The 72,089-nt window shown below is 36.3% G+C and overlaps 2 protein-coding genes across 2 annotated transcripts; both read right to left on the bottom strand.

Annotated features, from left to right (window-relative positions):
* Nucleotides 1-3,711: 3,711 nt before the first annotated feature.
* Nucleotides 3,712-15,575, bottom strand: LOC129923430 (cell death abnormality protein 1-like). The gene is made up of 6 exons (XM_056014331.1): nucleotides 15,412-15,575; nucleotides 13,156-13,248; nucleotides 12,296-12,397; nucleotides 8,664-8,759; nucleotides 5,947-6,045; nucleotides 3,712-3,986 (listed from the first exon to the last, which is right to left on the bottom strand). The coding sequence occupies exons 1-6, from the start codon at nucleotides 15,518-15,520 to the stop codon at nucleotides 3,712-3,714; spliced, it is 774 nt and encodes a 257-aa protein (XP_055870306.1). The 5' UTR covers nucleotides 15,521-15,575.
* A 2,701-nt stretch (nucleotides 15,576-18,276) lies between these two features.
* On the bottom strand, nucleotides 18,277-70,929 carry LOC106057247 (uncharacterized). Its single transcript, XM_013214362.2, has 18 exons — nucleotides 70,764-70,929; nucleotides 63,962-64,114; nucleotides 59,465-59,623; nucleotides 57,744-57,932; nucleotides 53,225-53,434; nucleotides 48,377-48,586; nucleotides 45,814-45,945; nucleotides 44,419-44,520; nucleotides 43,119-43,220; nucleotides 39,025-39,126; nucleotides 37,738-37,839; nucleotides 34,853-34,954; nucleotides 32,968-33,069; nucleotides 31,513-31,620; nucleotides 30,529-30,636; nucleotides 29,583-29,684; nucleotides 25,491-25,583; nucleotides 18,277-18,359 (listed from the first exon to the last, which is right to left on the bottom strand). Exons 1-18 carry the CDS (start codon nucleotides 70,810-70,812, stop codon nucleotides 18,277-18,279), a joined length of 2,208 nt encoding a protein of 735 aa, XP_013069816.2. The 5' UTR covers nucleotides 70,813-70,929.
* Between the last annotated feature and the right edge of the window lie 1,160 nt (nucleotides 70,930-72,089).

Below are 72,089 nucleotides of genomic sequence, written 5' to 3'. Positions count from 1 at the left end.
CATCTTGGCTCTGGATGAGTCTCTATTAATCGTAACCGTTAAATAATCACAGCACTATCTAATACCAAATAACTTACGTTCCTCGCAAAAAAGTCCCGTAGATCCAGGCTTGCACTTTGCACAATTCCCTGAGACAGACCCGCATTTCTTATCAAGACACAAAGGACTACAATCTGAAATAATGCACACAATACTAAAGTACAGTTAACACTTTAACACTAATATACTTCTATCTAAAAAAAATTTCGACGAAAGGAACCATTAAAACAATGAAATGGTATGTTTTATGGTCTGTAGTGGTTACTTAACGAGATTAGCTTATCGGGAGCGGTACGTGACGTTTTGACTCAGCCGTTTTGGCGCGACCGGTTTGACGCAGCCGTTTTGGCTTGAGATATTTTGGTACAGGGTACGTTTCGGCGCGAAATATTCTGACTATAATTTAAGAAACATTTAGCTTTTATAATTGTTTATTTCACTGAATTGTATTATTGTATATACAGAATGAATTCAATCCCCTTCCACCGAATTGTTTTTTTATACAGGTTTTGAATTGTCATGAATATATAAAAAGTCAGAGTCCTACCTGAGACCATGGTAACAACAAGCTTCCCTCTCTTCCCCTAAAATTATAAGCGATAAATGCCAAGCGCATTAGATCACATCCATTGATTTCTATTTCCAAAAGACTTTTTTTTTACTAAGTATTTAAATTTATATACTTATTGTCCGAAAAAGCTAACGAACTTTTAAATTATAGTTTTTAATTATTTTGGGTAATGGTGATTTGGGTGAGATGTTCTCTTGGTAAACAACTGAAGACAAGACCTCACCTAATAGGCTTGAAATATATATCTGGATATACCGAAAATTATTAAATTAAATAAACCAATTAATTTTTTATGTGTAAACGAAATGTTCATTGATATTTTTACTTTATCATTGTTTCGATTGATTATTCTTTGTAAGCAAGCTTCATTACTTAAACATATACCTCTATGTTCCTCTTAATAAACAGACGTGCACACGCCGACATATGTGAAACACAAACACTCACATGTAATAAATAGCGAATCACATTTATTAATGCTCAAAGAGAGAATTATGGAACTAAGGATGGCTGCCTGGTCGTGTGGAATTTGTTTCCTGATATGTTGTCTTGAAAGTCCAGGGTTCAAACCTTTCCCGCCTCTATCCTGTGGGGGGTTTGTTTGGATGTTACAATCTTTAATATAAAAAGTAGGAAAGAGAGCATGGGACCAGGAATATTCCTATGCTAACCTCAGCTCCTGTAAGCTCTATGTGAGCTAGACACAGATTGCTATTGATCAGTTTTCTCTTTCTATTTGTTTGTTTGTTGACGGTACTATCAAAAGTTAATCATATTCATTTCCACTTCAACCTCCATCAAAATTTCCCATCATTGTTTTGATTTGGGCAATAAACCCAGACCCACGTTATAAGGAAAAGAATGTGATTTAACAATAAGTACAAAACTAAATTAAAGACCAAAACTAATGGACTCAAATATCTCTTTTTTTATACATAAAAATACGTTATACAAAAACGCACATACAAAACATAGATATTTGTATCATTCATTGTTCTTTAAAGAAATAATAAAATATATAAAAATAAAATAATATAAACAATTTCGGCCAAAACGTCCCCTGCGCCATAAACGGCTGCCCTAAAACGTCCAGCTACGTATCGGGCAATATCTAGTTGTTGTTGTTGTTGTTGTTGTTTTTAAAATGCTGGCTGCGGCGGCTTCGAAACGAATCAGCTGAAGCTCACTTACAAAGGCCGCGCAATACACATTTCAGACCAAAGGAAAATCCACTGTCGAGTACAGACGTAGACAACAAAAAGAGAATCTAAATCGACCACAGGCAGACAGTGGTTGTGTCTTCGATGGATGTGGCAAAATATGTAGGTCGCAGCTGAGCATCGGTAACCACGTCAGATACTATATTACTAATTAATTTTCAGACTGGAAGACAAGCTTTAATAATGTATTTACTGTATACTCCATCGGGTAGCCATGCTGCATTCTTTTGTTTAAAAAACTAAAAAAAAAGTCTTTTAAAGAAGACTTAGAAGTCGATGCGCAAATTTTTTCCGAACATTAATTTATTATACTCTTGAATCAATAAAGCCTTACATTCGGAAACGCAATAGTCCTTTCAAGAAAGCGACAGTCTTTTCAAAACCGATGTTGAATCTAGACCTAGATTAAGTCTCTAGCCAAATTTACATTTATTTATTTTTTACTTTGAAAATTATAACAGCCAGATTAGTGTTTTCCTCATTTGGCCATCGAGCTAGTAATTCTTTTCTCAGCAATATACATCAACTTTTAATTTCTAGGAAAATTGTTAGAGCCGTTTTTAAGATCATCTGTCTAGGTCCCTTAATCCAGGTTCCATGAAGTTCTGTTCAGTGCCTATAATACCATGGGTAGATGTAATTTTCGCCTTATGAAAATTGTAATTGTAATTGAATAATCTTAAAATAGGTTAACTTAAAATGAATTTTTACCTTTGTCGCAAAAACTTCCATAGAACGTGTTCTTACAGGCTTCACATTGTCCAGTGAGTCTGTTGCAATTACTTAAACAGCTTGGAGAGCAAGCTGCATAGAGAAGTATGAGCGTTAGTCTTTAGTCAAAGAGAGAGAGAAAGAGAGAGAGAGAGAAGGAGAGAGAGAGAGAGAGAAGCGAAAAGAATGAAAGAGTGAGAAAGAATAGAGAAAAATGATAGGCAGGCCTGTATTGAAACAAGAAGGGAAGCGTGCGCAAGATTGAAAAACAAAACGTGAATTAAGGAGACGAACATATCAACTTCTTTATGAGAGAATGGAGCATACAACAGAACATCATGGAGTCGCGCTGGAAGAACTGGCGCAACAAGAGCTAAGACAAGAAACAAAACAACTTCAACGCAGTAGAGAAGTGCCTAGTCAGACGTGGCAACACGCTACTGGTCTAAACTGCGTATAGATTGCGAAGTCATAGGTCAGTGTTTAGGCCTACTATTACGATTGGTCTAACACAGACAGACAGACAGACAGACAGATAGATAGATAGAGATAGATAGATAGATAGATAGATAGATAGATAGATAGATAGATAGATAGATAGATAGATAGATAGATAGATAGATAGATAGAGATAGATAGATAGATAGATAGATAGATAGATATAGATAGATAGATAGATAGATAGATAGATAGATAGATAGATAGATAGATAGATAGATAGATAGATAGATAGATAGATATAGATAGATAGATATAGATAGATAGATAGATAGATAGATAGATAGATAGATAGATAGATAGATAGATAGATAGATAGATAGATAGATAGAGATAGATAGAGATAGATAGGTAGATAGATAGAGATAGATAGACAGATAGATAGATAGAGATAGATAGAGATAGATAGATAGAGATAGATAGATAGATAGATAGATAGATAGATAGATAGATAGATAGATAGATATGGACTGTTTTAAAACGGTTACCTTGCTCTCGTAAAAGAGTCTGGTGCGGAATAAGCTTCATGTCTCAAAGTACTTCTTAAGCCCACTAACCTCAGAAAACTGAGCACCTTTACCTGTTCCTTATTTTGCTATATCGATTTTGTATTAAAATGATCTGTTAAGAGCTTCCATCTCTGTCGGTCTTTAATCAGGACCAGATTCTCTTTCATTGACAGGCCTGTCCATTCTTTGATGTTGATTGAGCATCGTTTCTTTTGACAGTCTCTTCATCATAAGCTGGTGCTTCTTCCAAAGAAGAAAGGCCTTTGCCAGTTTTAATGAACTCGAGATATGGCTGCACACTAGTTACATACTCTGTCATACGCATGCTTAACTTACTGCTGTTGCAATCCGCTCCAAAGTAACCGTTGATGCAACCTGATAGACATTGTGCAGAATCCTGGTCACAACTTCGATCGTCTGCACAGCCAGTACTACAGGCTGGAAACAAAAAGAGTAAACATCCTTTTTCTTTTTAAAAAATCATTCTGGTGGTGGTCAATCATTTCTCATTGTATCTATTTCTGGTCATGCTTCATTATTGCGTGAAGCCTTTTCGGCGGAAGTCATATGACGTGAATTTTATTTTATGCGTCATTTGAAAGCATGTAAAGACCTAAGCTTATTTAAATTTTAAGATGATGAAATATTTGTTTAAAATTTGTTTGAAAAGCAAAGAAAACATTACGCCTAAAGATTTTCGGATTGATGCAAATATTTTTCGAGGAGAGACAAGAATATCAGTCGACGGTAAAGGCAAACTACAGAGTTGATTACATTTTAAATAGATTAATGAAGCTATTCCGAGGCGGAATGGGTACAATGTGGTTGCTATCAGTGATGAAGGAAATGTGTCCATAAAGGAAGAATGCATTTGAAGCTTTTCTCGTATGATGATGTCTTCGAAGGCTCAGTGAAAGGTTTGTGGATTTCGTTGACTTGACGATTGAAATAAGTCTCCGAAAACGCTTGTCAGATGATTGAGGAGACAATACAACACAGCTCTCTCTAAAAAAAAAATACTATCGTGATCATATAAAACGCTTAATTCTTATTTTTCTTATCTTTTTTCTTTTAAACATAGAATGTTGATGTATATGGTGCACAAAGGCCACACATTTTGACTGAGACAAACTCTTAACTCTTGAGTGATGCCTCAGTTGAAACGCGTCATTTTTTCATAACCCCTCTCCCTTTTTTTATCAGCTCCGAACAGGTAAAATAGTTGCTACTAGTTTTTGGGTTGTCTGTCTTTCCGTCCGTCCAGTTTAGATATCAAAAACTTGAAAATAAAATGAAAATCGAACATCATAATATTTTAGTCCTTTCAAAGTTCTGATGCAAAGGCTACTTTTTTTTTTCTTTTTCAAAAGATAATTAATTAATTTTTAAAAATTAACTAAGTAAACAGATTTTTCATAAAAATACACAATTTGTACAACTATTCACTATTAAAAGTAAAAAACAAGGGCGACTATTTGATTGTTATGAAGAGTTTTAAGCACATGTTTAACACATTTATGCAAACGGTTTTGTTATTTAAAAAATAGTTTTAATAAAATGTTTATTACTAAATTGAATCTTTTTTTTTTTTGTTATACAAGCTACTAATATTTTAGACAAGCTGTTTACTTTTGTGTTAAAAGAGAAAGAATATATTTAATATGTATAAAAGTCGACTATAATTTTAAGCAGCAATTAATACGCAGCGTTATATACTATACACGTGACGTGTATGAAGACCACAATGCATCTATACATTTAAATTTTAAAAAAAGTTTCTTCCTGCAGGCCTTGAATGAGAGATTGCGCTTTATAAAACAATTAAATCTATTAGATAATCATTCAATAACAGCAGTTTGGCCAGATTCACATTGAACCATATCTTAATAACTATCAGTTCATTAGATACATATGAATAATAACACTGTAGTAATTATAACATTAATAAACATCTATATCCTGTGAGACAATGTCGTTAGTCGAACTAACACTACAATGGTATTGGCACACATTCGACAAAGGGCGCGTCTCTTCTTTTTGTATTGACGGAGATATGGTCGTATACTGAAACCAGCCTTTTTACTAGCGTGAGCGAAACACTTTGGGAGGGCCGGTTTTCAGTTTATGTTTTCACACAAACTCTATTTGTAACCTTGTTTTCCGCAAGTTACACCCACCTGTTGATTGTCTGGGCTGATCATGTAGAAATATTTGTTACAAGCTTTAGTGCCAACATATGTTGCGAATTATCCTTATTGGCAACAACCAAAACTCGATGACTCGCAGGGGCAAGTATTTTATTGTAGGCGTTATGCAAGTTGTTACTTGCTGTTGACACAATGCTAGAGCATCAGTAAGTATCTAAAACATCAAGAAAGTACTTGATTTAGCTTTATACCTAACTGGCATGTTTTTGAGTGGAAACCGGCGTTACAACCAAACAAACATTCACCAGTCCGTTTAGCGCATTCCTGGTTATCGCAATTGGGAGAGCAGTCTGAGGAAAGAGACAATTGCGAACAGTCATGGAAATGTTTCAAAGTTTGAGCCTGTCTTCAGAAACACAACAAAACGACCAAAAAAAAAATAGTAATAATTTTCGCTGCTACATTTATCCCAATGTAAAAGAATAGAAATTATTCATTTAGGGAAAAGTTTAACAATGACCATAACTCTATGATACAATATTGTATGATGTTAATTGGCATGTGGCTCATTGACTCCGTAAAAGACATTAGTTATGTCCATGTGGCTGCTGGTCTTGGTTTCTTCTCCTTGAATTGAGGCAGAATTTGCTTTGAATTCTAAAATACTATTCCCTATAGGCAAAACTTGGCCACAATACAATAACAGTATACCTAAACCCCATTAGTGACCTAAAGAAGAGCGCTTGTCAAAGACCGACACAGGCAACGAAATGAATACTTAAAAAGACCAATGGCGAACAACTGGTTTGTACGTAATAGTTGTTTGCGTGATCACGTGACATACTGCACCCATCCTTAATATTAGGACTCGAAGGTAATGCCTTAATCTTGTCTTCAGTCTGTATTGCCTTAATCTTGTCTTCAGTCTGTGTTGCCTTAATCTTGTCTTCAGTCTGTGTTCCCTTTAAACTTGTCATCAGTCTGTGTTGCTGGTGAAATATTTTTGTACCTCAAACCCTGAAAGATCGCCATTATTCCTAGTGGTACGTATTGTAGTAAATCTAAGGAAGCACTTAACGAAAGGAGGGAGGTAATAACAGACGATGTAGTTATTTTACAGCTAGAAACAAATAGTTAGACATGGACTTCAGCTATCAATTCCTACTTAACACTAGAACAGACCACCAACACACTTCCCAGTGTCGCTCCAGGTCCTCCAAACAGTTCACAGGTATCAGGCAGGTATCACGCAGGTCCGTAGCCTACTTAGCCCCAGACAGTTCAGACTCCCATAACCTGCAGATCCCTTCAGCCGGATCTACGACAGTCCTTCCTGTGCAATCAAAATGTCTTCTCCTACTCGTGTTCTCTGGTGCTCTGATGCGCTCCGTCGGGGCGGAAATTAGGTCTCAATAACAGTGTTAAGGGATAAACGGGTTGGTTTTCCCGTAGATTTTTACGTAAGAAACTGTTGGTATTGTGGTCGCTGTAAGGTTGTGAAAGTGAGTAATAGAAAAGAAAGAGGATTGAAGATTTAGAGAAAGAAATTAAAGAAAGAGAAAAGTGAAAAGAAAATAGAGAAAGAGAATAGTGAAAGAAAATAGAGAAAGAGAATAGTGAAAAGAAAATAGAGAAAAAGAATTGAGAGAGAATAGAGAAAGAAAACAGCAAAACAAAATGGGAAAAGAAAAAGAAGAGAAGAGAAAAAAAAGCAAATGAAAATAGAGAAAGAGACTAGCGAAAGAGAACAAAGAAAAAAAACTAGAGAAAGAGACCAGAGAAAGAGACAAGAGAAAGAGACCAGAGAAAGAAACTAGAGAAAGAGACCAGAGAAAGAGACTAGAGAAAGAGACCAGAGAAAGAGACTATAAAAAGAGACCAGACAAAGAGACCAGATAAGGAGACTAGCGAAAGAGACCAAAGAAAGAGACTAGAGAAAGAGACCAGAGAAAGAGAATAGTGAAAGAAAATAGAGAAAGAGAATAGTGAAAAGAAAATAGAGAAAGGGACTAGAGAAAAAGACCAGAGAAAGAGACCAGAGAAAGAGACCAGTGAAAGAGACTAGAGAAAGTGACTAGAGAAAGAGACCAGAGAAAGAGACTAGCGAAAGAGACCAAAGAAAGAGACTAGAGAAAGAGACCAGAGAAAGAGACCAGAGAAAGAGACTAGAGAAAGAGACCAGAGAAAGAGACTAGAGAAAGAGACTAGAGAAAGAGACTAGAGAAAGAGACCAGAGAAAGAGACTAGAGAAACAGACCAGAGAAAGAGACCAGAGAAAGAGACTATAAAAAGAGACCAGACAAAGAGACCAGATAAGGAGACTAGCGAAAGAGACCAGAGAAAGAGACTAGAGAAAGAGACCAGAGAAAGAGACCAGATAAAGAGACCAGAGAAAGAGACCAGAGAAAGAGACTAGAGAAAGAGACCAGAGAAAGAGACTAGCGAAAGAGACCAAAGAAAGAGACTAGAAAAAGAGACTAGAGAAAGAAAATAGAGAAAGATATAGAGAAAGAGAATATAGAGAAAGAGACTAGAGAAAGAGACTAGAGAAAGAAAATAGAGAAAGAATATAGAGAAAGATAATTAGAAAGTAGAGAAAATAGAAAAAAAATAGAGAAAGAAATATGTCCTTTTAATGACACTTGTTCTAATGGAAAAGTGGCCCTTTGAAACACTTGTGCTTTATGTCAAAGCCAAAAAAAAAAACCTTGTTAAATTATGAAATTAGAACCAATATTTTATTTTATTTTATTTCGCGTTGGTTAACTCTTCAACGTTTCATTATGGCTGGCCCCTTCCACTGCGCAGCTCTACGTAGAAATGTAATCTATGTGAGTCAACTACCAAGCCTGAGGACATCGTAGTTGTGACCTTTTATATTTCACATAAATAAGGCCCATTTGTAGCAAGTTGATATAAAACAGCCTGATCTTAGAAATTCTTGTTTATCAAAGACTAAATCACTTACTTTCTTCGCAGGTGAGATTACCGAAATAACCTACAACACAATCTCCGATACACCAGCCGTTATCACTGTTGCATTTAACACATCCTTTACTGCAGGCTGAAGAAACAAAAAAGAAACAGTATGCAGTTTTCTTTGCGCTATTTAGTTTTTAAAATAAAAAAAAAATAAAAAACATAGAAATTAAAGCTTGATAGGCGAAAGAAAGGATAAATCAACATGGCACGGAATATAAAACAGCTGCAGATTTCCATAGTTATTGTTTGACTTTGAGAGAAGCAGCGAGTGACATGATGAGATCATCATGGTCTATTCACTTACTTGTAGGTCAAAGCATGTGTAGAAATATGGGAGGGCTATAGGGAGCCATCTGACCACTTGGCTCTTGGTAATGAATACAGGACTTTTGATAAAGTCCGAGGGGCCATTATCCGAACTATTCGCTGGAAATGCTTTTATTTATTAATTTATTGCTCAGTGGGAGGCTCGGTGGCTAAGCGGTAAAGTACTTACCAGGGCCCCTGGTTCGAATCCTGGTGAAGACTGGGATTTTTAATTCCGGGATCTTTGGGCGCCTGTAAGTCCATCCAGCTCTAAAGGGTGCATGATATTAGTTGGGGAAAAGTAAAGGCGGTTGGTCGTTGTGCTGGCCACATGTCGCCTTTGTTAACGGTAGGCCACAGAAACAGATGACCTTTTCATCGTCTGCCCTATAGATCGCGTTGGAAACACTACATTACTAATAATCCTATTCTGCTGGAGGCCGGTGATGACAGATCGACAATATGGCATCAATAGCTCTCCGGGGCGATACATAGTCCACATGAGGGATTACCGAATGCTAAAGTAGATTTTTTTTACGAGCCACAGGGGGTGGGGGGCTGTGTAACAAAGGAGATGCCTTCCCGGAAACACTTTAAAGATCAACTTGGGCGCCACTGTGCCCTAAGAGACAGAAAGGCATGCAGCTGGTAGCAGATGGCCTCTGTGGCACGGGACATATAGTTGACCTACATTCTCATTCTCCCCCTTTTTCCTTTTAAAAAAAAAAAAGCCAAAGTCTGGCCTGGAAAATGATACATTAAAATGACACTCGGAAGACGAATATTTTTATACATCAAACATGGCAAAATATACAGGTCGCAAAATCGTTCTCACGAGAAATACTGCACACAAGCTTATCTTCGGAATTGAAGACAATGCCCTCATGTTACATGTTAGGTTTACACTTAACTCTTTCCGTAATTTTTTTCCTTGTTTCGATAGTATTTTTTCTTTTGCCAATTTGTATTTCACTATCCTGCTATGATTAAACTTCAATCACTTTTTGTTTTATATTCGGTATCGAATTATAGGAGAATTCATGCTCTTTTTACACAACACAAATAAAACTTTATAAATCCAAAATCAATTTAGTTTAAAGGGGGTCAAATCAACGTTGGCATCTTCGATTAGGAGAGAAAGAGTTATAGAACAAAATAAAATAATATCTCGCTTGTTCTAACTTTTGGCTTTTGAAACTCCTACTCTTAGAGGACAACCGTATTTTGAGTTTTACAAAGAAATGTTAATTGAAAAAAAAAAAAAAGCGTCAGACAATGTTCCGCTCCAACAACTGTCTAAAAGACCAATCGTGCAGTTGAAGCCTTTCCGTCATAGATGTGACTTATTTCAATCAGAACAGCGTTCATAAAAGATCGTCCATGTGTGCAGTGAGTCATAACTTACCGTTCTGACACGCTTCACCGTAAAACGTTCCATTGCATCCACGTTTGCAATCTCCAGTTGTTGAGTTGCAATCATTATAGTTGCATTGCGATGAGCACTCTAGGAGAAAACTTTAAAAATGATGACAACTGATGCTAAAGATTCTAATGCAAGTCACTTTGTGTACTGTCGTTGTATTTTTATTTGGGGGGGGGGGGGGGGCTAATGACTTAGTGAAATAATGGTTAAGATATTCACTGCCTTGTATCCTATACGCTAGATCAGTATTTCCCAAACTTTTTCCTTAACGGAACACTTCATTATGAGTATTTAGCGGAACACTTTGCTTATTTTTTTAGAGAGATTAATTCACATACTGGCCTACTAGTTTATTATTCCAGCAGTTCATGTTCCGCAGAACACAGTTTGGGAAACACTGCACTAGATGAAACTCGAGAATCATGTTGTACCAAATTTAATCACAATAATTGTTAGTGCTGTTGTGTTTCAGTGCAACTTCAAATGCAACTTTGGATTCAAATCTTAATGCAACTTTTAATGCAGCTTTGATTTCATCACTGAATGCAATATTGAAAGCCCAATTGAATTCAAAAGTAACATATTTGCACGATTAAAGTTGTGTGTTTAGCTGAGCAATGTTGTCTATCTACTTGACAAGAAGACAAACATTGTTACATATTGAGTAACCAAAGTCAGTAATCATTATCTTCTATTAATGGGGCTGTTTTTTTTGTTTTTTTTTTACACTACTTATGAACGGATATAGCTATACCATTAATGGATCTGAAAAGCTGAGTCAAATGTTTGAAATGAAAGAAATATGTGACTCGCTTAATTTGAATAATTATCAGCCATGCAAATAATAACTTATATACCTGTTTATAAAGGGCAAGAAATTTCGAGATAAAGAATGAATATTAAAAAATTTGACAGAGATTTTAAGTTTAAAATATAACTAGCCATATATTACCCGCGGCACGCGGGTCTCAATTAAACTACAACTGATATAGTCACTGATATAGAGTATTAGAAGCAAAATAATATTATTATAAGCGAAAGCATGAATGTAAAAATAGAATGGAGTTATTAAAATAGCGGATCGACCTAAATCCAATTTCTTAATAAAAAATATTTTACTATTTGTAGCCTATATAAATTTAGATCTAGATTTAATAACAATAATAAATGTAGATCTACTATAACTATTATAATAGATGTAATATATATTATTGTACATTACTGTCTAGTCATGATCTCTGATACTTATAGTGTATAAAGGTCTGCTTACTTACTTGGAGATAAATGACTAAACGATTTGAAATCGTGTTCATCTAAATCTAACGAAATCCGAATGAAAGACTTGTAAGGATAGGTCTAATATAGTTTTAGACCTACATTAAAATTAGATTCGTCTGTTATGATTAGGTAAATTACATCCACTTTCATTGAACATTATTGATCTATCAGTTTAAGAGTGACTTCAAGGGCAAAATAATCTTATAAATTTAGTATCATATGTTTGTTTATTAAATATCCTGCATATAAAGCATTGTCTTTCCTGTCCAATCACAGTTGGTTTAGACTGCGCATGTAAGGTGTGCGCGACATATACGTATATCTTGAATTGGCAGCTATATCGAACGAATTAATGTACAATTTTGAAGGTTAATTTTATTAAATAATGAAATGAATAGACAATATATTGTAGGTTCATGTGTAAAAGTAAGGAACTATTTTTGTGAAGATTTAGATTTAGCCTTCGCGAGATATTCTGTTCTGCGCCTGCTTGACCTGTCGGTAGTGTTTCATGTCAGAAGCGCGAGATATTATGAATGGATATGACACAATGGAAAAAGCCCTGGTAAAAATATAGCTAGGTCTATTATATAAAAACATTATATATATACTTTCTGAACAATTGGCACCATGAAATCCTATATTGCATCCGTCTTTGCACTCTCCATCTTCGAGGTTACAGCTGGTATTTATTCTGCAATTCACTGGGCAACCTGAAAATGAACAAATCCTAACTTTCAGAGAGCTCCTTAAAGGAACTAATTAATTGCTCACTCGTAAACTTTTGTAATTGTATTGTTCTAAGTAAAAAAAAATAAAAGAGGGTCCATAACAAAAAAAAAAATGTTTCCATGTTTTATTTTTTATCTAACACTTATTAGTTATCAATAGAAAAAAAAACGCTCTATGAGAGGTCATAACGGGGTATTGTTTATTTAAAATACCATTAGTAATTTTTTTTCTTTAACTTTCAACTGGTATAAAAGAAAATGAGTCCGGTAAAAAAAAAAATGCAGGAGCCATTCTCAATTTTTTTTTGATGCGTGACAATGACAAGTAAAAGATTAGGGGTGACAACTCGTTACTGTAAACCAAGGGAAATAAAAAGCACATTGTGCACTGTTTCCTTGTGACCCGTTTCAAGTCAATTAAAAGTTTGTCATAAAACGATAAGGAGGCGCGATGGCTTTGGGTGGATCTTGCATTGCACGAAACCTGGGGTCCTGGGTTCGAATCTCGGTTTAAATTTGGATTTTGAATTTATATATATGTGAATTTAGTCCCCCTATTACGTTTCGACAAGATTTTTTCTCCCACTTCCCATTCTTGGATCAAGCTGAAATTCGAGAAAAATACACAGTCAATAATCAGTAAAAAGACCAAAAGTTTTATCACTTATGTAAATGAGAATAGGAATTCCAAAAAAGACAAAAATGTTCTCCTCCTGAGAAAGTACAATTTGTGAACTTACGAAACTGACAATTCTCTCCCCAAAGCCGGTCCTCACATCCGCCAGTACACACGGCTGTAAGCTGGTCGCATTTGATACATTTCAAGGGGCATTCTGTGCAGAAAATGTTGGACAGAAAAGCTTGAAGGTCAAAGCGTTTCATTAGGGATCTACTACAAAATACATAGCCATGGAATCTTAACTCCGAATTCTTAATAGCAATAAACACAACTCACTGTTATTGCTATTAATGGCTTCTTCTTTTCTCGATCCCATTTATCCACTCTAAAAAACGATAGGCTCAGCTTAGCTCCTCGGTGGAAGCACCAATTTCCTTTTAACTCTTTCTCTCCGTAATTATTCTCCACGTTTCAATGGAATTACTCATTTAGCTCATTTGTATGTCACTTTCCTGTTTTTGATTAAACTTGAATAACTTTTGTGTTTATTTTGAGTTTGGTATGGAATTAAAGAGGATTGCATGCTCCTTCTAGAAAACGCAAATTAATGTTCAGAAAATCAAACAAATTAATATAATTTAAAGGGATCAAATCGATGTTGGTATTGTCAATTAGGAGAGAAAGAGTTAAGGGCACATTTTCGACCGTTGATAGACAGACTATAGGTACCCAATTCTACATAGTCCTTCCCTAGACGTTGCTTGCTTTTTTTCTAAAAGGAAATAGTATCCAATCTGTTTCAAGAAATTTCAGACGGAATACCATAGCTGACAGTCACTTCTACTTCATCGCAGTATTGGAGTCCCGAAGCCTTAGCCTTGCTAATCAGAGGAGTTGGCAAATTCAAGCAACCCTCTTCTTGATGAACTGACTCACTTGGCTGTCAGGATTTGAGAGAAAGAGAGAGATAGAGAGAGAGAGAGAGAGAGAGAGAGAGAGAGAGAGGGAGAGAGCGAGCACTGGTCCGTGTGCGGCAATGGGTCTGTCCTTGTATGGCCACATGGTAACCTTTAAGAACTCACTGTCCGCTTCCTTATACGTGCTCTAAAGAAGTAATCTCAACGTGTTACTTTTAAGAAATGGGTTTCTGAAACCGCAGGCTTACTCAGCCCCCGACCTCTCTTTTTTAAAGATACCAATTACCTGCCCTTACCTCTTAATCTGTTATATGCATCAGTGATTTGATTTAATTTTGATTTTAGGCACTTTATGTATCAGTTTTGCCTGACTAATTATCGAGGCACCAAAATCAGGACAGGTGCTCTAATTAGTTGATATTTACATATTTTTTTTATACGCATGTCATTTTGTAAGATTATTTTGTAAGTAATTATAATTTATTAACAATGGGAGCTTACCAATTGCTTTGACCATTAAAACCAATATTACTTAAAACTGTAACATACGCGTTCCTTCCCTATTGGATGCAAATAAGGCCACGGTCTCAATCCCAAATAGGCTACCTATCAAACTCTTTGCTACTACTGAGTATTATTCCTGAAGATATCATGTTGATTACACGACCTTTTCAACAAAATATGCATTTACTAAAACAGGAAATAGTTCTCAACAGTGCATGCTGGGAAAATTCCCCGCTAAGAGCAAAACGAACGGAACCATGTTACACGTTTCGGATGTTCCTTCAGATGTGAAGATAATTACATCCAAGCCTCAAGCAAGACAACAAGGGATGGTGGTGGCAAGGTTTAAACCTGGGATTATCGTGACCATCGAATGGACAATCCAGAGTGCATATCACATGACCAGGCAGCCATCTTTTTGTTTTCTGGCTCCATGACACTCTTCTCTCTCATTAGTTCTAAGTGGGCCTCTCTATTGACTTACCTTCTCGACACCATCTCCCATGGAAGCCTCTCTATTGACTTACCTTCTCGACACCATCTCCCATGGAAGCCTCTCTATTGACTTACCTTCTCGACACCATCTCCCATGGAGGCCTCTCTATTGACTTACCTTCTCGACACCATCTCCCATGGAAGCCTCTCTATTGACTTACCTTCTCGACACCATCTCCCATGGAAGCCTCTCTATTGACTTACCTTCTCGACACCATCTCCCATGGAGGCCTCTCTATTGACTTACCTTCTCGACACCATCTCCCATGGAAGCCTCTCTATTGACTTACCTTCTCGACACCATCTCCCATGGAAGCCTCTCTATTGACTTACCTCTCGACACCATCTCCCATGGAAGCCTCTCTATTGACTTACCTTCTCGACACCATCTCCCATGGAAGCCTCTCTATTGACTTACCTTCTCAACACCATCTCCCATGGAAGCCTCTCTATTGACTTACCTTCTCGACACCATCTCCCATGGAAGCCTCTCTTGCAGCCAGTGTAACATAACCCCGTCTTCATCTCACATGTATTACTGTCACAATTACCAGGACACGCTGTGGACATTTAAAAAAGCATAAATAATAAAATGATATTGTTCCTTTTCTACTTCAATTCTTTAGGCACTCATTATTTGAAATTTAAATATATTCTCTGAGGATCAAACACTAATGGACGAGATCGCTACTTGATTATCTTCTCTTACCCAACGCTACAGAGTCGTTATTTTTTTCTTATATACCCTATGCATTTTGGAAATCTATTTTAAATTAAATGCACTTCATTAAAATGTAAGTGCACAAACAAATCTCAATAGAACATGATGAGTAATGTGCACAGAGAACGCTAGAACACGAGGAGTATTGTGCACAGACAACGCTAGAACTGGAGGAGTAATGTGCACAGACAACGCTAGAACTGGAGGAGTAATGAGCACAGACAACGCTAGAACTGGAGGAGTATTGTGCACAGACAACGCTAGAACTGGAGGAGTAATGTGCACAGACAACGCTAGAACTGGAGGAGTATTGTGCACAGACAATGCTAGAACTGGAGGAGTAATGTGCACAGACAACGCTAGAACTGGAGGAGTAATGAGCACAGACAACGCTTAAAACTGGAGGAGTAATGTGCACAGACAAATCTAGAACTGGAGGAGTAATGTGCACAGACAACGCTAGAACTGGAGGAGCATTGTGCACAGACAACGCTAGAACTGGAGGAGTAATGAGCACAGACAACGCTAGAACTGGAGGAGTAATGTGCACAGACAACGCTAGAACTGGAGGAGTAATGAGCACAGACAACGCTAGAACTGGAGGAGTAATGTGCACAGACAACGCTAGAACTGGAGGAGTATTGTGCACAGACAACGCTAGAACTGGAGGAGTAATGTGCACAGACAACGCTAGAACTGGAGGAGTATTGTGCACAGACAATGCTAGAACTGGAGGAGTAATGTGCACAGACAACGCTAGAACTGGAGGAGTAATGAGCACAGACAACGCTAGAACTGGAGGAGTAATGTGCACAGACAACGCTAGAACTGGAGGAGTAATGTGCACAGACAACGCTAGAACTGGAGGAGTAATGTGCACAGACAAATCTAGAACTGGAGGAGTAATGTGCACAGACAACGCTAAAACTGGAGGAGTAATGTGCACAGACAACGCTAGAACTGGAGGAGTAATGTGCACAGACAACGCTAGAACTGGAGGAGTAAGGTGCACAGACAAAGCTAGAACTGGAGGAGTAATGTGCACAGACAACGCTAGAACTGGAGCAGTAATGTGCACAGACAACGCTAGAACTGGAGGAGTAATGTGTACAGACAACGCTAGAACTGGAGGAGTAATGTGCACAGACAACGCTAGAACTGGAGGAGTAATGTGCACAGACAACGCTAGAACTGGAGGAGTAATGTGCACAGACAAAGCTAGAACTGGAGGAGTAATGTGGACAGACAACGCTAGAACTGGAGGAGTAATGTGCACAGACAAAGCTAGAACTGGAGGAGTAATGTGCACAGACAACGCTAGAACTGGAGGAGTAATGTGCACAGACAACGCTAGAACTGGAGGAGTAATGTGCACAGACAACGCTAGAACTGGAGGAGTAATGTGCACAGACAAAGCTAGAACTGGAGGAGTAATGTGCACAGACAACGCTAGAACTGGAGCAGTAATGTGCACAGACAACGCTAGAACTGGAGGAGTAATGTGTACAGACAACGCTAGAACTGGAGGAGTAATGTGCACAGACAACGCTAGAACTGGAGGAGTAATGTGCACAGACAACGCTAGAACTGGAGGAGTAATGTGCACAGACAAAGCTAGAACTGGAGGAGTAATGTGGACAGACAACGCTAGAACTGGAGGAGTAATGTGCACAGACAAAGCTAGAACTGGAGGAGTAATGTGCACAGACAACGCTAGAACTGGAGGAGTAATGTGCACAGACAAAGCTAGAACTGGAGGAGTAATGTGCACAGACAACGCTAGAACTGGAGCAGTAATGTGCACAGACAACGCTAGAACTGGAGGAGTAATGTGCACAGACAACGCTAGAACTGGAGGAGTAATGTGCACAGACAACGCTAGAACTGGAGGAGTAATGTGCACAGACAACGCTAGAACTGGAGGAGTAATGTGCACAGACAAAGCTAGAACTGGAGGAGTAATGTGCACAGACAACGCTAGAACTGGAGGAGTAATGTGCAAAGACAACGCTAGAACTGGAGGAGTAATGTGCACAGACAAAGCTAGAACTGGAGGAGTAATGTGCACAGACAACGCTAGAACTGGAGCAGTAATGTGCACAGACAACGCTAGAACTGGAGGAATAATGTGCACAGACAGCTATTAGCACTATACTCGGAAAGCTTTAAAAAAGACTTGGCAAAAATATGCTTAAAGCTGTCTAAATGTAAAAAAAAAAAATGTTTGACAATAAACAGTGATAGGATCGAGCGTTCAGAAACAAAAAGTTATAATTGCTTTTTTCTTGTTTTTTTTTTGTTATTCTTAAGGGTAAGGTTGGGGGGGGGGATATATAATCAGACTTTTTCACTGTTTTTACAAACAATAGATCATGTCGAAATTTCAAAATAATAAAATATCTAAGTAAAATAGTTATAATAAAGTTGTGTAATGAGATTAAATTTAAAACTATTCTATTTCTTTTTCATGCTTTTAGATTTCTTTCTTTTCACCTATGTTAGTCTAAAGAACCGTTGGGTCACCATACATGACTTGCCAACTGTATTTCTCCAATTGTTTTAGGCGTTCATATGAATCTCTTTCAATCGCAGCTCGTGCATTATGTTATGTTATCTTCCATTTGCTTTCTATTTCTGGCTCTTCTTCATTTTCCTGGTACTGTTCACTGAAAGAAGGTCTTTGCAAGCCTGAGGACCTTGTTATATGGACATATAGTTTTATTTTGCTTTTTTTTTAAATAGTAGTCAGCAGGTCAAAGTGGGGCCCTATGGCCGTTGTGATCCTGTTCCTAATGTCCTCATTAGCGATGAGTTATTTGTAGGTGATACGTAGGATTCTATAGCATCTCAACGCCCTTGCTAGGAACTCCTCTCTAGCTCTGCATTTAGTGTTCAAGAATAGCAAATATAGAATAATGTGGCCGTGACCAAGGAGCGCATCAGTCTGATTTTATAGGCAGGAGTTATGACTGTGACTTTCCAGATTGTTTTGATTTTTGCAAGTGCTGCTTTCGACTATGCGATTCTGGCCAGAAGTTCAAGTTTGGTTCCTTTATCTAAAACGATTGCTTTGAAGTATTTAAAACTACTGACACTTGTCAGATTTTCGCTTCAATTACTGATGTCTATTTAAAGCCTTATTTCCTGTTGGTCATACTATGTGCTGTTAATATTTTGGCATTGCTGTGTATGCCATATGCAGCGGAAGTCTTGTCTATGCACATTATCAAGTCAGGTAACACGTCCCTCCCTAGATGACTATATATGGAGTCACGGAAAGCGCAAAGAAGTCATTCTTCTTTCTCCAATGATTACAGCAGCTTCGATGCATTTAAGAGCATCTTACACGATCCTTTCAATGGAGATATTGAAAATATTTGGTGAAAGTTGGCAGCGTAGTCTCACTTTACTGAAGGCAGCCTTGTCTCACTCTAACAGTAGGTAGCCTTGTCTCACTCTAACAGTAGGTAGCCTTGTCTCACTCTAACAGTAGGTAGCCTTGTCTCAGTCCAACCATAGATAGCCTTGTTTCGCTTCAACTGTAACAAGGTTTCTCCCCAACTGTAAGCAGCCTTGTGTCATTGCAACTGTATTGTAGGCAGCCTTGTCTCACTCCAACTGTAGGCAGCCTTGTCTTACCCCAACTTTAGGTAGCTTTGTCTCACTCCAACTTTAGGTAGACGTGTCTCACTCAAATGTAGACAGCCCTGTCTCACTCCAACTGTAGGTTTATAGCAGTCTTCTGTACAATTGTTGAAGTACACAGCATGATTGGCCTGCTTGTAAAGGATATGGATTACTTAATATGTGTCTATATATTTATTATACTTTTAGATTTATAAAACATTATAACATATGTTTTATTGAAGCTTGAAGAGGGAAAAGAAAGGACTGGGTCAATACTTATTAAAATCCTACCATGGACCTCCACTTATTAAACCTTGTACCGTAAATTCACATCACAAACACCAAACGTACAGAATTTTAATAAGAGATAGATCTATACGTATTTTAAACATTTAAAAATGTATTTCTTTTTACTAAGATTGCAGAATTCTCCAAAGAAGCCAATTTCGCAGTTCTCAAGACATTTTCCATTTTTTTGATTACAGCCTGTGTTTTCTGAGCAATGTGCTGGACACACTGTGAATAAAGGAAAATGCAATCAGTTATGGCTGCCTGGTCGTGCGACATGCCGTTGGGTCGTCTAGATGGTCCCAGGTTCATAACCTGCCCGCTGCCATCCCTCCGTCGTCCTGCGGGAGGTTTGGACTAGGGCGTAGATTATCTTTAACTCGGAGGGAACATCCAAACATGGAAAACATTTACATTTCTCACATGCAGCTTGTCACGTAGAGAGCCTCCGTGTGAGTAGTAATATATGCAGATATTTATAAAGTAGCACTTAGGCATGTATTAAGAGGGGTAACTATATCTATAAAGTAGCACTTAGGCATGTATTTAGAGGGGTAACTATATCTATAAAGTAGCACTTAGGCATGTATTAAGAGGGGTAACTATATCTATAAAGTAGCACTTAGGCATGTATTAAGAGGGGTAACTATATCTATAAAGTAGCACTTAGGCATGTATTAAGAGGGGTAACTATATCTATAAAGTAGCACTTAGGCATGTATTAAGAGGGGTAACTATATCTATAAAGTAGCACTTAGGCATGTATTAAGAGGGGTAACTATATCTATAAAGTAGCATTACAAACCGGCCGTTCCTTTGTTCCAAGGCTACCTAGATCTGGGACACCCCCCACCTTTTTTTTCTTTCCATCTAATAAACCAGCATACTTGTTATGCCCGTGTGTTCTATTGTCTGGTCAATTAAATTGGAACGGCCCGCACTCGATTTTTTTTTTTCTTCTCTCTACCTCTCTATTCATTTCTCTCTCTCTCTCTCTTTATCTCTTCCCTTCTCTGTCTTTATCTCTCTCTGGACCTCTCCCTTTTTTTCAACCTGCGCATCGTAATGTTCTGTGACACAGACTTTTGACTTGAATTAGAACGACCCGTTTTATAGCGCTTCCCCCCCCCCGCCCCGGGTTACGCAAACACACACGTACGAATACTTTTCGGCTGTTAAATTCTAGTTCTACTTTTAATATTCCCCACCTCCTTCTAGTCCACCCGCCCACAAATAAAATTTAGTCCTACGCAATTCTACGTAAATATCTACCTTTTCTTCGGCTTTTAATATCGAAATATGTCATGTAAGCTATGCTGAGTTTCAGCCTGAACACGCCCTAACACGTTTCACAGTTTTCAACCCTTTTTGCATTACAGTGACTCTCATTAACTTTTTTTAAAAAGATTCCTCCAATGGATCAACCTTTTCCCACAAACGTTTCAACTCTTGAATTCTAAATCTAGCACATTTTAGTCTGTTTCACCTTTTTTGGTCATCCTTCAATCCTAAAGAAAGTCAAGTTTTAAATGAACACAAGTGTATCAATTTTTTTAGGCAATAGTATATCTATAAATTAGTACATGTTTATCGATTCAAAGGCTTGTATAATTCAATTAACACACTTATTTTCATTTATTTCTAGACACTTAATAGTACATAAATTTAGAACACATGCACGATAGATCATTTGAGAACTATAAGAATGTATTCGGGATTTTTCCCCGATTAATTATTCGTTAGATAATGTCACAGAAGATATAAAAAATCATTTTAGCCAACTCAACTTTAAAATATACTTTTTCTTATCTTATTTTATAAAATACAGACATTACTTTAAAAAGAAGGTAATTAGTCCTACTCGTGTTCCTAGGTTAATCTAGTCATTCATGTTAATCAATGACTTAAACTCTGCCAAACCAATGTTTTCCTGGCTGATTTAGGCAACCTTTCCATGCTCTAATAGTACTAGGGAAGAAGAAGAAGCATTAGTATAAATTTGTCTTAGGATATGGAACGAAGAAAGTGCCCTTATCTTTGTGTCTTTCTGAGTATTTTATTGAGTTTTATTGGGTTTTGGTTTGTATTTGAAGATTATTGTTCTGTGTTTTATGTATAATTGCTACTTTACTTTTGCTTTGAAGTTTTCTATCCTGAAGGCTTTCTAAATTTAATTATTTTACTCTAGTAGAATGTGAATATTTGTTTGTTAAAAATCTTAAAGCTATATTTAGTTTTAGTTTTGTGTTCTTATTTGATTAGAGATTAATGGGAGTTGGGATAGTTTCATGCCTCAAAAATGTTAAGGAACCACTCCACTGGTCTGAACCATCGCTTATTCTCCCTTATTGAACTTTCCACACCACCTATTTATTAATCTGTACCATGACAGATCACTTTGTGGTTTTATCAGGCCCTGTTTTGCCTACACAACCAAACCAAACCTTGTTAAATTTATTAAAAAAAAACAACAACAGTGTTACAAAGACAGTTTGTGTGGAAACACAAACCCAAATTCGGCCCCCGAAGTGGTCCACCTAGGCAAGTAAAAAGGCAGGTTTCAATATTTTGAGAAAGAATATCAGAATGAAATTTTATCAAAGGCAAATGACAGAGAAAAATGGAGAAAGAATGTTGACAGATCTTGTGTGGTTCCCCAACGGTTCAGCAGACTAAGGGATAGGTTAAATTGAAGGAGAGGTTTGATGTGAATCTGGCCTAACTGATGTCATATTATGATCTGATTGATCTAATTGTTCTGTTAAGGGTCAGTCTCTATTCAAAGCCTCAAGAAAAAATACAGCATTACGGTAAAAAAAAAATTCTCCTATTCCTTTAGTTTAGTGTTCTGTGCCTGAAGGCCGCACATTCCATTCACGAGATTATATGAAACGCTACTTAGTAATTCTTGTTTTAAATTATGTTCCACTTATATGCATACTAAATAGATTTTTTCTCTTTCAAAATAAATGTAAACATTTTTAGCGGCCCCCCGAAAGGGGAAAAGACTCTATTAATTTTGTGCGAAATGTCTGTCCGTCTGTCCGTCTGACCGTCTGTCCGTCTGTCCGTCCGTCCCGTTTAGATCTCGTAAACTAGAAAAGATATTGAAAATCCGACATCACAATATTTAAGACCATTCAAAGTTCTGATGCAATGGCTACTTTTTTTTTTTGTGAAAGCGAAAAATCTAATTTTTTAAATTAGTTATGCAAGCAGTTTTTTAAAGAGAAAAAGCTAATTAGTATGCATTATAAGTTAGACCTAATTTAAAACGAATAGTAATCTTGTAAATTTCATTTTCGTGAACTTTTTCATTATGACTAACATTCGTTTTTATTTTTTATGAGCATTCGAATAAAAGATTGGACCTTTTCAAAACAATTACATCAATTATAAGACTTCAGTTAGGCCAGGAGAGGCGCGGTAGCTGAGTGGTAAAGCGCTTGGCTTCTGAACCGGGGTCCCCGGGTTCGAATCCTGGTGAAGACTGGGATTTTCAACTTCGAAATCCTTAGACGCCTCTGAGTCCACCCAGCTCCAATGGGTACCTGATATTCGTTGGGGAAAAGTAAAGGCGGTTGGTCGTTGTGCTGGCTACATCACACCCGTTGTTTAACCGTAGTCCACAAAAACAGATGAACTTTACTTCATCTGCCGTATAGACCACAAGGTCTGAAAGGGGAACTAGTTAGGCCAGGTTCACATCTAACTTTGCATTCACTTGCACCTATCCTTTGATCTGCTGTACCGTTGGGGCACTACACAAGATCTGTCAACCTTCTTTCTCCATTCTGAACTCCCATTTGTCTATGATATAATTTCATTTGGATGTTCTTTCTGAAAATATTGAAGCCTGCCTAGGTGGACCACTTCGGGGGCCGATTTTGAGTTTGTGTTTCCACACAAACTGTCTTTGTAATCTTGTTTATAAATGTAGTAGTTAGTATCACAGAGCTTATCTAACTTAGCAATACAATTGTATAAAAAAAAATAAATTATTTTTGACAAAAATCTAAAACAATTTGCATAAATGTGTTATAAATATGGTAAGAGTCAGCTCCCTTATTAAATAGCCTCCCGTGTTTGTTACTATTAATAGTGAATAATTGTAAAAATGGTGTATTTTTATGTAAAAACTGCTTGCATAGTTGATTTTAAAAATTAAATATTTCGCTTTCAGAAAAGAAACAAGTTGCCGTTGCTTCAGAACTTTGAATAATCTAAAATATTATGATGTCCGATTTTCAATATCTCCTCTAGATCTAAACGGGACGGATGGACGGACGACAAACGGAAGGACAGACAGACCACACAAGACTAATAGCATCTATTCCCCTTTCGGGGACCGCTAAGAAAACAAAACAAAAAAAGACACTGGTAATAGGTTCCACGACAAAATAGAGCGGACAAAAAGTGCGGACAAAATAGATAGAAATCCTTTAGATGTTTTAAAATATTAATAAAGCTAAATTTTTTTTTCATTATTTTGTACACAATACAGTATAACGTAGAAACTCCACCAGTGGCTTGTTTTCTTACATTGGCAATATAGCTCCAAAATGTCTGTTAAGTACGAAATAATGAAACAATCTTTCAGCTTTACTTCATTTTCCAGTATTGTACCTCAGAAACGTGTTCTCAGTATTCTGTTCTCCAAGAAAGTGAGAGATTAATGTGTAGACGTGAGGGATGGGACTCTCAATAGACAGCGGAAATGAATGCTGCCATCCCTCCACTGGATTGTTTTGTTCGTGGTAGATTGTCCTGCACTCGATCTCTTAACATTCCATAATGCTATCGAAATCTACGAGTCACTCTGCGGTTTCGTCTCTGACGACCAATATAGTTGTCCTCCCAATGGTCATAACAACTGCCCATAACATCCGGCTGAGTATCATTTAGGTCTTCGAAGGCAGTATTTACAGATAAGAAATGTGAACGCCAGCTTAACTAATCCTGACACACCTAAGTTTGACAAAGTTGGGACAAGAGACGCCATGGTTTGATCAAAGAGAGATGCTGAAGATAATCAAGTTTTCTGATTATATACACATATCACCATATACTTATCCCTTAAAAGGGGGTCACCACATTTCAAAAACATATTTTTAGCGAATAATGCATTTTTAACATTAGTGAAAAAAGGAGAATGAGATTTTTAAAGTACTCTCTGTGTGCCAATAAGACCTACTGATAGTGCATTAATATTGAAGAAAAATGCTCCTCAGGACCTTCACTTGCAAAAATCCGAAACTTTTCTACGCATCCTATATAACGCCCGCTATTTTGTCTTGAGTTTTGAGTTACTTTGGCGGGAAATTTTGCGCTATTTTGCCGGGTCACCCTGGTAATATTTCTGCAATTTGTAGCACTCTTGAATTATTTTAAAAGATCAAAATATAAACGAAGTGCAGGGTACCGTGACAGACCGTTAGTTTTGTTGAATCTCCTGTATTTATTGTTTTATTGAAGGTTTTATACAATTCGTGAAAAACTAAAACTAGCTAGCAACTTGTGGCTGTATCCGGTGTGCACAATAAAGGTGGTGTTGATGGGCTTTGTTTTATCTTAAGGTTTAGGATCACTTATGTGTACTGTTTAGCACTGCAGAATCAAGTTTTCTAAGTCAGGGCCGGATTTAACGGAGGGCAGGCTGGGCTATGCCAACCAAACTCTAAATACCTCATTTACGTTTGGTAAGTCAATGTTCTGACCACGTGATACACTTTGTTAACCGTTGGACGTAGAAGAAGTCAAGACTCTGACCACGTGATACCCTTTGTTAACCGTTGGACGTTGAAGAAGTCAAGACTCTGACCACATGATACCCTTTGTTAACCGTTGGAGATTGAAGAAGTCAAGACTCTGACCACGTGATACCCTTTAACATTTTTTACTTACCATTCGAACAATTGCTGCCAAAGAATCCATTGATACAGCCTTTGTTACAAAAACCAGACCATCTTTCGCATCCATCACAGTTCACAGGACATTCTGGAATGTGAAAATGTTTGAAATATTAACAAATGATAAAAATTGTATTAACATGTTTACGAAAAAAAAAAGCCCACAAATTTATATTTAACTAGAAAGAAAATAAAAAAGCGGACAAATTACCCATATATGAAAGTAGGAATAAGTAATCGAAAATTCCTCTATTTGGAAGAAATGAAAACAAAGTAATCAAACATTATTCTATTAATCTGGAAGAATTTAACACAAAGTAATCGAACATTCCTCCATCTATCTGGAGGAAAAAAACAAAGTAATCGAACATTCCTCTATCTATCTGGAAGAAATGAAAACAAAGTAATGGAACACTCTTCCTGAAAAAAAGTGGAAAAAAAAGCAATCGAACAATTTTTTATCTGGAAAAAATAAAGACAAAGTAATCGAACACTCTTCTATCTATCTAGAAGAAATGAAGATCTATTCGGTCCATTCTCTTAAGTTATCAAGCCAGCTTTTCGTTGGACTACTCTTTCTTCATGCTCCCTGCACTGGACGTTATAGAATGACTTTTGATAGTGAGTCATGTAGCAATTATACATAAAACACCGAACCATAATCTTCAAATACAAAAAAAAGAATTTAATAAAATACTCTGAAAGACACAAAGATCCTCATCCCATATGCTAGGACATATTTGTACAAATACTCTTTCTTCCCTAGTGCTATTAGAGCATGGAATGGGTTGCCTGTGCTAGCCAGGAAAACCAGTGACTTGGCAGAATTTAAGACATTGGTTAATATGCACGACTGAATGCATGACGCGTAGGACGTAATCATCTTCTTTTTTGAAGTAACGTCTGTATTATATAAGATAATATGACCAAACATATCAAAATGTCAATAGCTCAGTATTTCTGAACAGCCAAATCAGAGAAAGTTTTAGGACATCCATAGGAGTGCTGCAAGGATGCATTCTCTTTCTAGCTCTGTTTAACTTATTTCTGGAGCATATTATGATGGAAACTCTAGAAGAGTGTACTTCTAGCTTGACCATTAAATGGACGGCCCATTTCCAATCTCAGGTTTGCAGTTGTATTAATTCATTGGAGAAATCAAAGACCAGTGCAAGATCTTACTTCAAAATTGGATGCTGCAGCTAGTGTAGTTGGCATGGAAATCGGTTCTGAAAAGAGCAAAATACTACTTTGTGGTGGAGATAGTACGAGATGTTGCATACAGTTGAATGGTCAAACATTAGAAGAAGTTGACTCGTTTCAATTTTCTCGTTTTAAATTCTTAGGGTCAAACATAACGAGAGATGGAGGATCATTAAAGTAGTCGATATAAGCTTTCTAAAATAAAATCGAAATTTTATTTAATGTTGAGTAGGCCTACTACACACAATAATATACAATCATTAGACAGAAAGATGTAGAAATAGATTTTAAAAAACAAGATTACAAAGGGAGTTTGTGTTATCACATTATTTTATTTCTAGAACACAGAATTTCTGACATTTTCTAAGTCCAGTTTCATATACATAAAACGCCGAAACTCCTCTCTTATATGTCACAAAAGGGTAAATTTAGTGTCTTTATCATTACATCAAGCGTAAATAGATTATATATATATATATATATATATATATATATATATATATATATATATATATATATATATATATATATATATATATATATATATATATATATATATATATATATATATATATATATATATATATTAATTGTGACAATTGGTCTAGGTACCTAACTAGATCTACATTTCTATGCCTTAATGTAGATCTAGAAGATTATGGCGATTATTTAATGTTTATATTATTAGATCTAGCCCTATTTTTGTACAAATCTGATAAAGATATTTCTGGGACGCTTTCGATGATGGCCTTTAGCTTTATAGGCAGCCGAGTTGACCAGTCCGAAAGGATGCGTGGTGGCAACTCAATCTCGCGGAGCAGGCTGTCCTGGCCCAGTTCCGAGTCGGTCACAGCCCAATTGGTGTTTACTTCGGACGGTTTTGAGAGCACTATGACACACGGTGTCGCCACTGCATCGAGGACATCGAAACAATAGACCACATTCTTTATGAATGCCGAGTTCTGCATGAAGGGCAATTGGGCCAAGGATATGAGAGAGAACTGGTCCTTGTGCGGCAATGGGTCTGTCCTTGTATGGGGACAAGGGACCTTAAAACTCACTGTCCGCATCCTTTCACTTGCTCTAATGGAGTAATTCTCAGCATGGTTCGTTACTATTGGGGTTTCTTATTCAATAGAAATATTTAGATCTAAAAATAAATGTGCATATCTATTTACAAGTTGAACTATATCGACTAGACAATATTAAGTTTAGATCTAGATATTGTTTTAGAGCCAACAATGTTACTAGTGTTAAACACGGCCAAATAAATCTATCTAAATCTATTTTAAGTTATGATTGGTAACATATAAATAGCTAAAGTGGCCAGAAGCTAAGCTATTGCCTTAATTGTACTTTGATGTAAATTTTGTTAAAATTATAAATACATTTATAACTAAATCTAGATGTAGATCTCGGCTCTATTTATTCTGATTTTGTTTTTCGTGAAGTGTATCATGGGCGTAGCCAGGATTTATTTTGGGCAGGTTTTTTTTTTTATGGGGGGGGGGGGAACGCCGCCAAGCACTATTTCCGGTATTTAAAACAAAAAATGCATATTCTAAAGTATCTACAGAGGTATCGTGCTATTTAAAAAATTTTGTTCAAAAAACATATTTGCTATTCACTGCACTTTATTAATGGAGCCCAGCGACTGGTAGAAATTGTAACCCCTCTTGGCTACGCTTATGAAATTTTGTTGGCTGTAGTTCGCTTTATTTATATCGAAAGGGAAGTTTTATCGTCAAAACCATCTGTTGTGGGGCTCTAAACTAAAAAAATCTCTGGATGTTTTGTTTTAAACAAACTCCAAATTCCCGTAGCTACGCTCGTAGAATTTGGTTACTGTAGTTAGCATTAGAATAATATTGAAAAGGTGATTTAAAACCTAAATGCTATCTGGGGAGGGGGGGTAAAGCCAAAACCATTTTGTTTTGGTTGGGGGTCGCCTCCTAGTGAAGCTCTCTGGAGAGGGGGATACACATCTTGGCTACACTGATAGAATTTAGTTTGTGTAGTTTGCTTTAAGTGTATGTTGAAGAGGTGGTTTTTAGCTACAAACCCCGCTGAAAGGGGTTTTGAACTCAAAATACCCTGGAGATTGTTGTTTTTTTACTTAAATCCCTTTTGAGAGGGTTTTTAAATACAAAATCCCTCTTGGCTACCCTCATAGAATCTGGTGACTGTTGAATGCTTTAGTCTAATATTGAAGAGGGAGGGTTTATCATTTTAAAAAAGTCAAAGAAAAAATCAGTCGTAAAATTCACCCCCACCCACAATTTAGGGGGGGGGAACCCCAAAAGCCCCTCCCCCGGGTACGCCAACGAAGTGTATAACGAAAATATGTCAAGACAACGTGCTATAAAATTATGGGACATTATCCAAAATCAAAACTTAATTAAAGTTTGTATAAAAAAAAACACACTCTTTGTTACAAACACAATTTAAATCAATATATCATTCAATGGTTAGTAAGTAAACAAAAACTGTACTTTATGATGAGCCATTGATACTTTTTCTATTGTGACCTATTACCTTAGGTGCATTTTTTCTTGTACCAGTGCGCGAATCTATGCATGTAGCTAGATTTTTTAATAAAGAAGTCTGTTACCGTTTAAAAGAAAACAACTTACCTCCCTTGAAATTCTTCATTTAAAAGTGGTGTATTTTTATGACAAATCTACTTGCATAGTTAATTTTTAAAAATTAAATGCTGCACATGCGGAAAAAAAAAAGTAGCCGTTGCATCAGAACTTTGAATCATCAAAAATATCATGATGTCCCACTTACATTTTCTTTTCAACTGCTAGAGATCTAAACGGGACGGACAGACTGCACAAAACTACTAACAAGCTTTTCCCTTTCGGGGCCAGTTAAAAATTACCTTGGGTACAATTTCTGCCATAATATTTGACATTACAAAAGTCGGTGCAGATTCCAGTGGTTTGATTGCAGCTGGTATTTGGCAAACAGTTGCTTGGACATTCTGAAATACATTAGATTACAAGGTAAGTACTACTGTGCACAGCTAAACCAATCCTAAGTAAAACATCAAGTTTTATAAGAACAAGTTTTATAACATGAAGTTTTATAAGAATGACTCTGATAACATCAAGTCTTAAAACGAAATTTAAAACATCAAGTTTTATAAGAACAAAATTTATAAGATCACGTTTTATAACATTAGGTTTATAAGATCAAGTTTTTAAACATCAACTTTTATAAGAACAATTTTTATAAGATCAAGATATATTAGAACAAAATGTATAAAATCAAGTTTTATAACATTAGGTTTTATCAGATCAAGTTTTACAAGAACAAGATTTATAACATCAAGTTTTAAAACATTAGGTTTTATATGAAGTCATTTACGACATGTATACATAAAACAACAAGTATTTTATATGAGAAAAAAAATAAAAGCACAAAAAAAATAGACGACTAAATCAGGTATAATAAATCACAGGTATAATAAATCACAGGTATAATAAATCACAGGTATAATAAATCACAGGTATAATAAATCACAGGTATAATAAATCACAGGTATAATAAATCACAGGTATAATAAATCACAGGTATAATAAATCACAGGTATAATAAATCACAGGTATAATAAATCACAGGTATAATAAATCACAGGTATAATAAATCACAGGTATAATAAATCACAGGTATAATAAAAACCGAGACGGTGAGATTCACAAATATACAGTAGACTGAGCAATGAAAACAACTAGACAGTTGAAAACGAGTCCCGAGCCACTCTTTGACTGATTAAACGAGAGAACGAGTTAACTAAGAGCACTCAAAGGAATATACCTATGTACCTAAAGAACAAGTTATCCCGTAGTATCCAACCTCACAGCCGTCATCACAGAGCCCCGTCACACGATTGCAACTGCCAGGTTCAGGAGAATTACAGCGCCCATCGCAGACTGGAAAAAAAGTGCAATTTTAAAAGAAACGAGCTTTCCGGTCAATGAAAAACTTAAATGTAAAATGTTTGACATGTTTCGGATGTTCTACATATTTCGGATGTTCTACATATTTCGGATGTTCTACATATTTCGGATGTTCTACATGTTTCGGATGTTTTACATGTTTCGGATGTTCTACATGTTTCGGATGTTCTAAATATTTCGGATGTTCTACATATTTCGGATGTTCTACATGTTTCGGATGTTCTACATATTTCGGATGTTTTACATGTTTCGGATGTTCTACATATTTCGGATGTTCTACATGTTTCGGATGTTCTACATATTTCGGATGTTCTACATGTTTCGGATGTTCTACATGTTTCGGATGTTCTACATATTTCGGATGTTCTACATGTTTCGGATGTTCTACATATTTCGGATGTTCTACATATTTCGGATGTTCTACATATTTCGGATGTTCTACATATTTCGAATGCTTCTTCAAAGTTGAAGATAATTTAATTCCTGGTCCAAACCTCCCGCAAGACGACAGGTGATGGCAGCGGTATGAGATAGAGACTATCATGACGATTGCACATACCGCACATACCGCACGACCAGTCAGCCATCTCTGCAGTAATTGTATAAGCACTTTCGTTTTTTATCTAGTAAAATATTTAGGGTGGGGAGGAGGGAGAGAATTTTAAAATCCACCTGGCCCCCGATTTGAGAGGGCCCCCAAATGAATGTTTTTTTACATCAAGTATTAAATATGCGCAAAATGCAGGGCCCCAAAACAGGTCAAGCCGCCAGGGCCCCCAAATGATGGAAAATTCATAGCTACGCCCCTATATATATATATGTATTACTGTTTATGGAAAGACTAATTACCCATAGAACATGTGTCCCCATAGTAGCCTGTTAGACAGCTCTCACAGAGCCCTGTGGCTTGACTACAAGAGGCAGGCGTTGTTGAAGAGTTACAGTTGTCGGGGCAGACTGTTAGAACAACGAGCATTAGAAAACAAACAAAAAACTTTTAAAAAAAAAACAAAGCTGATCTAAGGGAAGGAGCTGCTACGTACTGCCATTTGTTCAGAGAATTACGGGGTTTATCTCCATTTCTGCTATATAAAATATAATCAATTAATTAGTACTAAACGATTAACGAATTGGTTAATATTTTGATTGATTCGTGGTATTGTTATCGACTATGAATAATTATGCACAATTTTAACTTGATCCGAGAATGGAATGTGAGGGAAAAAAACAAGTTTAAATTTAATTAGGGGTATCAATCCCTATATATATTCACATCTCTCATTGAGTAGAATTTATTCCCCTTAGTTCGAAATTAAACAAAATAAATAATTAACAACAATTAATAAACTAATTTTTTAAATTTGTTTTTATTTATTAATTTCCTATCAGGTTTAATGAATAATTGAGCCAAGTTTTAACTTTATCCGAGAATGGGAAATGTTCTTTTTACCAGACAGACAAACAGACGTACAGATTGAGTTCATATAAGCTTTGTAAAAAAAAAAATACATTTTGTTATAGGTCAACTCGTCATAAAATTCTCAATAAAAAAATATTTCTATAAAATTAGAATATACATCTGTCTAAGAAAAATTACATTCCTTCCTATTCGCTTGTAGACTCTTTTGGGCTCAATATTGAAACTGGATATAGGGTGGAGTTGCTGTTTCGAAAACGGCTCTAACGATTACCTACTAATTTGTTAGATTATGTATATTAACGGCAAAGAGCAAAATGCAGGCATTCTGTAGAATATACAATGTCTAGCCTTTTTAGGCAAAGTACAAAATGACTAGTTCTGTGTCAGGCAAAGTAGAAAATGTCTTATTTAGAAGGATAATTATAAAATAAATACTTAAATACAAACACATATAAACAACTGGATTTTTTAAAGACTAAAACTATTTTTGTAGCCCCTTGTCTTCATACCCTATGTTAAGTGCAGTTTTAATTTTTTTTAATAATCAGAAAATTCTTTAAATCAACGAATCGTAATTTAAAATAGCAACATACATTAGTAAATGTACCATTGTTTTGTTTCTTCTAACTAAGCTCAAATGACAAATTTAAAGTTGCCGAAACATTAGGGGAACTAGAGCCTCCACAGACAACACTTTCATTCATTAGATCTAAAGAGCGAAGTATATACTTCTGCAAAAGACCATTGTCTTAGCAAAACTAAACTTTTTAAAAAATGTTTCTTGTGTTAGTATAATATATAATACATAAGAGACAGAGGTAGGACTTCGTTGAATGGTTTCTCAATATGACACTTAGGCGTCGTTTAGTTGACAAGCATCTTACTCTCTCTGCACGTATTCCCGTGGAAGCCATATTCACATCCGCTGATGCAAAACCCATTTTTCTGAGCACAGCTCTGATCAATCTTGCAATCTTCCGGACATGCTAAACAAGAGACAAGTGAGAAAGAAACAAGTGGGCTTAGAAAGAAACAAGTGTGTTTAGGAAGAAACAAGTGTGTTTAGGAAGAAACAAGTGTGTTTAGAAAGAAACAAGTGTGTTTAGGAAGAAACAAGTGTGTTTAGGAAGAAACAAGTGTGTTTAGGAAGAAACAAGTGTGTTTAGAAAGAAACAAGTGTGTTTATGAAGAAACAAGTGTGTTTAGAAAGAAACAAGTGTGTTTAGAAAGAAACAAGTGTGCTTGGAAAAAAAAACAAGTGTGCTTGGAAAGAAACAAGTGTGTTTAGGAAGAAACAAGTGTGTTTAGGAAGAAACAAGTGTGTTTAGGAAGAAACAAGTGTGTTTAGAAAGAAACAAGTGTGTTTATGAAGAAACAAGTGTGTTTAGAAAGAAACAAGTGTGTTTAGAAAGAAACAAGTGTGCTTGGAAAAAAAAAACAAGTGTGCTTGGAAAGAAACAAGTGTGTTTAGGAAGAAACAAGTGTGTTTAGAAAGAAACAAGTGTGTTTAGAAAGAAACAAGTGTGCTTGGAAAAAAAAAACAAGTGTGCTTGGAAAGAAACAAGTGTGTTTAGGAAGAAACAAGTGTGTTTAGAAAGAAACAAGTGAGCTTGGAAAAAAAAACAAGTGTGTTTAGGAAGAAACAAGTGTGTTTAGGAAGAAACAAGTGTGTTTAGAAAGAAACAAGTGTGTTTAGGAAGAAACAAGTGTGTTTAGAAAGAAACAAGTGTGTTTAGGAAGAAACAAGTGTGTTTAGGAAGAAACAAGTGTGTTTAGGAAGAAACAAGTGTGTTTAGGAAGAAACAAGTGTGTTTAGGAAGAAACAAGTGTGTTTAGAAAGAAACAAGTGTGTTTAGAAAGAGACAAGTGTGTTTAGGAAGAAACAAGTGTGTTTAGGAAGAAACAAGTGTGTTTAGGAAGAAAAAAGTGTGTTTAGAAAGAAACAAGTGTGTTTAGACAGTCATGTGGTCTTAAAATAAAACCGTGGTGTAATTAAGAAACAAATAAGCATTGTATTGTTAGAATATGTGTTGAGAAAGAAATACGCTGACAATGATACAATTGTGTCAAGAAAAAGTCGGGTAACAAAGAGACAAGTGTAGCAGTGGCGTAGCAGGGTATACGTTCGGGTTATCTATTTGGGCCTATTAAGCCAAATTTAGTGTTTGACTATAAAATGAGCAATCCTTCTATATCTGTACGTTTCCCAAGAGACATTTCGATGCGAGGATTGGACTTTAATAAATAATGTCCTTCGTTTGATTCACTTTAGACCGCATACAACTTCTTATCAGAGTTAAGCAACTTTTTAAAATAAACAAACGAATTTGACTCATTATACAGATTTACGTTTAGAAAACTCTGTGTATGGTGTTTGCTGTTCCTCTTTCTGTGCACGAATATTTAGTTTTATGTCCATTATTCTTCATTTAAAAGTGGTGGATATGTATGAACAATCTACTTGCATCGTTTATTTTTAAAAAATTAAATGGTTCACTTTTGGAAAAGAAAAAAGGTGCCGCTGCATCATAACTTTAAAAGGTCTAAAATATCATTTTTTCTTTTCTTTTCTAGTTTACGAGATCTAAACGGGACTGACAGACGGACAGACAGACCTAATAGCGGTTATTCCCCTTTCGGGGGCCGATTCAGAAAAAAGGGTACTTGACAAACCTATGGGGGGGGGGGTACCATCGTTGGAAAGCGTAACAAGGTTGGAAAAGCGTTGCTAAAGAGAGAAGATTGAAGAATGTTTGAAGATTGGCTTACTTCTGTTACAGTAAGAGTCATAATAACCAATTTCACATCCGTAAATACACTCGCTTGTATTCTGTGCGCATCCTTTATCCATTCTGCAATGCTCCGGACATGCTGAACAAAAGATAGAGGAGAGAAACTAAGAAACAAATTAGGTCAGAAAGAAACACTTGGGGTAAAAAAAAATAAAGAAAATCAAGTCTGTGCAAGAAAAATTAAAAAAAAAAAATAATGATAAAGGGAAATAACTAACAACTATATCTTTCAATGATATAGAAGTTATTTTCCATAATCTAATTAAAACAAATAATTAACACTATGACTAAGACTGCTTTATTGATCCTTATGGAAATTTGTCGTGATTACAAGGACTCTTTTCTCATATCAAGACAACACAACAGAAACATTCACATAAATAGAACAGACACAACATATAGAGTTCATTCAGCGACTTCACACAGGCATCTTGGTCCTTTTCATGTTTCAAATAGTGGCTTTGATAATGTCTGATCGAATGAAAAGTTTTTTTTGTACCGCTCTGTTCTTGCCTTGATTGACAGAAGTCTCCCACTTCGCGACGACTTGACGTAGTTATGATGGAGCGCGTGGCTGTCGTCTTCCAAGATTTTTCCTTTCTTTCTTAGACATTTTTTTAGCGGCCCCCGATAGGGGAAAAGACGCTATTAGTTTTGTGAGAAATGTCTGTCCGTCTGTTCATCTGTCCGTCTGTCCGTCCCTCCCGTTTAGATCACGTAAACTAGAAAAGATATTGAAAATCCGACGGCACAATATTTAGACCATCCAAAGTTCTGATGTAACGGTTACTTTTTTTTTTCTGAAAGCGAAAAATCGAATTTTTAAAATCAGTTATGCAAGCAGTTTTTTTAAAGAGAAAAAGCTAATTAGTATGCATTATAAATTTGACCTAATTTAAAGCGAATAGTAATCTTGTAAACTTCATTTTCCTAAACTTTTCTTATATGCGGAAATTTTATTTTTCTAAAAAAAAAAAGAGATTGATCCATTCAAAACAATTAGATCAATCATAATACATCAATTAGGCGCGGTGGCTGAGCGGTAAAGTGCTTGGCTTCCGAACCGGGGGTCCCCGGTTCGAATCCTAGTGAAGACTGGGATTTTCAACTTTGGAATCTTTGGGCGCCTCTGAGTCCACTCAGCTCTAATGGGTACCTGACTTTGTTGGGGAAAAGTAACGGCGGTTGGTCGTTGTGCTGGCTACATGACACCCTCGTTAACCGTAGGCCACAAAAACATATGAACTTTACATCTATAGACCACAATGTCTCAAAGGGGAACTAGTTAGGCCAGGTTCACATCTAACGTTACATTCACTTTCACCTATCCTTAGATCTGCGGGACCGTTGGGGCACTACTCAAGATCTGTTAACCTTCTCTCTCCATTCTTATCTCTCATTTGTCTTTGATATAATTTCATTCGGATGTTCTTTCTGAAAATATTGAAGCCTACCTGGGTGGACCACTTCGGGGGCCGATTTTGAGTTTGTGTTTCCACACAAACTGTCTTTTGTAACCTTGTTTTAAAATCATTTAAATATGGTAGTGTTGTGTGTGGTAGTGTTGTGTGTGGTAGTGTTGTGTGTGGTAGTGTTGTGAGTAGTAGTGTTGTGCGTGGGATCTTCGATGCTCTATTAATAACGTTGTCTAAGCGGCGAAACAGTTTAGATGAAGCGTTGCCTTGCCAACAAGTTATTCCGGATATTGCATAGTTGCGCAGTAAAAATTATCATTAATTAATTGACGTTTTTTAATGTTTTAATTGATTATTGTTTTAAGTTACGTACAATAAATAAAAGTTTCAGGATCCTGAAATGGGTTTGGGAGAAATAACGTGTTTAATTTTCATAAGGGAGCGTATCTGTGAATATTAAAAGATTTATTTCCCTTGTTGGTATCAAACAAAATAATTAGTTAGCAGTAATCAATTGACTACTTGCGTTTTTTTTTTAAATTGATTTATGTTTTGTCTATATGTCAATCAAGAAGTCGTGCAAAGGGTATGGGCAAAAAAAAAACCGGACAAATAAAGGGAGTTAATATAAGCTTTGTTATGAGAAAAATGTTTGCGGTAAAAAACAACATGGGTGAATAAAAGTTTTGTAAGAAAGAAACGTGTGGTAAAAAAAAAAGAAAGAAATGTGGTAAGAAAGAAACGTGTGGTAAAAAAAAAGAAAGAAATGTGGTAAGAAAGAAACAAGTGTGGTAAAAAGTAAGAAAGAATTGTGGTAAGAAAGAAACAAGTGTGGTAAAAAAAAGAAAGAAATGTGGTAAGAAAGAAACACGTGTGGTAAAAAAAAAGAAAGTAATGTGGTAAGAAAGAAACAAGTGTGGTAAAAAGTAAGAAAGAATTGTGGTAAGAAAGAAATGTGGTAAGAAAGAAACGTGTGGTAAAAAAATAAGAAAGAAATGTGGTAAGAAAGAAACACGTGTGGTAAAAAAGAAAGAACGAAATGGTGTAAGAAAGAAACAAGTGTGGTAAAAATGAAAGAAAGAAATGGTGTAAGAAAGAAACAAGTGTGGTAAAAATGAAAGAAAGAAATGGTGTAAGAAAGAAACACGTGTGGTAAAAAAGAAAGAAAGAAATGTGGTAAGAAAGAAACACGTGTGGTAAAAAAGAAAGAACGAAATGGTGTAAGAAAGAAACAAGTGTGGTAAAAAAGAAAGAAAGAAATGTGGTAAGAAAGAAATAAGTGTGGTAAAAAAAAATAAAGAAATGTGGTAAGAAAGAAACAAGTGTGATAAAAAAAAAGAAAGAAAAGTGGTAAAAAAGAAAAAGGATTAATTAAACAGAAATATGTGTGGTAAGAAATAAGCACTAGTTTTAAGAAAAAAAAAAGATTTTAGCTACATGATCTTACTTTTGTTACAGTAACTGCCACGAAAGCCCGCTTCACATCCATTAATGCAACTGCCAGTGTTTTGATCGCAGGCTTGATTCTTTTTGCACCTGCCCGAACAAGCTGAGTGGGACACAGTGGACAGTGCAACAAATATGCAACATCATTTTTGTTTAAGTGTATCAGAAGAAAATAGTCAATAGGATACAGGTGTAAGTAAACAAGACACAACTGTGGTAAACAAGATAAAAACGTAGTAAAAATGATACAAGAGTAGTAAATAAGATACAAGTGTATCAATTAAGATACAAGTGCAGTAAACAACATACAAGTGCAGTAAATAAGATTCAAGTGCAGTAAATAAGATACAAGTGTAGTGAAAATGATACAAGTGCAGTAAACAAGATACAAGTGTAGTAAACATGATACAAGTGCAGTAAACAAGATACAAGTGTTGTAAGCAAGATACAGGTGCAGTAAACATAATACAAGCGAAGTAAAAATGAAACAATTGCGGTAAACAGATTACACGTGTAGGAAACATGATACAAATGTAGCAAACAAGTTGCAAATGTAGCGAACAAGTTGCAAATGTAGCGAACAAGTTGCAAATGTAGCGAACAAGTTGCAAATGTAGCGAACAAGATACACGCGTAGAAAGTATAATGCAAGTGAGCTAAACAAGATATAAGTGTAGAAAGTATAATGCAAGTGAGCTAAACAAGATACAAGTGTAGAAAGTATAATGCAAGTGAGCTAAACAAGATACAAGTGTAGAAAGTATAATGCAAGTGAGCTAAACAAGATACAAGTGTAGAAAGTATAATGCAAGTGAGCTAAACAAGATACAAGTGTAGAAAGTATAATGCAAGTGAGCTAAACAAGATACAAGTGTAGAAAGTATAATGCAAGTGAGCTAAACAAGATACAAGTGTAGAAAGTATAATGCAAGTGAGCTAAACAAGATACAAGTGTAGAAAGTATAATGCAAGTGAGCTAAACAAGATACAAGTGTAGAAAGTATAATGCAAGTGAGCTAAACAAGATACACGTGTAGTTAAAAGGAAAGAAACGTATGTGTTAAAAGACACTAACGGTAAACTAACACTGTCAGAAAAACAAAACCCCGTGTGCTGTAAAAGAAATAATTAAAGTGAGACAGTGTGATAAAAATAAAGCAATAGTCTTGAACCAACAAAAAAACAAACAAAAAAAACCCTGGTTTGGACGCTGTGTTAAACTAGCTAAAGACAAACACAAACATAGGCGCAACACACTTGAGAGTTGTTTGTTTGCAAAAGATCTTACTATTGTTACAGTAACTGCCATAAAGTCCCACTGCACATCCGTTAACGCACTCGCTACTATTTTGATCGCAACCAAGATTGGCCTTGCAATATCTAGGACAACCTGATGTGGAGACAAAAGTCAGACATTTTAAACAAGTCTGCAAAGAAAGAAACAGAATAGTGTAATACAATAAAATAAATTATATACAAAAATATAAGGAAACAAACAAGAGTGACATTAAAAAAACAGAAATGTTAAGAAAGACACTCATGAAACACACAATGGACAAAAAAGAAACACATGTGTTTAGAGAAAGTAAGTGTGGTAAGAAGGAAATTGTGGTAAAAAGGATCGCGTGTGGAGAAATAAATTGCGTGTGGAGAAAAAAGAAAATAAATTTGTGAAGAGAAATCTCAATATCTAACAGTTGTGACATGAACTAAAATGTGTCAAGTAAGAACTTTATTGATAGAAAGAAACACCAGTGATGAAACAAACAAACAAAAAACAAGATTACAAAGAGAGTTTGTGTTACACAAACTCAGAGGCGGCCCCCGTCAAAGTCGGATCCCTGTCGGATCTGCATATTCGCAAATAATATTCAAGAGGTGATTTAATTTTGATGTAAAATGTTTTACACGTTTCGGATGTTGCTTCAGAGTTGAAGATAATTACTTCCTAGTCCAAACCTCCCGCAGGACGACGGGGGATGGGAGCGGGCAGGGTTTGAACCCTGGGCCATCCATAAATCTGAACGACAGTCCAGCGCGCAAACCGCACGACCAGGCAGCCATCCGATGGTCAAAAGTAATAATGTTTCAAAGATTCATTTGCCGTAAATTTAAATTTAATAAAAAATAGTAGATTAGTTTTAGTATATTAAAACATTACAATATTGATCAAAACGTTTGGAAATGAAAATCTACATTTTTTTTTTACACTTTAAGTTTAGAAATTGAAATTCTACATCTTAATCTAGTCTATTTTAGTCTAAACTAGATCTAGAAATTCTAGATCTAGACTCTAAAATAATTTTAATTAGAATATAAATCCAGATCTAGATATACTGTAATAAAAATCTAGATCTAGTTTAAAAAATCTAGATTAGATCTAAATCAAGATATCATTCCTTTTTTAAACGCGAATCACATAACGAGGCTTAATAAACATTACTATACCGAGTTCTTTTTTCATTTCATTTGAAGAATTAATTCCATATAACGTCAGAGGGAAAAAAAAACACGACGTCACACGGCCTAGCTAGACTAAAAATCGCCTTCATCTATAAGAGCCATTTATCGAGTGTTCATAGACTTTGGTGCACCGAGTGCGTTCTTTAAGCATTTCATTTAAAGAATTCATTCCATATGACGTCAAAGGAAAAAAAAACACTACGTCACACGGCCTAGCTAGAATAAAAATTGCCTTCATCATTACGAGCCTTTTATCGAGTGTTCATAGACTTTGGTGCACCGAGTGCGTTCTTTAAGCATTTCATTTAAAGAATTCATTCCATATGACGTCAAAGGAAAAAAAAACACTACGTCACACGGCCTAGCTAGAATAAAAATTGCCTTCATCATTACGAGCCTTTTATCGAGTGTTCATAGACTTTGGTGCACCGAGTGCGTTCTTTAAGCATTTCATTTAAAGAATTCATTCCATATGACGTCAAAGGAAAAAAACACACTACGTCACACGGCCTAGCTAGAATAAAAATTGCCTTCATCATTACGAGCCTTTTATCGAGTGTTCATAGACATTGGTGCACCGAGTGCGTTCTTTTAGCATTTCATTTAAAGAATTTATTCCATATGACGTCAAAGGAAAAAAAAACACTACGTCACAAGGCCTAGCTAGACTAAAAATCACCTTTATCAACACGAGCCATTTCTCGAGTGTTCATAGACATTGGTGCACCGAGTGCGTTCTTTTAGCATTTCATTTAAAGAATTCATTCCATGTGACGTCAAAGGAAAAAAAACACTACGTCACACGGCTTAGTTAGACTAAAATATGTTTTCATTAATACAAGCAATTTTTTCGAGGGTTAATAGACATTGGTGCACCGAGTGCGTTCTTTTAACATTACATTTAAAGAGTTCATTCATATGACGTCAAAGAAAAAAAATTCCATTACCTCACAATAGGCTAGTACCGGTACCATAAAAAAAAATGTCTTTATTTACACGAGATATTTAACGAGGGTTCATAGACATTGGTGCACTGAGTTCTAATAGATATTATTTAAAAAGGATCAAAGCCACATTGTTTTTGCGTTTTGTCTGTCAGTCGGTCTGTCCGTTATCTTGATATAAAAAAAACAACTAAAAGTTATTAAAAATTGATTAACCTTTATTTTACGTTTCAAAACATCGCAATAATTTTTAGGTATGAACACAATTGAAAAGTTTATATAATAGATTGTTCCGGATGTTTGTATAAATAGTAAAAGAAAAAGAGAATTTCAGATAAATGTAATACCGTTAATTAAATTTTTTGGATGGTCTCGTATAAAAATTAGATGTACTACAGCCACGTGGAGAGATTTTCATACCTTACTTTGGTGTTTGGATTCTGTTTTCCTTAAAAATCGGAACATAATATTAACGATAATTAGATTTTTTAATGTTTTAGGTAGAAAGTTAAATGTACTGTAAGAGAGTAGTGAGTTAAAATATTTTTCATAAAAATCCGTAAAAACATTATTTCGTAAATGAGAAGATTATTTGTTTATTAATTAGAAGAGGGAGTTCAAACAATTATTTGGCGTTAGTAGATTTTTAAATAAATTCGGAAATTTCTGGCGACGATTTGTAAGAAACAAAATCCGGAACTTTCTTTATCGATTACAAAACTTCTATGTTATGTTTTACAAGAAAATTAAATGTCTAAAAAGTAATTTTCAGTAATCAATTCTAGTAAATTACTTTTTTTAAAAGCCTTATGCGATTTCAAACAATCATTAGGCATAATTCATGTTTTATAAAACAATATCCGGAACATTTTTACACTTAATGAAATATAAGTCAGTATAGAGATTATGATTTAGCATTAATATGCTATTTACATAAAAAACGGAACAACATATTATTGATAATGTGTTTTTGCAACGTTTAAGCATGGAAATTGAATGTAATATAAGTTAGAAGAGCAAACAAACATTTGTTGGCGTTGATTAGTTTTGCACAAAAAATCCGGAACAATCAATTTTAGATACTTAAAACTATTGAGATGTTATGGGAGGAACATTAAAGGGTAAATCAGATTTTCAATAGCTTTTAGAGTTCTAGTTTTTTAAATCTAATCGTGACGGACAGACCAACCAACAGACAAAACGCACAAAAATAAGCTTCTTTTATTCGGATGGGGGCACTAAACAAAAAATAAATAAAATCTGATTTTTAAAAAAAGTTTAAGGAATTGGTTTAGCACCTGATCATGTTGCGACGTTACGCTACTGCACGAAAATCGCTGTATAAAAAGTCCATTTAAAAAAATGTGCGTGATATTTACATACAAAGTGCATTATTAGCCTTTATAAACAAACAGAAATGTTTTCTTTTAATTTTAGCAGCTAGTTGACCAGAAAAAACGTCTTTAACTATTATTTGTATTTGTTGTAAACATTTCCTGTACATTTTAAAAATATATTTGACTTAGTGATACTGAAAATACACAGAAATTGTCCATCTTTGTTAGCATATTGTAACATTGCCTCCCTTACATTTACGTAATTGTTTTAGAATTGGTGTATTTTTATGAAAAAATCGCTTGCATAATTAATTTTATAAATTAAACGGTTTGCTTTTAGAAAACCAAAAGTAGCCGTTGCACCTAAACTTTTCAAGCCGGATTTAATGATGAAATAATATTTTTCATATCTCTTCTAGTTTTCGAGATCTGAGTGTGACAGACGGACAGACGGACAGACGGACAGACGGACATTTTGCACAAACCTAATAGCGGCTTTTTCCCCTTACGGGGGCCGCTAAAAAACACAAGAAAAAGTGTGATAAGAGAGAAATGTGGTCACAGTAACAAAATTGTGAGACCAGAAAAAAAAATGTGTATACACATTTCTGTGTGGTTTTGATTGAAACGTATCCTACTTTCGTAACATACAATGCCATGGAAGCCGACTTCACACCCGTTAATGCAGTCGCCTGTATTGATATCACACGCCAGCTTCTTGTTGCAATTATCCGGACAAACTGAAGAGAGACAAAATAGAATCCATAAGAGATAAGTGCGTTGAGAAAGAAACCAATTCTAGTGAGAAGAAGTATTTGGTAGAAAGAGAAAAAAAAACAAGTTTGGGAAGAACAATACATGTAGTGTTAGGAAAGAAACAAAAGTTCTAAAAAGAAATGTGTTGTTAGGTTTGGGTGATTACACAGACACAAAGTATGGGGGAAAAAAACGTATGGACTGAGAGAGAAACAGGAAATGTCTTTAACACTTTCTCTCCGTAATTATTTACCACATACTGGTGGAATCAACGCTGGTATCGTCAGTTAGGATAGAAAGAGTTAATAAGACACAAATGTCATGTGACATTAATTGATGTAGTAGGAAACAAAATTTTTACTAAAGAAGACATACGTGTGCTAAGAAAGACGCAAATATTCCAAGAAAGATAAAAAGCGTGCTAAGACATAAGTGTGCTAATAAGTACGCAAGTGAGCTAAAAAGGACACAATTATGCTAAAAAGGACACAAGTGTGCTAAGAAAGACAAAGATGTGCTAAGAAAAACACAGATGTGCTAAGAAAGATTTAAGTGTGTTTTGACATAAGTATGTTAAGAAGGACACAAATGTGCTAAGAAGGACACAAATGTGCTAAGAAAGACTCAAGTGTGCTAAAAAGGATACAGATTTAAGTATTCTAAGAAGTAGACAAGTGTGCTAAGAAGGACACAAGTGTATTTGTGCTAAGAAAGACATAGCTGTGCTAAGAAAGACAACTGTGCTAAGAAAGACAACTGTGCTAAGAAAGACAACTGTGCTAAGAAACACACAATGTGATACGAAAGACACAAGTGTGCTTGTGCTAAGAAAGACATAACTGTGCCAAGAAAGACATATTGTGCTAAGAAAGACTCAAGTGTGCTAAAAGGACACAGATTTAAGTATACTAAGAAATACACAAGTGTGCTAAGAAGGACACAGATTTTCTAGAAAAGACCCGTTTGCTAAGAAAGACACAAGTGTGTTTGTGCTAAGAAAGACAACTGTGCTACGAAAGACACAATGTGCTACGAAAGACACAAATGTGCTTGTGCTAAGAAAGACATAGCTGTGCTAAGAAAGACATTATTGTGCTAAGAAAGACACAAGCGTGCCTCGCGCTCGTGACCTCCAGCCTAAAGTTTCCAAGACAGTTTTTTTGTTTTGTAAAGTGTACTTACAGCTGTCACAAAAGCCTGTGTAGTAACCGAGGTCGCAGCCTGAGGTACAGAAGCCTGTTAGTCGATCACAGGTCCTAGGGCTACGACATCCCTCCGGGCACTCTGAAATTGTACACAGATATTAACATTTCAAAACGGCATCTTCGTACGTTCAATATATTGTTTTAGAAACATGATGGTGGAATCCCTTTAAGACCTTGCAATCCATCGGGCAGATGATAAATATAATAAACACTACATCTATAGAACAAGTAAAGGCATATAAATATCTAGGCGTTATCATCAACAACAAGCTTTCATGGGAAGACCACCTTGGAACTCTGACAAAGAAAACAGCCCAGCGACTCTTTTTTCTATACAAACTCAACAGTTTTAAATTAAACAAGAAGATCCTTGAGACATTTTACGGCGCGACTGTACAAAATCTGTTAACATACGGAATAAGTTGTTGGCAAGGCAACGCCTCATCTAAACTGTTGCAACGTCTAGAAAACATCATTAAAAAAGCATCAAAAATTACACTCACAACATTACCACATTTAAAGGAACTTTTTGAACAAACGTGCCTAAGAAAAATCGAAAAAATCTTGGAAGACAACGGCCACCCGCTCCATCAGAACTACGCTAGGTCGTCGCGAAGTGGGCGACTGCTGTCAATCAAAACAAGAACGGAGCGGTACAAAACTCGTTCGTACCTCACTCGGTCAGACTCTATCACCGCCACTCATTGATCAGGGAACATGAAATGCACCAATATACCTATTTGTAGTCGCTGAATGAACTGTTTATGTTTTCTGTTGTATTTATGTGTATTTTTCTGTTGTGTTGTCTTTATATGAGAAACGAGTCCTTGTAATCACAACAAATTTCCGTAAGGATCAATAAAGCAGTCTTAGTCTTAGTCTTAAAAAGGCCCTTTTTCTCTATAGCTGACCAACCGACCTTACGTTCCCTCAACTAATGTCAGTTACCGATTTGTTTTTTGTGGAGCCTGGAGGTGTCCAGTCTTGTCTTCACTGAGATTCGAATAATACCCTTCGGCTCGAAAGCCAAGCGCTTTACATTTTCGTGTGACCACTTTGACGACGCTCTCCTAAATGTACGATAGATAACTTTTCGAATTGTTTACTGCAATGCCCCCCTCCCTTTTATGTGTAATATGACTAACATTTTTTTTTTAAATAATTGTTATAAAAAGGGGGATTACAAAGAATTATCCCAAAGAATTATGTTCCCCTTTGATGAATCTCGATGCAGGCACTGCCAGGAAATGATTGTAGCAATAGTAATGAAATAAGATAAGATAAGATTATTTTTATTAGTCCTATCCAATGGAAGTTCAGTTTGACTACAATAGACCACCACAAATAACACAACCTCTGTCAGAAGATGTACCTGAGGCACAGTCTAGTCCATAGAAACCATCTCTACACTCCAAGCAGAGGCCTTCAATGTTGCAGTACGAGTTTTTACATTGTGAGCTGCACGTGGACAAACAACCTAGTCCATATTTCGTTTTCAAGCAGTCTGTAACAAATACAGAAACAAGTCTTGGAAACAGAAAACGTTACGTCATTCCTGGTCTCGTTGTTAAAGGGAAACTCCGATGGTTTTGACCATTTTTGATATAATATGTGGTTTGATCTACAGATAATGAATATGTTTATTATTTTGTTTTTATTTGCAATAATAACTTAGTAATTGATATTTTTCTGACGTAATTTTCCTGCCTATTTGTTTGATATCAAGAATCACCTACTATCTTTGTGCTTAGTGCTATTCAGCACTGCACTAGCTCACTGACCTGCCTATTTATTGGATCAACGATCTACTTACCTGCCTATTTATCTATTGGATTAATCGACCTTACTGCCTAATTGCTGTTTAGTGTCTACTCGACGCTCTGACTTTCACCGGGTTTCTATGTGAGGTCACACATGCCTATTAATTTAATATATTGACTTACTGTATATCGGAAAACCATTACAGTAACATTTACATTCTCGTAAAAGAAATATATCTTCGTCTATGCAGTTAGATCTAGATCTTGTAAAAAAAAATGCGTGTTAAAGGAGATTTACATGCTTGACTAACCACGGCAGTGTGTATCTTCTCGCCTGACCACTCAACACACAACAAACACTATCGCTTGGTTGTCTTGTCATGACCGACTACACGCCTTACACTGACCAGTTTGTTCGAATCAGTCAGACATCATTTTACTTTTTGGGACAGGGAGGGGCTTAGAGGAAAATTTTACTTTTTTTCTCGAGTTGGTTGTCCTAATGTTTTTAAATCTATATCTATATATAACTATACCAAATCTAGTTTCCCTTTCAGTATTGTTGAGGGAAATGACGTATGGCTAACCTAAAAACAAAATATCAAAGAACCCCGTTTTTTTTTTTTTGGTTTTTTTTTTGAGATGTCAAGAATTTACTGTCTTATTTATTAAATATAAATGTTTCTAAGCATTTAAATAAAAAATGGTAAAATGTTTACTATTACAACTTTTTTACTTAGAATTTCAATATGTCAATAACTCAAATTTGAAAAACTGTCGGAGTTTCCCATTAAGCTAGCTTTGTCTTCGTATTCATGCAGCTGCGATGATATGTTTAAAAGGGGAAAAAATAGAGGGCGGTGATCATAATACAATTAAAAGCACGAAAGAGGGATAATATTAATTATAGATTAGTAGATTTCATAAAATGGAGGCTAATCTATAATTAGCGATCTTTTTGTGTATATAAATAATTAGTAATTATTATTACCATAACAAATAAATTCGTATACAAATTGTGTGATTTTTTAAATTAAATTCGGGGGGGGGGGGGGCTCGGCCGAGTGGGGAGCGAATGCAGAATACAGCTCAAAACACAGGTTCAGTCGTCTCAGGAGTAAGTGGCAGCTAAATAAACTTTACATGCCCTTATATAAGTGGCAGCTAAATAAACTTTACATGCCCTTATATAAGTGGCAACTAAATAAACTTTACATGCCCTTATATAAGTGGCAGCTAAATAAACTTTACATGCCCATATATAAGTGGCAGCTAAATAAACTTTACATGCCCTTATGTAAGTGGCAGCTAAATAAACTTTACATGCCCATATATAAGTGGCAGCTAAATAAACTTTACATGCCCTTATATAAGTGGCAACTAAATAAACTTTACATGCCCTTATGTAAGTGGCAACTAAATAAACTTTACATGCCCTTATATAAGTGGCAGCTAAATAAACTTTACATGCCCTTATGTAAGTGGCAACTAAATAAACTTTACATGCCCTTATATAAACTTCTTAGGGGTAATCACTCTGTCTTTACAATAGCTCAAAAATAATTATGGTCACACCATAGACTTATATATATACTATATCTAGACTGGACAAGAAGACTTTTTAACACTACAAAAAATTTCGTGAAAGAGTTTTTAGAAAGTTGGATCAAGGCGTTGTTTTGTAAAGTAGTTACAAGAACTACAGGCTATTTTTTTCAACCCTAACCTATGTAGCATGTAATTAAAGTTTTAGATCTAGATCTAGTAAATGAACATCAAAAGTAGAGTACTCTGGTCTCATAATTATTATTTTGCAATTTTTAGATACATAATCTTCTTTACCGAAAGACTGAATTCAACACTAAATTGTGATTTTTTTTTTTTGTATTTTTGATAATCAATTACTATCTAAAACATAAAATGATATGTTACATAGGTTATGGTTGAAAAAAACAGCAACTTGACTTCTTTGAACTACTTGACAAAACAACGCCTTGATCCAACTTTCTACACAATGTTCACGAGCGATCAGTCGCGGATAAGAATTGATTTCCGGTTTCCAGTCTAGTAGTAAATATAAGTCTATGGGTCACACTATGACAAGTAGAAATGAGAAGCAGATACGGAAATAGCTGTGAACGAAATATTCTATAAGAGAAGAGTTGCTGCTCTTACCTCCATAGGCTTCGATCTCGCAAACACTCAGAAATGGGGTTGTGCCATATGTGATCATAAATCGTAGCGAGCGTACTGTTGATTGGTAGCCGCAGATGACGTCATAGACTGATATCTCCCCTTCCTCTGTGTCCTGGTAGGACCAGACGATCAAGTTGTTCACATTGAACAGGTCAATTTTAAAATACTTCGCCCGCAATGCAAGGACACCTTTGTGAACGGAAACGTTTGAAAGCATTAGGGAAAATAAACTCAAAAATATAACAAGAAAATAAACTCAAAAATATAACAAGAAAATAAAAAAGGACTTCTAAAAATAGAAGGTTTCTGTCTAGTTTGTAACTCTAAATGTAGATTTTGAATTTCGGTATTTTAAGAGTGCTGCTGAGTAAACTCTAATGTGTACCTGATTTTAGTTGGGGAAAGTAAATGCTGTTGGTCGTTGTGCTGGCCACCCTACTCGTTAACCGTTGGCCAAAGACGCAGATGACCTTAACATCATCTGCCCTATAGATCGCAAGGTCTGAAAGGCGAACTTTACTTTTATAGTTCTGGGCGAACCACCAAATTCAATTCTATAATGCTTATCTCCCCTTAAATAGTATGCATTAGATATCACCCAGATGAACAGAGTTAATAAAAGATTTATGCCAAGAAATATTAAGGAAACTTTGTATAAAGAACTAAATTTATGTTAGTACATAGTCCATAGCCTATGTGTCCAAAGAAATGACAGGTACCGTTACAGTTTGGGATCAGCGGCGTCGAATGTTCTTCCATTGTGTAGCGCTGTGTGCTGCAAGCTGACAAAGTGTCACTGGTGTTTTATTTTAAGGATTAATTCACGAAGCCATTCCAGGGTTAGGACACAGCCGCACATGATCTTGTAAAAGGACTACGACTCCGCGACAGCATTCATGCATATGACCTTAATCGCATGTCCGTGGACATCATTGTACAAGTAGAGTAGATGTACTTGACGATGTCGGAAGAGCTCACAAGCCGCTTCTGGTAACTATTGACCCAGGAAAGGCAAAGAAAAACACATGTTCAAAGCGAAAATGGGTATATGAGAAGGCAAACAGGCGTGTCTTCTAGAGTGTATCCAATATGCACTTTGGTAGAAGCTGATTAACACTTTGAGTACATCGATTGTATCTAAAGCCTCTTTCTGAAATATTTCTTGACGGCCGGTAGAAATGGCATTAGGCGTACCAACGACAAGCGCAGGTACAGTTCATTCTGGTCGATTACATATCGTCAGAGAAAGGATGCCCGAAGGTGGTCCGCCAGGCTCAAATCGACAGAAACGAAAAGAAGTGTAACAAACTCGTAACTGACGGCTAAAGGGCAGAGGCATTGAGCACATTTTTCGCTGGTGCCCCTAAAGCAAGCGAGGAAACTCCCATGTCGATGGCTCTAGTACTCTAGACGGCGTAAGTAGAGATAAAGATAAACGCAGTTTAGCCAAAGCGAGGCCGAGATCAATACTTTCACTGCGGCTTTTACTTTGACGGAGATGGCACATGCTTTAAGGAAAAGTAGATTTCACAAGGCTCCAGGGTCGTATAAAAAACAACAACATGATGCTGAAAAACCTAAGGACAATGGAGCAACGAAAGCTATACTTCTTGCTCTACCGGATCCTGAACACATGAGAATTTCCATAGGCCTGGAGAGTACTAACAATAGTCCCGTTACTTAAGAAAGAAAAAGCGGCTGATCGCCCGAAATGCAATCGCACGATATCGCTAACGATACTAGATAGACAGTTTTTACGGTTAATGGAGTTACGCAAACTTATTGCACTAGAGCAGGGCGAGTTCAGGTAGAGAAGAAGTGTAAGTGATGGTATTCATGCAGTCAGGACCTGACGTTTTCAAAGAGGTACCGTGAGAAGCAGGCTCACGACAGAGTCTGGAGAGAAGGGTTGCTCTTAAAATTGGTGAACTTGATAGTATGTTCAAACGTGTACTGATGGTTAAAGAACTTCCTGGTGGGCACGACTGTTCAGTCACGCTACAGATCTAACATGTAACGCTAAAAACGCTGGAGCAAGGCTTACCTTAATGCTCCTCATTATCACGAACTTTGTTACTCGTCTACTGAACGATTGAAGTGTCGATCTCTTTGCTTACGACCTAGGAAATCCAACGTGACTTTGTCACTGTTTCATGTTATATCGGAATGTAGCATATTGAAATAAACTGCTCAAAGACGGTCCAGACACTATTCACTTTGAGAAAAGACATCCAATAGGAAACCATAAACCTGACAATCGAAGAAATCACGCTCCAATCAGACCCACGATCCAGTTATGTCCGATTACGTGCAGGAAGTACCACAAATAGCCTCGCCAAGGTTGAACTTCATACAGCGAATGGCCAGGACGAAATGGGGCGCCAAGCCAAACGTACTAATAACGATTTCGGTAAGGTCATAAATCGAGTACAGTCTCTTGTCACAAGTCAGCGCTTCGAAAACGTATCTTACAAGCGTAGCCTCTATAGTGAGACATTTTGAACAACGCCAATAGTCGCTGGTGAAATCATAGCCAGTATTCCCCCTCTGATGCTGCGGATGGAACAAGCCGTTCTGCTCTAGCGTACGAAAATACAAACAGTTGGAGGACGTCTACCGACTCAGACGCCTAGTCGACGAACAGTGAGTAGGGGTCCACTTTAAAGGACAACAATAGGGTTGTCCCAACAGCTCGGCTTCACTCAGGAAAGAGATGCTCTCATTATTGCGGGAGGGGAGGGAGATCCACTTGGAAACAGTTCCCAAGCTACCGGACGTGCGAACAAAACGCTGATCGATCTAAAGGGAAACAAGAAATGTACACCAAGCCTACTAACCAGATCTGCGAGAGAAATCAGAGCCCGATATCCGAAAGATACCACACACAGCGCTACACCCTGTCAGAGCCCGATACCCGAAAGATACCACACACAGCGCTACACCCTGTCAGAGCCCGATATCCGAAAGATACCACACACAGCGCTACACCCTGTCAGAGCACGATACCCGAAAGATACCGCACACAGCGCTACACCCTGTCAGAGCACGATACCCGAAAGATACCACACACAGCGCTACACCCTGTCAGAGCCCGATATCCGAAAGATACCACACACAGCGCTACACCCTGTCAGAGCACGATACCCGAAAGATACCACACACAGCGCTACACCCTGTCAGAGCCCGATACCTGAAAGATACCACACACAGCGCTACACCCTGTCAGAGCCCGATATCCGAAAGATACCACACACAGCGCTACACCCTGTCAGAGCCCGATACCCGAAAGATACCACACACAGCGCTACACCCTGTCAGAGCCCGATATCCGAAAGATACCACACACAGCGCTACACCCTGTCAGAGCCTGCGACCCTTTTATCTTAGACTGTTAATGTCATGTGCAAAGATTTACACAAGATGCTTTTAATGTTATAAACTCATATGTGCTCTGGAATTGTATTGCTGCTTTAAAAATTCGCTTGTTTGACAGAAAAGCAATGAATACCAATGTTAAACAATCAACACGCTGTGCTATCTACATTTTTGTTAAACATTTGTTACATGTAAACTAAATTAAACTTTTTTAATCAGTATTGAGATTAGAGACAACAATTTTTCGTTTCAATAGCAGACTCAATATTTAATGGATTAACAATACATATATGAGTGTATGAAACGTTGTATATGGTTTCTACTGTTCAAAAATAATTTAGTAATAAAAACAAACTGAAGGGAAAAACATTTGTTTTAGAAAAGCTTTTCTAAGGGGAAGAACCGCTAAAATCAGGGCCATGTATGTTAAGATTGCTGAAATAAGCTCCCATTTTCAATAAACAAAAAAAAATTACTACTAATTGATTAATTAATTGGTCAACATTTTGATTGGTTCTTGTATTGTCGTCGAAAATGAATAATTAGGCAAATGTTTTAACTATATCTGAGAATGGCTAGAAGGAGAACAAAGTGAGCGAAAAAGGGGGAATAACTTTATGTGTATAGCCACAACTCTCAATAAGTAGCATTTCTCTTAATCGATATTAAACAAAACAATTACTAGCCAATAATAAACTACTTAATTGGTTACTTATATTTTCGTTACCGATTCTTGTTTTGTATATATATAAAAGTTTTAGGTTGGAGAAATGACATGTACACAATTTTTACCAGACGGACAGAGTTAGTTGATAAAAGTTTTGTAATAACCTCTAAGAGGAGAATATCACATTATATATTATTAGCACAGCGACCAAAGGCTTCTACTTTCTCAAAGTCCATTCATTCAAATCTCAAATTCCCTTTTACTTTCTCCGGGTCCATTTATTCAAGTCTCAAATTCCCTTTTACTTTCTCTGGGTCTGTTCAGTCAAGTCTCAAATTCCATTTCACTTTCTCTGGGTCCATTCAGTCAAGTCTCAAATTCCCTTTTACTTTCTCCGGGTCCATTCATTGAAGTCTCAAATTCCCTTTTACTTTCTCCGGGTCCATTCAGTCAAGTCTCAAATTCCCTTTTACTTTCTCTGGGCCTATTCAGTCAAGTCTCAAATTCCCTTTTACTTTCTCCGGGTCCATTCAGTCAAGTCTCAAATTCCCTTTTACTTTCTCTGGGCCTATTCAGTCAAGTAAAAAATTCCCAAAGTATTAGCTGGGAACTTAATCCTAGGTTCGGAATCCAAGTGTTTTATCAACCAACCACCTCGCCAACATAAACAGAAAACATTTTTGTGTCGGTACTCGAACTAAAGCCTATTTGAAAGTTACCCAAGCGTTTTTTGCTACTAAGCCACAAATACCACTTGTTTCCAAACAAACGCTTACAAACATTACCTTTTCTGTTAAATATCTTAAAGCGATACAACAGAAAATCCTGATCCAGGCTGATATTGACATGGGGAGATCTGTCATTAGTATTGCTGTGAAAACAGTACTGGTTACTAAAAGGATCGTACTGGTTTCGCCCATCCACGATCTTATCTGCTCTGTAAAGTATGTAAGTGGAGGAAGCAGTCACTGGCTTTTTCACAGCGACATTGCGCCCTGGAACAAACGTGGAACAAAAAAACAAATACATATATGTAAAAGTAAAGTTCCCCTTTCAGACCTTACGATCTCTAGGGCAGAGGATGTAAAGGTCATCTGTTTCTGTGGCCCACGTTTAACGAGGATGTCATGTGGCCAAAACAACGACCACGTGACTTTACTTTTCCCAAACTAATGTCAGGTACCCGTTAGAGCTGGGTGCACTCAGAGGCGCCAAAAAAATCCCGAAGTTAAAAATCCCAGACTTCACCAGGATTTGAACCCGGGACCTCGGTTCGGAAGCCAAGCGTTTTACCGCTCAGCTATTGTGCCTGAATATATATATATATATACATATTATACAACTTTTATAAGGGGAACAATTCTACAAATACAGTTATATGAATCAATAATGTGATATTTATTTCCCTTTTTTCATATGAATAAAAAAAAAATAGTACAGAATAGTTCATTGAGTAATTTCTTAATTGATTTATATTTTGTTAGGTGCAATAAATAATGATAATAATAATACAGTTTCAACTTGATCCCGAGAAACGACGCGTACAAAAATGTACCATAAGCCAGGCAAACGTAAAGTCTGAGTGAGTTGATATAAAGCTGTGTAAAAAGCTTGCTATATATAATTGTCCACCAAAGATACAAATCTCCAATGTGCCATCATTTGGGAACCTAGTGAGCCTAACACATATAGGGATCCCTGCATTTTGCTTAATATTTAATATTTGATGTATTTGATTACTCATTTAGGAGATCCGTCAAGTGGGGACTGGGGAGGGGGGAATTTTCAAATTCTCCCACCCCCTGCCACCACCCTAGCTGCGCCCTGAACTATTGTCTTTAAAGTATTGCTTCACTATCTTTGAAAAATTACTCTCAAAATAGAAGACTAAAACTTGCACCAGCGGTGGGCAACCTTTTTCCATCTAGGGCCGCATTAAAAATAATTTGAGAATTTGGGTTCTAACAACTCTTGTTTTCAAACAAGAAAACACTTTTCAGATATGCATATAGACCCAAATAATGTTAACGTTTAGCAGCAAAGTTTTTTTGATTGTTGAAATACAGTTTCTGGCACCCATAAAACTCCCCATAATTTGATTGAGGTATGTCCTCTGGAACTGAATCAGCTTCTGCACTAAAAGTTTAAAAGTGGTTCCAAATTTTTGACGTTGTAAAAATTGCTTTCTAATTCCACAATCAATCGTCGTGCTTTTCAAACATTTCACTAGAAATAATTTCACCTTTCAACAAAGAGGAAAATGTCAAATACCTGTTTTCACTTATTTGTCTGGAGAAATGGGAAACTTTGAAAAGATTTCACATGCTCGTACATTTCAAATGAAAGCAACCCGTTGCAATACTTCCGATAAAAAACATGAAGTCTGTCTTCCAATCTTCATTAGAAATAGCAGTAAGAACATCACAACCAATGTTCTTCAAGGATATTAAGTATTTCTTCCTTGAGAGCCCATATTCTTTTCAATATCTTGCCCATGCTAAACCAGCGGATGCTGCTGTGGTACCGAGCATCGGAATATTTTGTTTCCAAATCTTCAAGTACTTATTGGACATGCCTGTGGTTAGGATCTCTAGCTCTGATAAGTTTGATCTATGAGATAATTGGGTCAATAATATGATTGATATTCAATACAGACTTGCTCAAACTTTTCTGTCTAGTATCTATGATTGGAACATTATTCTTTAATTTATTAAAAACTATATTTTTCAGTAAAAGACTTTAATTTATTTTAAAACAAAAAAAAAAAAAACACTATTTGTCTCAGTAAAAGCACGGGATTCATCAGTTGTTAAACATAGCATGGAAAAAAATACAGAAAATGCCTCTGCATCATATCTGATAATAATCAGATGTTTTCATAATTTATATAGATATTTAAATTTATTTGCTTTTAATATATTTGAAATTGTTATATGTATAATCTGTGGGCACACCTGATTTCTGTAGGTGTCCGCGGGCCGCATTAAACACTTCGGCGACCCTGACTTACACCATGGACTTAAATCTAGAGTAAAATGCCACTCGCCGAGAATGATTACGAGAAATTGTTACATTTTCTTTCACAATTTTCTAATGTTTGAAGTAATAAACAAAAAAAAAAACTTTAAAAAAAAAACTAGCTTAAATTAATCTGTATCAATTACTTTAGATCAGTCATTTAATTAAATTTGAAAGAAATCTAGACTAACAATTATAAATCTGTGCGATTAGAAGTATTTTATTTTTCCAATTTTGTTTCTTTTTGCGCAATTTCATGCTTATAGCGATATCAATGCGCTATAAATCTATCACTGGTCTGGACCACTTAGAAAGAGGGAGATCGCTTTTTAAATGTATAAAAAAAAAGGAAGCGACCAGAATTCGGACTTGTGGGCTAAAGCCTTCTCAGGCTTCTCAAGCCAACGCAGTAACCACACTTCCAGCGAAAAGTCTATGAACATGGAAGAAATATAGTTCTCTTTTGTTTCTATTTCATGTTTGTTTGTGTTCACTAAGCCTAAGACATCAGGGACTAAAGGGACTAATTTATACCACTACTTCAGTTGAGTAGTATTTCTTTCCCTTGTTTGAGATAACAGACAGGACACAGTAATTTATTACCAATAATTAAAAAAACTGATTGGTTAACTTTTTTTTTTATTCTTGTGTCGTCATGTAAAAGAAATAATTGTGCAAAATCTCAACTTGATCCGAGATTGGGTGTGGGAGAAATAACGTGTACAAACTTTTGACCAGACAGAAAGTCACACAGACAGACAGAGCGAGTTGATATAAGCTTTGTAGAAGGAAGGAAAGTAGCTAAATAAGCATCAACATTTTACCCCATTTGATTGACTGTAAATTCCGGATCTGATTTCTTCATATAGTAGCAAAAAAAAAAAAAAATACTTAAAAAAAAAACTACACTACCTCGTGTATACAATTTGTAATAATACTTCTCTTCCATCTGTAAGATTAATGATAATTGCTACTTTGAGACCAGAACATTAACATTGATTTAATATTATTTGTTTCTTATAGAACGATTATTGAAAACACTTGTTCATATGTCTACATAGATGTAGAACAGTGGCTTTCAAACTGTGGTCCGTGGACCCTTCGGGATCAGTGAAAAGACCGTAAGGGGTCCACAGAAAGATGAAAATCGTAGACTGGTCCCTCATTATTGCTTAATAAATATATATATATACATATATGATAATGGTCTCCTTCAGTCGTAGAACGACTAAGGGTCTTCTCGAACACGTTTTCATGTGGCTGTGGAGCTCTACTTCGGAGAGACAGTCCCGTCCACAGATAGTGCAGGTCATCATAAACAGATATGTAAAAAATGTACATCTACTTCAAACGTAACTGGATCTTTCAAAGACAGAAGTTTGTTCAACATGCAGATAAAAGCTAGCTCCAAGAGTCTTAGACACAATTCTTAGGACAATTAGGAAGAAGAAGAGTAAAAAGCAAAGAGTAAGAGATCATCTCCTCTTTATTTCAATCAAAATTAACTTAACAAAAGATTTACAGCTTTCAATCTCATTGCATAGTTTCTCCTTAGAGCAGGAAATAGTATACGTAAAACGAATAGCGGGTTTGAAGTTATTGGTGAACTCAATAAATTTGATTCATTCATCCCCATTCAGAGATGTTATGCCAAGCCCATTGTCAATGTATCTCCTATAAGCTTCTGGAATGCAGGGCCGGTCTTAGGCCACTGCAACCTATGCAGTCGCAGTGGGCCCCGCGCTTTCATAAGCCCCGCGCTAATTCTAGGTGTAATTATTAAATTGCAAAATATATACGAAAAAATCCTGGAAATCTCCTGAATTTATTAAAATCTCCTGAAAACTTATAAAAAGCTCCTGAAAAATAGACAAAAGTGTAATTTGTGGGTGTCATTCATTGCGGACAACGCCAATCCTACGCGATAAAAGAAAAAAGGCATTGTCAGCTTTCATGTAATAAAATGTAATAATCGGGCAAATTTTCACCTTAATCGGAAGGTCCAATACTTTATTTACTTCTATAGTCACTAGCATATAAATATGCCATGAGTTGCAAGGTTCATGCAGTAAAATTAATTTGATCGCAATTTAGTACTTAATGAATACAATGAGTTTCGCATAGGGCCCCGCAATAGTTAGGACCGGCCCTGCTGGTATGGCATACCTTCATATTACGGCATCAACTTTTCGTTATTTAATTCTATACTACTTCAACTATTTCAAAGACTCAAAAGCATTTGAGACTTTTATATGTCCTCTAAAAGACCAAAGACTCTCCACTTACCTCCGCTGACGTGGACGTCACATAGCGAATTTACGTTGGTACCGCTCAAAGTCACAGACGTCAAGTTACTCTCTGAGTTGTTGCAGTAAATCTCTAACGTGATGCTGTCGAGAGGTATAAACTTGATGTCAGCACACTTGACGTTGGTATTGAACTTCAAAGTTATGTCGCTTAACTTCAACACATCAGCTGAGAGCGTTCAAGCAGACATTTACATTTTACATATAAATAGACATATTAACATAGATAGATTGATAGATAGATAGAAAGATAGATAAATAGATAGATATAGATAGATAGATAGATAGATAGATAGATAGATAGATAGATAGATAGATAGATACATACATACATACATACATACATACATACATACATACATACATACATACATACATACATACATACATACATACATTCATACATACATACATACATACATACTTACATACATACATACATACATACAATGTCATACATACATACATAGATAGGCCTACATAGATAGATAGATAGAGACAGACCGATATAAGATAGATAGATAGATAGATAGATAGATAGATAGATAGATAGATAGATAGATAGATAGATAGATAGATAGATAGATAGATAGATAGATAGATAGATAGATAGATAGATAGATAGATAGATAGATAGATATTATCTAGTGATACGATGAATGCCAGCTTTGCCTTCCAATGAACTAAGGACTTCGCACTGTGGTTTTGAGTCTCCACATGTAGGTTGTTGAAAGCTAAATGAGCCCGGAATGTTCGTCTGCACACTGATGAAGCTTGTGTCAGTCGCCCGAATTTTTATGCCAGTTTATTGTCTTCAATATCCACACCAGTATTCACAGCGCGTGGTCACTTAATCGTCTAAAGTCATGTGATTACGGATCTTAGGTGGCAGGGTCCATGCTGAAGGCTTTTAAAGATGCTTTGATGGAGTCCCTGAATCGTTGTTTTTTTTTTGTCCACCTTGTACTATATTACCTTTCGATAGCTTTCCGTGAAGGAGTTTTTTTTAAGGGATGCTGGAATAGCGTAGACTGCCCATCGCAATAGAAAATTGGTGTGAAAATCTTCGCATGTATCCTACCAAATAGGCGGATGCATCACCTGGAACATAGACTACTACCAGATAGCAAATACTTTATCCGGGTTGGTCATAGTGAGCGCGGTGGTTTGAGAACCTTTAAATATTGGCAAGTTTCCTGTGTGTCTTATTCTTGTTAAGAAATAAACATAAATATATATTTTCGAATTAAATGTGTTTAAGTATGCTTGTGTTTTGAGGGATAGGTCTCGGGGAGTAAATTTGGGGGCATGTGTTTTGAGGGCGTGTGTTTTGGGGAGGGTGTTTGGCAGCGTGTGTTTGGGGGGGGGGGGGTTAGGCCATAACTTGGGGGGGGGGGGTTAAGGCGTAAAGTTGGGGGGGGGGGATCATTGGGAGGATGTGTTTTGGTGTGTGTGTTTGGGGGCATGTATTTCGGTCGTGTGTTTGGGGGCATGTATTTCGGTCGTGTGTTTGGGGGCATGTATTTCGGTCGTGTGTTTGGGGGCATACGTTTTGCGGTTGGTGTTTTGGAGTATATATTTTGGTGTTTATGGGGGCGTGTGTTTAAAGGTGGGTAATCACAATGGTAAACAAATATATTGGATGTGAAAAAAAAATAATTCCGCGCCTCTCTTTTGCTATGATTAAAACAAATGACTTACCTAAACCTGAGACTGTAAACACAGCATGGAGAAAGGTGAATCGATTGGCCACCATTGGTACTGTCACACTACTCGTGGTCTGGTCTTGGATGCAGGTTCTTACATCATTATCAGTCAGCACAGACGTGGTGCCATTCTCTTTAAAAAAAGCTATATCACCTAACAGAGACAATGATATAGGCATTATCTATCAGAAAATGTTTTAGAGGACCCCAAATGATGAAAAATCCGCCATTATTTTTTGAGTTCTGTCTGTCCGTCAGTTTCAATTAGACTTTTTAAAAAAAATTCAAAATCCAATTTAACCCTTTCTTTCCGTTCCCGTGTTAGCCTAGAATGTCGACATTGTTTTTCCCGTTTTTAGAATTAGATAGTCAATATTTTTTTTATCTTTTTTACATGAAACACTTTTTTTTTTAACTTATACAATATTTAAAGTAAAATAAAATATCAAAAGACGAAATATTAAAACTGTGTATATTTCAATACAATTTATGCTAACTGTCTTGTTATTTCAAAGAAGTATATTATTATTTTTATTATCTAATATATATATATATATATATATATATATATATATATATATATATATATATATATACAGAGAGAGAGAGAGAGAGAGAGAGATTCGGTTGTCTTTGAGTCCGCAGATTATGGAGGATTGCATTACTTCACTCGTCATCGCAAACCCAGTTGCGACCAACATATTCTGCCACATCTAGCGCAGACAAAACCAATGTCACCGGTGGATGATTTAGGCGTTGTCCACGTCTGCTCTCAGCTGAAGATTTTATTTTTGGTATCAAATGTGTTCACAAGCCTGCCAGGTGCTCTCTACTAAATCGAAACAAGTTGGCTCTTAAGCTGGTCTTTAAAGCGTCTCCGATGGACCAACTTTAAGCTTACCAAAAAAAAAAAAGAAAACCTTAGGTCAGCGGTTTCCAGCCTTTCTAGTTTCTCGACTCCTTTTTACAATCCACACTATGCCACGAGCTCCGCTAAAAATGATTTTCGTTCATAAGCCTAATTAATATGGTTATGAAATAATGATGTCTGATATGCATTGCCAAAAAAAGTATGATTAAACACGACACATATGTAAGTAATAGCGAGATCCATTAACAAATGATCAGAGTCTAAAGCGAGATCCAGATACAAATTAACCCAGTAACAAGCGACGCCATTAAAAAAAAAAAAGGTCACAGTAAAAATCAATATCCAGAGACAAAGTGATACAGTAACAAGTGAGTGAAGTGACATGCATGAATAAAGAAAATCCAGATTTCGAAGGAGGATCAATTTTAGCTTTTTTTTTTTTAAATTAAAAAATTCGCATTTTTACCTAAAATTCTTTAAATCTTACAGTTGGCAGTGTCCTCTTCATGTGCGCGTAATATTCTCCGGATTTAATACATTGCGTAAACCCAAAAAACGTAATTTGTTTTGTTACCAAAATATGCATAGGAAATTTTTTTTTAGAAGATAAATAATTTAATTTATTAGTACTCTCTTTCTTTTATAATATGACATTCGTTTAGACATTGGTATTTCTTTTTTTTAATAAATGAATTTTAAATTAAAGATTTCGAAAAAGTGTATGGCCTCCACAAAAAAAAAATCTGCCCCGGGGCCTCCACATAGGCCGACTTAAATGCGGCCCTGGAGACAGTACGTCGCAAGACCCAGGAACAAAAGGGTGCAATGCGGTCGGTTACCATGCAGGGGATCACCACATTGGATACAAAGGTGAACCTTAGGGTCCAAGAAATAGAAAAAGATGATCAATAGTATTATTATTAGATAGTTAAGAATCAGGCCGGTCTTAGGCCACTGCAACCTATGCGGTCGCAGTGGGCCCCGCGCTTTCATAGGCCCGGCGCTAATTCTATGTGCAATTATTAATTGCAAAATATATACGAAAAATTTTTGGAAATGTCCTGCACTAATTAAAATATCCTGAAAACTAATAAAAATCTCTTGAAAAATAGACAAAATTTGCGTTTGCGTGTGTCATTCATCATAGAGAACGTCATTCCTAGGCGCTATAAAAAAAGGCAATGTCAGCTTTCATGTAATAAAATGTAATGATCGAAAAATTTTCCTCATAACCGGAAGTTCCAGTACCGTAGTTACTTTTATAGTCACTTGCCATATGTTGCAAGATTCGTAAAGTAAAGTTAACTTGATCGCAATTTTGTACTTGAAAAGAATGAATAAAATGCAAAGCAGAATGTATTTTTTAATACAAAATCTAAATTTTCACTTACTATCCTTTTTATCACCTAGACTAGGCCCCGCGCAATCAGTTTCGCATAGGGCCCCGCAATTGCTAGGACCGGCCCTTTTAAGAATCTCCCTAAACAAAGAGAAGGTAAGACTGTAAGACTATTCCTCATAGAGAACGTCGTGCCATTATGCTTGATACAATGTGGCTCTTACGCCATTAAATTATTGCTTTTTATATAGCGCTACTTTCATGATTAGAGCATGCTCAGAGCGCTATGGTCCAATCTCATTTGTGGAACAGTGGTGGAGGGGGTATCTGGGAGAAGGTTTTTCCGTGCTGCCTTTAGGTGCTCAGTATACACAACTTTGCTCGAGTCGGGTGTCGAACCTCGAGCCCCCTTCAAAGGTAGCCAAGCCAAGTACTGTTGTACTTAGCCTCTCGACCACGCATCCAATTGGAGAAGGCTTAGAATATGTTAATTACCATTACCATTCCACATCAGGGTCTTATAAACAAAAGGAATAATTAAAAATCTTAAATCTAGAGCCGAAAAAGAAATTCATGCTGTGACTACGGCTGGCCTTTTAAATACTTAAGTATTGAATACAGAAGTCGAAGTGAGTCCTATATCTTATCCTTGGCTAACTTTTGTCTTGAGAAGAGGGAGAAAAGTAATACTAGAATTTACCGGCCCTAAATTATGTGTACGTGTTTGGGAGCAGGGGGGGGGGTATAAATCGGGCCGTTACAATTTAAGTCAAACGTCTATGTGAGAAACCATTACTATAAGCAATATGCAAAAAAAAAGGGGGTGAGGGGGGCTAGGGAGAAAAAAAAAGGGAGATACAAAGAGAGAAAGAGATTAGACAATAGGAGAGGGAACGAAGGACATTTGTGGGGGGGGGGGGGAGGGTACAATACGTATGGTGAAAAAAAGGGGAGAGGGTTTTAGAGAGATAGGAAAAGATAGAGAGATTGGAATAGAAGGAGAGTTAGAGAGGTAAAAGGAGAAAGAAAGAAAAATGAAGAGAAAAAAAGAGGATCGTTTCAATTCAAGTTAAAAGTCTAAATGGGAGCGTATTACGATGCGTAACGTGCAAAAAAGAGGCGAAAGGGTTCAGAGAAAATGATAGAGAGAATGAGAGAAAAAGAGAAGAAAAAAAGAAGAGAAAAGGGAAGAGAAAAAGAGATAATTAGATAAAGATATATATATATACACACACAGAGAGAGAGAGAGAGAGAGAGAAAATTAAAGTAACAAATCCTAGAATTCACAAGCTTAAAAGTATGTAAGATGGGAGTGTAATATTGAGGGCTTTGTTATTGAAAGCGTGAAAATATATTGAAACAAGATCAGCTCTGTGAGTATATATATAAATAAATATATATACATATATATCATGGGCGTAGCCAGGATTTTTTTCGGAGGGCGAAAATTTTTTTTATATGTATTTATGTGTGTGTGTGTGTACATAATCTTTATTGCATTCTGACCCTTCATTCTTTCGGAAGACGTTTATTGTGCCATAGAATAGGTTCTTCCATGAGTTAGTGGAAAAATTGTAGATTCCCCGCCAATACTATCAATGGGGTCCATTTAGCTACGCTCATAACATTTTGAGTGCGTAATTAGCTTTTTTTTTTATATTGAAGAGGTGGTTTATCGTAAATTTTGGAGGGGGGTTTAAAATCAAAATCTTCCATAACTGTGCTCTTGGAATTAGGGGATTTTCGTTAGCATTTTTTTTTTGTTTTGTTTTATAGAAGAGGGGGAGTTAACTGCGAAAACCCCAACTGGGGGTTTAAAACTCAAAACCCCTAGTAGGGGGTTTTAAGCTCAAATCCCCTGGTAGGGGTTTTTATACTCGAACCCCCCTGGTAGGGGGGTTTAAACTCAAAACCCCATTGGTTGTGCTGGGGCAAGTGATGGTTTAGTATTAAAATCTCACCTAAAAAAAACAAAATCAAAGCAAAAAATCATTCACTAAATCCGGTTCCCCCCCCCCCCTTTTCATTTGGGGGGGGGTAACCCCAACCCCCCCCGGCTACGCCCATGATATATATACAATATATATATATATATGTATATAGATAGATAAAGATATAGATAGATAGGGTCCACGAAGTAGAGAAAGTTGATAGATTGACAGATAGATAGATAGATAGATAGATAGATAGATAGATAGATAGATAGATAGATAGATAGATAGATAGATAGATAGATAGATAGATAGATAGGATAGATTAGATAATTTACTTAGACACCCTACTGTATTGACAGGCAAATCCAAAGTATCCATCTTTACAGTTAAAAGTTTCTTCACATTTTCCTGTGGTATGACACCTGTCATCTTGACAAAAGCAAAGAAAATTACAATCTGGTCCTGTCCAGTTAGTAGGGCAGTCGAAACCTTGACTTTGTACTGCGAAAATAAAAAGAAGTTTTTTGAAAACATTTTTTTAAATAAATTAAACGATACGTTCGAAATAGACTTATCAGGTCCTAATACATGTCACATCTGCAGAATGGAAAACTCCCGCATCCCTTAATGACTCCTGTATGACCGATTGGGGGAAGAAAAGTGCTCACAAGGTGGGCAAAGAAAACTCTTCAGGGACACCCTCAAAGCTTCTCTAAAAGCCCTCAGCACTGACCCAGCCACCTGAGACGGAAGCACATGATAAGGCATCATGGCGTCGCGCTGTAAAAACTGGCGCATAAATCTATCTATCTATCTATCTATCTATCTATCTGTCTATCTGTCTATCTGTCTATCTGCCTATCTGTCTGTCTGTCTGTCTGCCTGCCTGCCTGCCTGCCTGTCTGTCTGTCTGTCTGTCTGTCTGCCTGCCTGCCTGTCTGTCTGTCTGTCTGTCTGTCTGTCTGTCTGTCTATCTATCTATCTATGTATCTATCTATCTATCTATGTAGTTTTCCAGATTATATCTAGGTACTAAAATCAGACTCCTGTGCTCCTAGGTCATTGCAACATTCTTGTAAAACTTTATGATTACAATAATTACAAGATCTTTAGGGCTCAAAAGCCTGTCTGTGAAGAAACAAGTCCTTTTAAGTATAAACTGCCTTTTATAGAGCATCATTCAAACATAACATATTTACAAGGCTAACATTATCTACAGATAACCAACTCCACTAGATGACTTCCTCTCTTCTTGTTTACACACTCGTCTTCCGCAAGTCCCTTAACTCTCCGATACCCAACACTTGACCGTGTGTCACGGTTGACCACACACAGTAACCGTGTCACAACACTGTCCTTAAAGGAACAGTACCAGGAAAAAAATTAAAGGCAGACGGAGAAAGCGAAAGGAAGACACAATTAAAGAGTGGGCAGACCTGTTATTTAACAACAATAAACTAGGTTACAAAGACAGTTTGTGTGGAAACACAAACTCAAAATCGGCCCCTAAAGTGGTCCACCTACAGTCTTCACCAGGATTCGAACACGGGACTTCCGGTTCCAAGTGCTTTACCCCTTAGCCACAGCATCTCCATATATTTATTTAGCGTACAGTTATATTTTTTAAATAATAATTATTAACCTTATCCATACATTCAAAATTAATAATATGTTACATGTAATAAAGAGAAACTAAAAAAAGATTTATTCTTCTAACAAAATTAGATAAATTGGCAACAAGAAAAAAAAAATTATTGACCTACTTTAAGCTACAATTGTGTACAACAAGACTTTCCCCTCGCAAATAAAAATTAATATCTTCATTGTCATTTTTCACACAAACTAGACATACTAGCTAGATCTAGATCTAGTTTTAGATCTAAATGTAGATTTAATATCTAAGTCTAGGTCTAGAACTAGATTTAAGTCTAGATCTAAGTATAGATCTAGATCTAGAACTAGATAAAGAATATTGATATAGAATTTACTATATTTAGACTAGAACTCGTCTGAATTTACACGTTTTATCTTGCAATTACTAGACCTAGGCCAATGTTATGATCATGAATAGTAGGCCTTTTGTTACCGGATAATGGTGTACTGTGCTGTTCGTATCCGATTCATTTCTTAATGTAATACTATTGTTTACATAATAAATAAATCTGCACCCCTAAGCTGTCAGAAGATAAGTTGTTGCCTTAATAATTAGAATTTTGTTCAAATTATCAATACATTTAGAATATATATATTATAAATATATCTAGATCTGGGCTCTATTTAGTCTTATTTAGACTGTCAAATGTAGGCCCCTATAATGAGGATATGTAAAAAATGCGCGCTATAAAAGTAGTTAATTATTTGTTAAACTTATAACTAAAACGAAGTTCGTATCAAAATTATTTTTTTTAAAATCATCATTTGAATCAGAATTCTATTGAATGAGTTAGTTGATAAATAGAAAATATATTTTATAATGATCCATTGACACTTTTAACATTGACCTTATGTGCTATTTTTTTTACCAATGCGCGAATCTATGAATTAAGCTTGTGTTATTAATGATAAAGTCCATGACCCTTAAAAAAAAGCTACCTCTCCTGAAGCTTTTCATTTAAAAGTAGTGTCCGATTTTCATTTTCTCTTCTAGTTTCTGAGATCTAAACGGGACGGACGGACGGACAGACGGACGAACGGACAGACAGGCCACACAAAACTAATAGTGTATTTTCCCCTTTCGGGGGCCGCTAAAAAAGATTCTATTGAAGACAAAGACATAGAGGAATGGAGAAAACGATCAACTGACTAATAGGTAGGAGAATGTGATGGGAAAGTATCTATCTATCTATCTATCTATCTATCTATCTCTATCTCTATATGTATATATATCATGGGCGTAGCCAGGAGGGGGGGGGTTTGGGGTTCAAACCCCCCCCCCCCCCGAAATGAAATCCCCCCACCCCGGGGGAGGGGGAAATCGGAATTTAGTGATTGATTTTTTGCTTTGATTTTGTTTATTTTAGGTGATATTTTAATACTAAACCATCATTTGCCCCAGCACAACCAAAGGGGTTTTGAGTTTAAAACCCCCTACCAGGGGGTTTTGAGTTTAAAACCCCCTACCAGGGGGGTTCGAGTTTTAAAAACCCCTTCCAGGGGGGGGGGGTTCGAGTTTAAAACCCCTATCAGAGGGGTTCGAGTTTAAAAACCCCTACCAGGGGTTTTGAGTTTAAAACCCCTACCAGGGGTTTTGGGTTTTAAACCCCCTACCTGGGGTTTTTGCAGTTAACTTCCCCTCTTCTATAAAACAAAACACAAAAAATGCAAACGAAAATTCCACAATTCCAAGAGCACAGTTAAGAAAGATTTTGATTTTAAAACCCCCTCTAAAATTTACGATAAACCCCCTCTTCAACATAAAAAAAAAAACTAATTACGCACTCAAAATGTTATGAGCGTAGCTAAATGGGTTTTGACTCAGTTTTGAGTTTAAATCCTACTTCAGCGGGGTTCGAAGGTAAAAAAATACCTCTTTAATATTAAAAACAAAGCAAATTATACACTCAAAATGTTATGAGTGTAGTCAAAGGGGTTTGAGTTTAAACTTCCCTCCAGTGGAGTTTGAAGCTAAAAAGTACCTCTTCAATATAAATAAAAGCTAATTACTCACTCTTAAATCTATGAGCGTAGCACAAGGGGTTTTGAGTTGAAACCCCCCGCCAGGGGGGTTTGAGGCTAAAAAATACATCTTCAGTTAAGAAAAAAAGCAAATTACGCACTCAAAATGCTATGAGCGTTGCCAAAAGGGGTTTTGAGTTTAAATCCCCATTCAGAGGGGTTTGATGTTAAAAATACCTCTTCAATATAAAAAAAAAGCAAATTACACACTAAAATTATTTGAGCGTAGCCAATCCAATCGGGGGTTTTGAGTTTAAACCCCTCTTCTACAGATGGCTTTTTTTTTTAAGTTTAAAACCCCTCCAGATGGTTTTGAGTTTAAGATCCCCCTACAGAACATTTTGAGGTGGAAAACCCCCAACAGATTATTTTGACGATAAAACTTCTTTTTTCGATATAAAATCTAAAGCAAACTACAGTCACATAATTCCAAGAGCGTATTCAAGAGAGGTTACACATTTTTACCAGTGGCAGGGATCCATTAATAAACTGCAGTGAATAGTGTTCTGCCGAAATTGAAAAACACCAAATATGGCTCAACAAAGATGGCTAAGACAGATTTTAGGAGTCAGTTATAGAGATCGGGTCTAAATAAAGGAAATCCTATGCCGAACTGGTAGTCGACCCCTTAGTAAGATTGTGAGAGAGCGACGCATGAGGTTTGCGGGACATGTTCTCTGACAAAATAAATTACGCATAAGAAGAGTTGCAATGATATCCTAGTACAACTTGACGCCACTCATTCTTGGATGTCCTCATGGCAGGTGGGAAGAGGCTTCAGACATTACCAGTGACAGATTTTTATGGAAACAGCTTGACGGCAAATGCGCCGAACGGCGCGGGAGGGTCTAAGTCAGTAAGAATAGCACATTAGGTTTTTAAAATAAAACTTTTTAATAGCAGGAAAATGCAGTGTAGATACCTCAGAATATGCATTTTGTTGGCTTTCAATACCAGAAATACTGTTTGGCGGCGGGGCTTCGCCCCGCGCTGTGGGAGCTCCTAGCGCTCCCCCAGACCCCATTTCTATTAATGGCGGGGAATCTACAATTTTTCACTAACTCATGGAAGAACCTATTCTAGGGCAGATTAATCGTCTTCCGAAAGAATGAAGGGTCAGAATGTAATAAAGATTATATAGGCACACACACATAAATACATATAAAAAAAAAAATTCGCGGGGGGGGGGAGGAGAAAAAAATCCACCCCCCAAACCCCCCCCCACGAAAAAAATTCCTGGCTACGCCCATGATATATATATATATATATATATATATATATACATCTGTCTATCTATCTATCTATCTATCTATCTATCTATCTATCTATCTATCTATTTGTCTGTCTGTCTGTCTGTCTATCTATCTATCTATCTATCTATCTATCTATCTATCTATCTATCTATCTATTTATCTGTCTATCTATATCTATCTATCTATCTATCTATTTGTCTATCTATCTATCTATCTATCTATCTATCTATTTATCTATCTATCTATCTATTTGTCTATCTATCTATCTATCTATCTATCTATTTATCTATCTATCTATCTATCTATTTGTCTATCTATCTATCTATCTGTCTATCTATCTATCTATCTATCTATCTATCTATCTATCTATCTATCTATCTATCTATTTGTCTGTCTATCTATCTATCTATCTATCTATCTATCTATCTATCTATCTATTTGTCTATCTATCTATCTGTCTATCTATCTATCATTTATCTATCTATCAATCTATCTATCTATCTATCTATCTATTTGTCTGTCTATCTATCTATCTATCTATCTATCTATCTATCTATCTATCTATCTATCTATTTGTCTGTCTGTCTATCTATCTATCTATCTATCTATCTGTCTATCTATCTATTTGTCTGTCTGTCTATCTATCTATCTATCTATCTATCTATCTATCTATCTATCTATCTATCTATCTATCTATCTATCTATCTATCTATCTATCTATCTATCTATCTATTTGTCTATCTATCTATCTATCTATCTATCTATCTATCTATCTATCTGTCTATCTATCTATCTATCTATCTATCTATCTATCTATCTATCTATCTATCTATCTATTTGTCTATCTATCTATCTATCTATCTATCTATCTATCTATCTATCTATCTATCTATCTATCTATCTATTTGTCTATCTATCTATCTATTTATCTATCTATCTATCTATCTATCTATTTGTCTATCTATTTGTCTATCTATCTATCTATCTGTCTATCTATCTATCTATCTGTCTATCTATCTATCTATCTACCTATCTATCTATCTATCTATCTATTTGTCTGTCTGTCTATCTATCTATCTATCTATCTATCTATCTATCTATCTATCTATCTATCTATCTATCTATCTATCTGTCTATCTATCTATTTGTCTATCTATCTATCTATCTATCTGTCTATCTATCTATCTATCTATCTATCTATTTGTCTATCTATCTATCTATCTATCTATCTATCTATCTATTTCACAGTCTTTCTCTCTGTCTGTCTGTCTACACGGAAAATGGACATGACCACTTGTGGGCTTTTGCTATATTTTTGAGCGAACATTTGTTTCACGTGGAGAGACTGTAAGCAAGGTTTTCTTTCCCGCCAAATCCGCAACCCTCCCAAGGTTAGTGGTGGTGCATTGGGTAGAGGGAATTAGCGAGACTCAAGGAGTCACGTGTCACAGTTGTTACGGTAAAGAACCAATCTCTCATTCCTGACGTTTGTGTGTACAATTCTTTCCTTTTGGTCCATGGTAAACATAAGGGTCGAGATAAATTCTCATGGGTTTCAAATTGTTCTTATTTATAACTTTTGTTAGTTATTTAACTCTTTCTCTCCGAAATTATTTACCACATTCTAGTGGAGCCAACGTTGGTATCGTCAGTTAGGGGAGAAAGAGTTAATGAATCGCCATATCATATTATATTATAAACAGCTATTTGACTCCACCACAACCTGCTAACTACTCTCAAAAAGCGCAAGGGTAAAGTCTTTGACCATATCAGACGGTGCCAAGGGCTCGCAAACACCTTCCTTCAGGAAACAGTACCAGGAAAAAGAAGAGGCAGAGAAACATAAAAGAACGGACGGGCAGGTCATTGAAAGAGATTCCATCCAAGGCAAAAGACAGGAAGGAATGGAGAAAGACGATCAAAAGATCTCGTGCCTCTACGTTACAGCAGACGAAGGTTGAAGGTGAAGATGATCGTATTATATTGGCGCGTTGCAAGGGTAATTAAATCGGAGTCTCAACACTTTGTTACGATACATACAATCGTATTACGCACTTAATAATCTTGGATACAAACATTCGCATGGAACGTTCCCAGCGTCCTTAATAAGGTTTTTACATCGCTATAGACATGGTAGACGCCCAAGTGTGTGTTTAGCGATTTATTGAGTTCATGGTTGTGTTATATATTAGCCAGTTCTGCAGATTGCAATACACATTTACCTGTTACGATAGTGAAATGTAGAAACAACACACAAAGATATCTCTTCATCGTCAAACAAGTCCTGAACAAGGCTGCTGGAAACAGTTCTTGAACAAGGCTTCTATGAACTGGTCCTGATCAAGGTTACTGTTAACAAGTCATGAACAAGGCTACTTTGAACAAGTCCTGAACTGTGAAACAGTAAAGAAAAATAATTAAAAAACACTTTTTAAAAAATGTTATATTAAGTGAAATCGCATCAATTATTTTGAATCAATCATGTAATTAATTTGTAATAGATCAACACTAATAATAATAAATTTGTGCCATTGGAAATATATTGTTTTTGTTTAGTGCAACGCTCATGCCGATCACATCCTTAGTGTATTAGGGTCCCATCACAATTGTGGACCTGAGGGGGGGGGGGGAATCAGGGAGAAGGTGTTCGTGATACCTTTTCAAAAGCAACAAAAAAACATGGCTGCTCAGGTCGGAAGTAGAACAAGGGCTTCCTTAATGAGGAGCCCATTAGAAGTACTTATACCCAAAGTTCACAAGTCTTCGCCGACATTCAAACTTAAGATCACTCGGTTCGGGTGCCAAGCGATTTATCACTCGGCCACGCGCTACTTTTAAATATCATTAATATTTTTCTGCATTTTAGTTAGACATTAATTTAGTGAATGACAAACACTAGCGGATCCAGAACTTTGGAGTGGGGGGGGGGATTATTTTCCAAACCCTAATCCTAACACCCAGTAAACCCTAACCCTAAGCTTAAACGGCTTACAAAAATATATATTAAAATTAAAAGTAAATCAGTGTTTCTAAACCTTCGGAGAAAACACACACACACACACACAAACACACACAAAAACTGTTATGTTGAGGCCTTTCTCTTGACAGATAGGGGTCTTGGGGAGCGCTGTAAGCTAAAAGCGTTTTCTTGCATTCTTCACTGCAGAAACGCAATCTCCTGACATCTACAGCTCATTATTCATCCTATTAAAAAAGGGACCTTTTGAATAATTTCTTTTACTTGAAAGATATTCTAATATGAATTTACAGACCCTTTCTACATTGCTAATACAACCGATTAGCTCCTTGAAAAGATGAGATACCCCACATATTTAGATTAAGGCTTTGATTATCGCCGCAGAAAAGAAAATATTCGAAAAATTTATTTTCTTTTAAAGCTCTATTGTAAGTAATACATTTTGTTCAATATGCATCTTTGTAACTTTGTTCTGTTACAGAACTATATTTTAAAGCTCTAAACAAAAAATTTCGTAAGTGGGAGGAGAAATTAAGTGGACCAATTAGATTCTACTCTAATTTTTTTTTGC

The sequence above is a fragment of the Biomphalaria glabrata genome, chromosome 16 (assembly GCF_947242115.1).
Source record: "Biomphalaria glabrata chromosome 16, xgBioGlab47.1, whole genome shotgun sequence".
Taxonomy (NCBI): Eukaryota; Metazoa; Mollusca; class Gastropoda; family Planorbidae; genus Biomphalaria; species Biomphalaria glabrata.
Note: the sequence above shows the minus strand (reverse complement) of the source record. Positions and strands in the feature narration are given on the sequence as shown.

Coding starts and splice junctions, on each gene's coding strand:
- LOC129923430 (XM_056014331.1), bottom strand. CDS start 15,520: ATGTCCACAGCGTGTCCTGGTAATTGTGACAGTAATACATGTGAGATG. Junction 13,249..15,411: donor TGGGAGATGGTGTCGAGAAG/GTAAGTCAATAG, acceptor TTTTCTGCACAG/AATGCCCCTTGAAATGTATC. Junction 8,760..12,295: donor TGGTGCCAATTGTTCAGAAA/GTATATATATAA, acceptor TTGTTTCTTCAG/CCTGCAGTAAAGGATGTGTT.
- LOC106057247 (XM_013214362.2), bottom strand. CDS start 70,812: ATGAAGAGATATCTTTGTGTGTTGTTTCTACATTTCACTATCGTAACA. Junction 64,115..70,763: donor ACATTTCACTATCGTAACAG/GTAAATGTGTAT, acceptor TTATTTTCGCAG/TACAAAGTCAAGGTTTCGAC. Junction 53,435..57,743: donor TGACGTCCACGTCAGCGGAG/GTAAGTGGAGAG, acceptor CGTTTGTTCCAG/GGCGCAATGTCGCTGTGAAA.